The 72,089-nt window shown below is 39.6% G+C and overlaps 2 protein-coding genes and 2 non-coding genes across 4 annotated transcripts; 3 read left to right on the forward strand and 1 right to left on the reverse strand.

Annotated features, from left to right (window-relative positions):
• The first annotated feature begins 22,038 nt into the window (after positions 1-22,038).
• On the forward strand, positions 22,039-22,111 carry TRNAR-UCU. Its single transcript has one exon. It is a non-coding gene; the product is annotated as a tRNA-Arg (tRNA).
• Positions 22,112-22,654: 543 nt separating this feature from the next.
• On the forward strand, positions 22,655-22,727 carry TRNAR-UCU. The gene has a single exon. It is a non-coding gene; the product is annotated as a tRNA-Arg (tRNA).
• A 13,349-nt stretch (positions 22,728-36,076) lies between these two features.
• Positions 36,077-45,574, forward strand: LOC122026616 (RNA-binding protein 39-like). Its single transcript, XM_042585350.1, has 12 exons — positions 36,077-36,157; positions 37,700-37,756; positions 38,235-38,337; positions 39,063-39,145; positions 39,412-39,495; positions 39,567-39,641; positions 39,808-39,891; positions 44,008-44,072; positions 44,147-44,318; positions 44,387-44,475; positions 44,643-44,757; positions 45,542-45,574. The coding sequence occupies exons 1-12, from the start codon at positions 36,077-36,079 to the stop codon at positions 45,572-45,574; spliced, it is 1,041 nt and encodes a 346-aa protein (XP_042441284.1).
• Positions 45,575-46,627: 1,053 nt separating this feature from the next.
• LOC122027581 (phosphoribosylformylglycinamidine cyclo-ligase, chloroplastic-like) lies at positions 46,628-51,083 on the reverse strand. Its single transcript, XM_042586567.1, has 8 exons — positions 50,663-51,083; positions 48,883-48,977; positions 48,706-48,807; positions 48,522-48,581; positions 47,722-47,894; positions 47,331-47,442; positions 47,087-47,245; positions 46,628-46,922 (listed from the first exon to the last, which is right to left on the reverse strand). Exons 1-8 carry the CDS (start codon positions 50,961-50,963, stop codon positions 46,752-46,754), a joined length of 1,173 nt encoding a protein of 390 aa, XP_042442501.1. The 5' UTR covers positions 50,964-51,083; the 3' UTR covers positions 46,628-46,751.
• Positions 51,084-72,089: the final 21,006 nt, after the last annotated feature.

Here is a 72,089-nt window from a genome sequence, read left to right on the forward strand (position 1 = left end):
CTCGCGTTTAAGGTCACCATTCGACCGTTAATATAAATTCATACACCCAGGTTAAGGTCACTGCTCAACTGTTGAGAGAGATGCACTTGGAGGCCTTTGCTTTTTTTTATTCAAACTTAGCCCTGCATTCGGCAAACACACAATAGATACAAAGTACATGATTCACTTGCGCACCTGTAACACCCATAAAATCTCTAGAAATTTTATATAATTTTTTCATGGTTAGAATGAGTTTTATGTGGGTTCCTTCTTCAAAAAAAAAAAAGAGAGAGAATAGAACCAAAAAGAAGCATGACCAAGGTTGGAACCTTGAACCTTTTAGTAAGTGACAAGCTCTCTGTGATATGAGATAACCAGTAGCCCGAACAGGGGTGCGCTGTTAGGAAGGAAAGGGAAATTGTAGTTAAGGGTAGGGAGGGTGAAGGGATACCTTTCTCCCTTCACTTAGAATCAAAAATGTTTATTTTCCCTTTCTCCCTTCACTTAGAATGAAAAGTTCATTTTCCCTTTCTCCCTTCATTTAGAGTAAATGAAGTAAGGGAATGAAAAGGTTGTTTTCCCTTTCTCCCTTCATTTAGAATAAATAGGAGTAAGGGAATGAAAAGTTATTTTCTTCTTCCTCCTCCTTTCTCCCTCCACCGAAACTAGCCTCCTTCTCCCCCATGTTCGGAATCAAGCTTAGGATTCCTTCCTAGGAAGTCTTCACAAGGAGGAGTCCCTAAGGTCTAAGCCCTCTTACAAAGCAAGATACACAAGGGAGAGTCCTAGAAGCGGAAGCCTTCTCTTTCTCTCCACCAAGGGTATTCTACTTGTAGTAAACCAAGTGAGAGGATGTAAGTATCTCCCTCACCTGCAGTACAAGTGGTTTTCCTCGTTGTTTTTTTTTATGTTGCTTAAAAACTAGGACCATGTCCCTTGAAGTTTCGGCCAAGAAGAAATAAAGGGATTAGGAAAGTTTAAACTCCAACTAGACTTGCTTATGTTTTCTCTCATGATACCTAATATGTTATGTGATGTTATTAAGATGCTATTCATGGTTGATGCTGCTTAAAACTTAGGATCATGCCCTTGTAAGTTGCGGCCAAGAGAACTACTAGAGCTAGAAGAGAGCAAACACTCCAATCATGCTTACTAATGGTTCCCTATGATATGCTATGTGTTGGGTGAACCTTATGTTACCATGTTATGCTTATGCAAGGCTTATGTATGATGAAAGGCCTAAGAGATGCTTCCCTATAAATTGGGACTAAGAGCACTCTTTATGATATGACAAGGAACATGATATGCTATTTTACTTTTGTATGGCTTGTACCGGACCCTAGCAAGGTCCAAGGGATGGGCTCCTACGTCGCCCCTAGGTCGAAGCACGGGCCTAGTTTCCCTAGTAGGTTCTGGATTAGCTACCTCAGATTTATTTAGGGATGCGCGCAAATCATGTATGTGGTACAATGTCGGGCCCTCATGTTGAGATTTATGTTTAAGTATTTATATAATATATGTTTTCAAAAGAGCATATTGCATATATTATTTCATGCTATGCGATTATTATGCTTTAAGATAATGTACTCTTGTGATATGCCTATATGTTGTCTAAACGAATAGGTTACTACTCTATGTTTAATTCATGATTTATGGCTTTCGTAAGTAGGAAAGGATCTTACTAAGCCTATGTGAGTTAGTTGCTACTCGAAAAACCTAATGGTTCCACTGTACAAAAATTTTGTACAAAGGTCTGAACCTTTTCCTAGCTACCATGTGTTCTTTTAAATTAAATTTGGATCGCCTGCGAAACTTAACACGTTTGATCCAAAGTTTAATCTATTTGTTCTTTTAGGTTTAGACTCGGATCTCCTGCGGAACTTAACACGTTTGATCCAAATCACCTAAGTTATTAATTTCATTAAATATTAGTTTCCAAAATTAGCTTCCAGGACTGCATGGCGAGGCACATGACCTTCTTGGATATGGGAACAACCACCACCGCCTAGACAAAGCCTTTTAAGGAAAGTTAATATTTAATTTCCTTACATAACTTTAGGTCAACCGAAAAGAACAATCAAATCACAAGGAAAAGAAAAATAAAAGAACACAACATCGAAAACAAATTCGAAATACTAGAATCGCATGCCTCTTGTATTTGGTATTATTTCCAAAAATAACTAGTATGATGCGGAAAGGAAAAATACTAGTTATACCTTTTAGAAAGACCTCTTGATCTTCTACCGTATTCCTCTTCTAACCTCGGACGTTGTGTGGGCAACGATCTTCCAAGATGAGGACCACCTAACACCTTCTTCTACTTCCTTCAAGTTTCAGCCAAGCACCAAAATTCAAGGATGAAGAACTTTTTCCACCAACTAAGCTCCAAGGGATGCAAGCTTTCTCTCCTTCTTCTCCAAGTAGTATCCGGCCACCACAAAAGCTCCAAGCAAGAAAGAGTTTTGGCCACCACAAAAGAGGAAGAGAGGGAGAGAGGATGGCCGGCCACAACACCAAGGAAAAAGAGGGAGAGAATAATAAAAGTTGTGTCTCATGAAGGCACCCCAACCTCCTCTTTTATATTCCTTAGCTTTGGTAAATAAGGAAATTTAATTACAATAAAATTTCCTTAACTTTTCTTGACAACAATTAATTAAGAAAAATTAAATAAAATTTCCTAATCAATTATATCATGGCCGGCCACCTCAATAAGAGCAAACAAGGCAATTTCAATCAACAATTAAAATTCCTTATTTGTCTTCGGAAATTTTAAAAAATAAAATTTTCCTTTAAAATCCCTTCATGGTTGATAAAAAGAAATTTCTATAATTTTAATTTTTCTACATGTGAATAATTTATAAAGAAGAAAAATAAAATATCTTTCCAATCTATAAATAAGGAAAGAGATCTAATCTCTTTCTTTAATCTTTTGTAGATCCTTTTAAAAAAGATATTTTAATTTTTAATCTCTCCAATAAATTATATCTTTCACATAAGAAAAAATTTAAAATTAAAATTCTTTTTAATTTAATGGGGGCCGACCACCTAAGCTTGGGTTCAAGCTAGGGCCGGCCACCCATGAACCAAGGCTTGGCCGGCCCTAGCTTGATCCACAAGCTAGCTTGGCCGACCCCTATATCATGGGTATGAAGGTGGGTATAGGTGGGTATAGTACTCTATAAATAAGAGGCTACGATAGGGACCGAGAGGAGGAATTGGTTTTGGTCTCCCGATAAAATTAAGCATCCCGTGTTCGCCCCGAACACACAACTTAATTTTATCAATAATAATTCATTCCACTAGAGAACTATTATTGAACTACCGCACCAATCCCAAATTACATTTTTGGGCTCCTTCTTATTATGAGTGTGTTAGTCTCCCTGTGTTTAAGATGTCGAATGCCCACTAATTAAGTGAGTTACTAACAACTCATTTAATTAATATCTTAATCCAAGAATAGTTCCACTCAACCTTATCATCATGTCGGACTGAGTCCACCTGCAGGGTTTAACATGACAATCCTTATGAGCTCATCTTGGGGACATTATCAACCTAGATTTCTAGGACACATTTTCCTTCTATAATCAACAACACACACTATAAGTGATATCATTTCCCAACTTATCAGGCTTATTGATTTATCAAACTAAATCTCACCCATTGATAAATTAAAAAAATAAATATCAAATATATGTGTTTATTATTATATTAGGATTAATAGCACACACTTCCATAATAACTGAGGTCTTTGTTCCTTTATAAAGTCAGTATAAAAGAAACAACCTCTAATGGTCCTACTCAATACACTCTAAGTGTACTAGTGTAATTATATAGTTAAGATAAACTAATTCCTAATTACACTACGACCTTCCAATGGTTTGTTCCTTTCCATTTTGATCGTGAGCTACTGTTTATAATTTATAAGGTACTGATAACATCATCTTCTGTATGTGGCACCACATACTATGTTATCTACAATATAAATTAATTGAACAACTACAACTAAATGTAGATAATTTGACCAAATGTGATTCTTTATTCAAAATAAATGTTTACAAAAGCTTAGGCTTTCAGTATACACTCTAACAATGTGTTTATAGTTTTATTTTTCCTTGTACTACAGAAAAGGGTAAAGAATGACTAAACTAAAGGGAGCAGCAGGAGGGGCAAAGATGTGTGTGGCAGTGGCATGGTGGAAAAGATTTGTTTTGTGTTTCAAGACTTATGCATGTTCTAAGTCTTGCATGTTAACTTGTTCTTTTACTTGATGCTTTTAATGGTTGCTACTTGATGTGAAACTATATTATCTTTTGTTTCCATGAAACCTTGAAATGATAAGCACTTGTTTTAGTTAAAGAATTGCTAAGAACCTCCTTATCATGCTTGAAGTGTTAAGTGATGGACAACTAGGTACTTAGTTTATGCTTCGAAGCCCATATTAATGTTCATACTTGTGTTTAGACTCCTATACTTCCATCAGGTTAGTTATCATGAACTTTCATTAAAGAAGTGCCAAGTACCTTTAGAGAACAATATACATGCTTAGTAGTCCATCCTCTCTTTATTAGTACGCTTTATGCTCTAGTTTTAAACAATCATGTATCATGTTTCAAGAAATATATACTAAACCAAGTTATATGCAAGAATGCTAAGCATGCTCACATGTGTTACATGTTTACATGCTTTAAGAGATTTACATGTTTAAATGTTTGTTTCTCCATGTTTAAATTTAAATTCTTCCGCTGAAACGATTGCATATGCATGTATGTATGTTCACATAGCGCTGCCTTTCCAGCCCCCCTTTATAAGTAGGAGGAGGGTGGGCGTTACAACACCTCTCATCCAACCCTATAGGGTTGAAGATGGTTCGCGCTCCATGACCTTTCGAGCTGCCTCCCCTCTTCATCCTCCAAATAGTGCGTGCCCGATCGGAGCTTCTGCACAACCTTGAACGGTCCTGCCCATGGTTCCTCGAGTTTAGCGACGTCATCGACCGACTTCACTTTCTTCCAAACGAGGTCGCCGACATGGAAGGTCCTCGGGATCACTTGCCGATTGTAGTTCTGCTTCATTCACTGTCAATACCCTGTTAGCCGAACGATGACTTTTGCCCTTGCTTCGTCCACCAAGTCGAGCTCCATCAGCCTCCGTTCACTTCGTCGTAGTGTTGTACCCGATCGAATTCTACTCCGACCTCTATTGGGGCAATTGCTTTGCTGCCGTATACCAACTAGAATGGTGTTACGCCGGTCGTCTCTTTCGGAGTTGTGCGGAGAGCCCACAACACACTGGGGAGCTCGTCGACCCAACTACCTCCCATGTGGTCGAGCCGAGCGCGCAAGACTCTGAGGATTTCCCGATTAGTGACTTCAGCCTACCCGTTACCCTACGGGTAAGCTATCGAGGTGAAGGCTTGTTGGATGCCATAGCCTTCACATAATTCTCTGAGTCCCCGGTCAGCGAACTGCCTTCCATTGTCAAATACGAGCCAGTGTGGGATGTCAAACTGGCAAATGATATTCTGCCACATAAACTTGATGACCATCTGCTCGGTGTTTTTTGCTAGTGGTTCGGCTTCTACCCACTTCGAGAAGTAGTCCACCGCCATGAGTAGAAACTTCCACTGACCGGTCGCCATAGGGAAAGGCCCGATGATGTCCATGCCCCATTGGTCAAACGGGCATGATACCATGGACGCCTTCATTTCCTCGGTCGGCCGGTGTGGCAAGTTGTGATACTTATGGCAGGACAAGCAAGTTGCTACCGTCTGAGCGGCATCCTCCTGGAGGTCGGCCAAAAATATCCAGCCAGAAGTATTTTTTGGGCTAATGTGCCGCCGCCTGAGTGACCTCCGCAAGAGTCTTGGTGCACGTCTTTCAGGATGTACTCGATGTCTTCTGGTCCGATGCATTTGAGGAGGGGCCGGGAGAAGGCCCTCTTGTAGAGCTGGTCGTCGATCAACTTGAACCGTACGACCCTCTTCTTTAGCAAGCAAGCTTCCTTCGGATTGACAGGTGCAGCTTTCGAATGCAAGAACTCTGTCAGGGCCGTCCTCCAGTCGTTCAGGAAGGTGATTCCCTCCATCCGATCGACGTGCGCCACAAGCGAGATTTGCTCGATCGGCTGATCTATGTTGATCGACGTTAACAAACTGGCTAGCTTTGCTAACCCATCCGCCGCTTGGTTCTCCGATTGGGGGATCTTCTGTATAACAACCTCCTGAAAGTTGACTTTCAGCTTCTCAAAAGCTTCTGCATAGAGCCTCAGTCATGTGCTGCTTATCTCGAAGGCCCCAGATAATTGTTGGACGGCGAGCTGGGAATCCGAGTGGATGAGGACTTTAACTGCTCCAACGTGTCGAGCTACCTGTAGGCCGACTATCAATGTCTCATACTCCACTTCGTTATTAGTGGCTCTGTAGTCCAGCCGGACGGACAACTGCATCCGGTCCTCCCGAGGTGAGATAAGCAATATGTCGATCCCGCTACCCTACTGAGTGGACGAGTCATCCACATATATCCTCCACGTTGTCGTCAGCTCTCCACTCTAAACTTCCGTGACGAAATCTACCAAGGTTTGAGCCTTGATCGTCGACCGGGGTTGATATTGAATGTCGAACCCACTGAACTTTGTCGTCCACTTAATCAACCGTCTGGACGCCTCTGGATTGAGGAGGACTCTTCCCGAGGCATTGTTTGTCATCACTAGTATTGAGTGCGCTAGGGAGTATGGGCGAAGCCTCCGCGCGGCGAGTACTAATGCATAAGCCAACTTTTCGAGACCAGAGTAGCGGGACTCAACATCTCTTAATATGTGGCTCAAAAAATACATAAGCTGTTGCTCTGGGCCGTTCTGCCTAACAAGAGCTTGTTGGATCGAAAGCGCTAGAGGGGGAGGGGGGTGAATAGCGCTCGTGACTTTCACTTTTCGTTTCGAAAATCTTACTTGGTTTGGAGCTTGTGACGACTCCTACTCCAAGGTTCGCGATCGTTGATCGCTTTCGGTGGGTAACAACTATAAGTTCATAAATCTTTACAAACAGGTGAATACAAATATGAGCTTAAAAGAAAGGGTATACCGACAAACTACAAAAGATGAAAGTGATTGCCAATTGTCGGAGCAGCAGCGTGTAGTCGAAGGTTTCGGAGTAGCACACCAGATCACAAGTTCTTCTGTTCGAGTTATGTTCTGAAGTTGCACCCCAAGGCTTCTTTTTATAGCCTCTGTAAGACTGATCCAAATCCTCAAACCTCGGGATCAGATTTGACCCGAAGTGGATCGGTCGACCGATCCCCGATTCGGTCGACCGATCAGATGACCTCCACCTCATCCGATCCGCTCGCTCCGCTTCGATCTGGTCAACTTCTATCCCATGTTCGGTCGACCGATAAACAGGTTCGGTCGACTGATCAGCTGCTCTGACTCAGTCTAGCCGGCCTGATCCAGTCGACGCCCAACCTTGGTTCGGTCGACAGATCCCTAGGTCCAGTCGACAGATCCCCTGGTCGAGCCCGGTCCAACCTCTAGAAATCTGTTCTACTGGCTTGGGGGTTCGGTCGATCGATCCCAAGGTTCGGTCGACCGATCTCGGTCAGTCCTAACCCTGCATAAAAATATTAGTTTCCTGCAAAACAGAGTTAGAACACAAACGATAATATATAGAAATAAATTTGACAGTCTCCAGACTGTCCGGTTCTGACTTTGGATTTCCTCCCGGAAACCCTAGGTCGAACCGATGCCTACTGTTCCCTCTTCCGGGGAACGCCTCCTCACCTACTCCACTCAGGAGACTTTACCTTTGCTCAGTGTCCGGTCCGATGCTTCCGGTCTTCATGCTGGACGTCCAGTCCATGACCCGTCCAGACTTCTACCCGGTTCGCGTCACTAGGATTTCAACCTAGGGTTACCGCCCCCTAGGATTTTTGCCTGAAGCTCCAACCCGCCAAGACTTCCGCATAGGGTTACCACCCCCTATGACCTAGGGTTACCATCCCCTAGGATTTTCCACTGACTTCTACCCAGTTCGCGTCACCAGGATTTCAACCTAGGGTTACCGCCCCCTAGAATTTTTGCTCGAAGCTCCGACCCGCCAAGACTTTCTGCATAGGATTACCACCCCCTATGACCTAGGGTTACCACCCCTTAGGATTTTCCCCTTGCCTAACCGCAGCTAGGACTTTCCTGAAACACTTAATCATACACATTAGATAACAATTAAACTTAACTTTGAATCCCTTTGCCATTATCAAAATTTGAGTTTGATCATCGGATGCTTCCTGCACCAACAGAGCTGACCTGACCGCATGCTCATTAGATGACAAGTAGATCTAGAGTGGTTTATCCGTGACTAGCTTGGCTAACACAAGCAGTGAGTTCAGATGCTCCTTCAGCTCCTCCAACGTCCGGTCGCACTCGATGTCCCATTGAAATTTTGTAACTCAGCGCAGTATCTTGAAAAATTATAGGCTTCGATCGGACAACTTGGATATGAACCTGGACAGCGCCGTGATCTGATAGGTTATCCTCTGAGCTTCCTTCAAATTCCGGGGTGGAGGCATGTTCTGCAAAACTTGGACCTTGCTCAGATTGGCTTCGATGCCCCGCTCGATGACGATGTAGCCCAGGAAGCGACCACTCTTTGCGTCGAACAAGCACTTGCTCGAGTTCAGCTTTATTCCATATGCTCTTAGCGCCCGACAGGTTTCATCGATATCTGCGCAAAGGTGAGCAGCTCAGAGGGATTTGATGAGTATGTCATCGATGTATACCTCCATATTACGGCTAATCTGTCGTCAGAACACTCTATTCATTAGCCTCTGATAGGAGGCTTCAGCATTCTTCAGTCTGAACAGCATGACGTTATAGCAGTATGTTCCGTCGGCTGTAATGAAGCTGACCTTCTCCTGATTCTCGCGGGCGAGCGGCACTTGGTGGTATCCTTGATATGCGTCGATCATGCAGATCAGCTCGTAGCCCACCGTCGAGTCCACCATTTGATCTATCCTAGGCAGTGGATAGAAGTCCTTCGGGCATGCCTTGTTAAGGTCATGGAAATTGATGCAGACTCGCCACTTGTTGTCCCGCTTGGAAACTAGTACAATATTGGCTAGCTAGCTCGGGAATTGAACTTCCCTAATATGACCGGTCTCCAATAGTTTCTCTATCTTCGTCCAGATGATCACGTTCTGCTCTGTGCTGAAATCCCTTTTTCTTTGTTTGATCGGTCGAGCGTCTGGTCGGACGTGAAGCTCGTGCTGCGCCACGCTCGGGGAGATGCCGGGCAGCTCATGTGTCAACCAGGCGAACACATCATGATTCTATCTAAGACAGGTGATTAACTTTGCCTTCTTCTCTTCCTCCAGGTCGGCAGCAAAGGTTGTGGCTTCTGACCAGCACGGGTGGATCTGAACCTCCTCATTTTCTTCATATACTAAAGTGTGAGGTTTTTCGATGATAGCATTTACCTTTAGCCGTGGAGTCTTCTGAGCGGCCTTGGCCTCGATCTTGACCATTTCCGCATAGCAGTGCCGAGCAGCCAATTGGTCGCCTTTGACTTTGCCTACCTGATCGTCTACTAGGAACTTCACCTTCTGGCAGTAGGTCGACACTACTGCTCGGAACTCGTTGAGGGTTGGTCGGCCCAAGATGACGTTGTAGGCCAATGACGCGTCCACTACTATGAAGTTAGTAGTCCGGATCCTCCTCAACGGTTCTTCTCCCAGCGAGATGGACAATCTTGCTTGGCCAATTGGCAAAACCTCGCTGCCTGTGAATCCATAAAGTGGGGTCGCCATAGGCAGCAGCTCGCTGCGATCGATCTGCAGCTGATCGAATGTCTTCTTAAAAATGATGTTCACCGAACTCCCCGTGTCGAGGAAGGTCCAATAAATGGTGTAGTTGGCGATCATCGCTCGGATGATCAGCGCATCGTCATGAGGGATATCGACCCCCTCCAGATTGCTAGGGTCGAAGCTGATCTGAGGCCCTTCAGCCTTCTCCTTGCTACACCTCACGGCATGGATCTCCAACCGCCGAGCGTATGACTTCCTGGCTCGGTTGGAGTCTCCGCCGGTCAGCCCTCCTGCGATCATGTCTATCTCTCCCCGGGAAGCGTTGTTCTTGTTTTCCTCTTCCCAGGCGGATGGTTTGTTGTGCTCGGTTGGGATCCTGGAGGGATCGGTTTCCTCCTTTCGCTGATGGTGATGGCACTCGGGCTACCTTCTTTCTTCCTCTCGCTGCTCAATCGAGTGACGACGATCTCGTTGATCGGGAGATGGGGAGCGGCGGTGATTTCCTCTGGGGGCCGATCGGTTTACGATTGGCGTCAGCCCTCGGCAGTCCCGTGTGTTGTGCGTCATCGACTGGTGGAATGAACAAAACATAGGCGTTCATACCTTACCCTTCGATGCCCTAGGCCGACCGGACGCCACATGTTGTACGACATGTAACCTGGTCTCCTGGTGCGGTCGTGCCCCTTCAGCCCTCGGCCCCTTGGGCGGTAGATGGTTGCTGGCTGGTTGGCGCTCGGTCGGCGCTGAATGCTCGGTCGACGCCTCCTTTCTTCCGGCCTCCCGGGCTTCTTCCACGTTGATGTATTCGTTGGCCTTCTTGAGCATGCGGTCGAAGTCTCTGGGTGGCTTCCGGATGAATGATCGGAAGAAATATCCCTTAGCGAGCCCCTGGGGTGAAGGCATTCATCATGGTCTCGGACAAGACCGAGGGGATGTCCATGGCTACTTGGTTGAAGCGCTAGATGTACGCTCGGAGTGCTTCCTTGGGCCCTTGTTTCAGGGCGAAGAGGCTAACGCTTGTCTTCTAGTAGCGTCGAATGTTGGCGAAGTGGTGCTGGAAGGCGGCTCAGAAGTTTTTGAAGCTTCGTATCAAGCCATCTGGCAATCTTCTGAACCAGCGCTGCGTTGATCCGGAGAGGGCCGTGAGGAAGACTCTGCACTTTACTTCATCCGTGTACTGCTGCAGCGTAGCCTCATTGTCGAACCAATCCAGATGATCATCTGGGTCGGTCGATCCGTTGTACGTCCCTATTGCCAACGGGGTGTAGTGTCGAGACAGAGGGTCTTGTAAGATCTCCTCTAAAAACTGCCTGTTGATCCATTCGGGAGACACGGTGCTTCGGGGCATTTTTCCTTTTCGCACATCCCGAACGGGCGAATCGTCAGAAGATGATCCCCTCTCTTGATGCGCTTCGACTATCTCCGAGGGGATTTGGAACAGAGCTCGGTGGAAGGGGATCGGCGTGGGCGGCGCTTCCCCTTGGGTGCTGGTCAGTCTCCGGTTCTGCCCTCATACGAAGAGTTGCTCCGCTCGATCTTCTTGCCCCGCTCGCCTATCGGCCGCCGATGTTGCAGGCTGCAGTGCTGGTCGATCAACTAGCGCTTATTGTTGTTGTTGCTCTATTATTTTTACTGCTCGTGCTTGCACGAGCATCTCCAGCTCCTCTTGAGTGAGCATCACGGTGGTTAGTCGCCCAGCGTCTTCCATCTTCTCGGCTCCAATTCAGGTGACGTTCCCACAGACGATGCCAAATATGATCCTGTCCGAAAGTCGATGAGATTGATGCTGGGGACGTGGCGCTCCTACTGATCTTGTGTAGACTCCGCTCCCGCCTGACACAAGCAGCGTCAGTGCCGAGCCAAGAAAGGGGCCCCCGGCGATGACCCTCTGATGCTCAAGTCAATCTCCGGTGAAGCAAAAAGAAGCAAAGAGAACTGTAGCACAACAGTAGAAATCGCGAGAAAGACCTGTTGGAGCAATCTAGTGACCCTAGGTTTTGATGTTTGTGCAAAGGTTTAAGTTAGGTTTATTGTTGTATTTGATATGCATTGTGAGAGTGCAGGATACAGGTACAACAAGGAAGTCCAAGTGTGATCTTGGCAAAGGAGGAAAGTCCAAGGATGAGTCTTGGCGGTGTAAGTCCAAGCATGTAGTCTTGGCAACGTAAGTCCAAGTGTAACTTGGCAATGGATGAAGTCCCGGAGGCGCGACCTCTTGGCAAAGGAAGACCCGACAACAATGACAAGGCCAATGGAAGCTCCAGAAGGCAAGACGTGAAGGATGGGGAGGCATCCGAGGGACGCAAGGCTGATGGAGGAGGCTAGAAGGCTAGGTCTAGGTTGGTCGGGCAGGGACGAGTGCTGAGAAATTGTACTCGGAGTAAAATACTAGAATTAGGGTTCACTGTAGCGTTACTGTAGCAACACTGTAGCAGTCGACTGCATGTTTTAGCAGTCGACTGGCAGCGAACAGAATGTGTGAAATCGAGCCGTTGGGGTGTAACGGTCGAATTTCCACAGAGGGCAGTCGACTGCATGTTTTAGCAGTCGACTAGTAGGCGGGGTTTTCAACCCGCGGGCTATAAAACCAAAGCTTGGGAGCTTGGTTTGATCTGACGAAATTAGACTTGGTTAAAGCCTAATTAGTAGTCACAAAAGTGCTCAAGGTTTCCCTTGTGTCCAAGAGGTCTTGGTGAGTTTGTGGTGAGGTTTCTCCACCCACAAGGAGGTTGAGCTAGCCGGAGGTCTTCCGGGGAGTAATCCACCGACGGATAGGGATCGTCCACCTTACGGACAGCCGTGGAGTAGGAGCTTTATCTCCGAACCACGTAAATCGGCGTGTGTTGGTTTGCTTACTCTTTCTTGTTCTTTGTATTTGTATTTAGCTTTCATATTTGTGTTTGTATTGCTTTGTATTTTCGCTGCGCTAGCTAACAAGTGTAGGAAGCGAGTGATTTGGGTGAGACGCTATTCACCCCCCTCTAGCGGGCACATCGGTCCCAACAAGTGGTATCAGAGCCAGGTTGCTCTTCTACGGACTAACCGCCAAGAGAGCAAGAAGCTAGAGGAAGAAGAAGATGGAGTCCGAAGGACCGCTCGGATGGGATATCCGAATTCCACCTCTGTACGACAAAGAAGACTTCAATTATTGGAGGAAGCGGTTGGAGACATGGTTTCAAATGGATTGGAACCAATGGGTTGTCTTGAGTGACCCATTTGAAGTTCCTACGGACAAGAAGGGTAAATGCCTCCGACCTTGGTATTGGACCGAAGAGCAACGGGAACAAGCGGAGGCCGATAAGGAGGTAACAAAAATCTTGTTAAATCTATTACCTTCTAACATCCTTTTGAGTGTAGGTGAATACACAAGTGCATGTGATCTTTGGAAAAAGATCATTGTCCATCATGAGAACCCTACACAAATCCAAGAAGAGGAGAAGCCCAAGGAGAAGGGCTCATTGGTCCAAGAAGAGAAGGACCAATCGAATGTTGACATAAGTTCAACATTCGAGGAGGAGAAGGAAGATGAGGAGGTATCATCCACATCTTCAAGGGAGGAAGAAGTGGAATCATCCACATCTTCAAGTGAAGAGGAAGAAGAGAAATCCGAGGAAGAGGAGATCTTGGAAGCTCAACCCTCTACCTCAACTACCAAGAAGAGCACAAAGGATCACATCAAATATTTTGAGTGTGATAAGATGGGGCACTACAAGAGTAGGTGTCCTTCGCTCAAGAAGGTAAAGGAGGTAAACCCTAAACTCACTAAAGTTAATTTAGAAACTAATGTGAGTTGTATGAAGAAGAATAAGGAGCATATTGTGTGCTTCTCATGCAATCAAAGAGGACATTATAGAAGTCAATGTCCTAAAGGGAAGAAGCCAACTAAAGTCTGTAACGACCCACCTTCTACTACTAGGCTGTAAGGCGAATCGCTACAGTTATTGCTAAACTATGCTGTGCGGAAAGCTAGGCTAATTAAAATTTTTCTACTAAACTGATCAAAACTTAATGCTCTGGGTGTACCTAGGAGTTGTACACTTGCTAGGGGAGACAACCTAGGCCTCCCGGATGACCTGCTGGCTGAAATCAGGCATTTCAATCGATCCACAGATCGATTGGGCTGTCGGATCGATCACGGGATCGATCCAGCTCGATACTGGCACGGTAGAAGTCTCTGGATCGGTCGGCAGACCGATCCAAAAGCTTTCTCTTCTTCTTTCTCTTATGTACGCACCTGGATCGGTCTGCCGACCGATCCAGGACCTCACTGATCGGTCGGACTGACCGATTAGTGAGCCTCCGTGCGTCTGATGCGTTGGGCGCAGCTGGATCGGGCTACCGACCGATCCAGGAGCACCCTGATCGGTCGGTAGACCGATCAGTTCACCCCCCCATGTCTCTGTTCGCCTCTGGATCGGTCGGCTGACCGATCCATGAGGATACAGTAGCATACTGTATCCGTCTGGATCGGTCGGCTGACCGATCCAGTGACACAGCCAGGCCCTGATCGGTCTGGAGACCGATCAGAGTTATGATTTTGAATCCGAACTCTGATTTCAGACCCTGGGTTGTGTCAAGGCTCCACCTATCAACTATCCCATGCATGATAACTATTCTAACAACATGTAATAACAATTTTAGACTTAAGCTAGAGTAAGGTTCACTGGTTCATGGCATTTCAAGTCACTAAACACATTTAACAATTGAAAGTGTATGAAAGTAAAAATTGCTAGAGTTCTAATTGGTTAAACTTGCTAAGTCCCCTAAGGACCTTTGATTCCGGTTCCTGCCACACACACCATCCTTGCATTGCCCTCCAGCTTCCTCTGTTAGTCCATCTTTCCTTTACCTTTATCTGCAGTATAAGGAAAAGTAGAATCTGTAAGCTTAAAGCTTAGTAAGAAATCATCTACCTCACAAAATCATGCATTCGATGCAATATGCTTTTAAATCATGCTTTTTGAAAATATGCACTGAACTTGCTAAGTCATGGTATACTGAAATCATAAAGCATAACATATAAGCATGGCATAAGCACTGGATCATGGCAAAGCAACCAAATAAACACTGAACTGAATATAAGCTAAACTAACTGAAACTAAATCTGTAACTGGAAACAAACTCAACTAGCATAATTGATTTTGAGTTTTGAAATCTAATACATAATAGGTGAAAATACTAAACATGCTGTTGGGCCCGGCACTGTACTTGCTGTGCGCGCATCCCTACTAGACCCGGGGTTGCAAGTCCCGAATTTAGCAGGGTTGTCTAGGCTATCTGAACCTAGGGACGACTGTGGGAGTCCAACCCAATGGATATCTAATCCAGTACAGTGCCACTGAAAATAAAATACTGATATCTATAGCTAACTGATATAACATGCTGTTTCTAGGTTATCTGAACCTAGAGCTAGGTTATCTGAACCTAGAGGCGACTGTGGGGAGCCCACCCATTGGACCGTAGTCCCATAGAACTGAACTAAACTAATGTGCTGGTTTAAATGCTTCTAATGCATCTAACTGAGCTATTAAACATAGCTGAGGTGGTATTTAGCTACACTAACATTTTACCGAACACTTGGTGTGCTCCAACTCTCTCCTCTAATAGGGAGATCACCTCTAGGCACCCGACAACGTCTAGAATCTCCAACTAAAGGAGAACAACGTGTCCGGCCCGTCTAGAGGTGTTCAACTAGATCCCTAAATCCTCGAGGAGGGTTAAAACACACCCTATGTGCCGAAAAACCTGCATATAGCTAAATCTAACAGTATGCAATCAAACGAAAGCTATTATACTGCAGGTGAGGGGTTTCTTACCTCTTGATCGTAATTTCTTACGATTCTATTCGCTAGAGTTCCGGTGGAGATGATCCTCTCGACGATCCGATCACGTCTTCGCGTTCCTCTCGCGGAGAAGAACCTCTTTCGTGTTGGAGTCATCGCCGGAAGGTGAACCGATGGACCTTGGGCTTGGTGTGCCGTGCGTGAGGAAGAGGAGAAGAAGAGGGGCGCCGGCGTGAGGGTTTGAGAGGAGAAGGTGCCGAACCAAAAATAAAAATAACCCAACCCCAACTTAAGTTTATTATTTATATTAAGTGGTTTAATGAACCCAACTCTAATATAAATATATTTGGTTCTCCTTTCTTTCAGCACGGCCCTGCTGGGTTCACCGGTTACTAATCTTATCCGTAAACCATAGGTCTCGGGTTCGATTCCCGCCTAAGCTATTTTACGGTTCTAATTATTTTTGCTACTTTCGATACTCGGATTTTTCCGGAGAAATATCTAAAAATTCCAGAAAAATCTTAGAATAATTCTAAAATAGTTGTGAGTTGTAGGAAGAAGAATAAGGAGCATATTATGTGCTTCTCATGCAATCAAAGAGGACATTATAGAAGTCAATGTCCTAAAGGGAAGAAGCCAACTAAAGTCAAAGGAGGAAGCACAAGTCTAGGAGGAGCTTCCAAGGTAAAAACCAAGGTATCATTCAATGAACATATTCCTTTGACATATGATAAAAAGCATGCTAGAAATAATCATTATCATTTTAATGCTAATTATCATGAAAGTATGAAGCATGATGGCACTAAGGGTAAATATATTCCTCCTCATGCTAGATTTATCACACCTAAGGCTAAGAAGGTAGATAACAATTTAGGCAATAACTCTAAGGATTATAGATATATGCCTAGATATAGAAATGCTCATAGGGGTCAAGAAAAATCCAAGTCTATGGATTTAGTGATGGAAAACCAAGTCTTGAGGTCAAGACTTGATAATTTAGAAAGAACCCTAGCAACAATGGAAAATATTCTTAGGGGTCAAAATGAGCATAACCTAGGAAAAGCTAGACAAGAGTCATCCAATGACTATAGAGGTTTGGGATACAAATCTAAAGCCAAGAAGGATGTGACTTCCTTTCATAGGGTTCCATATAGTTATGGGACCAACCCTAGGTTTAGAGGTCAAGTTAAAGATACTAGGGAAGGAATCCCTAAAAGTACTTTTGGCAAGACCAATGTGACTAAGACTTCTAAGAAGTCTAACAAAGTCACAAAGAAGGTTACAAGGGAAGTCATTCCTAGAAGTGACCTAGTAGAAGTGACCAAGGCTTCTAAGAAGCCTAGAAAGATCCTTAGGAAGGTATCTAGGGAAGTCATCCCTAGTGAGTACCTAGAGCATCCAAGGAGCACCAATAGGTTTTGGGTTCCTAGGAGCATATTCTCTACACCCTAAATGAGTTTAGAGAGTGTCAACTCCAATTGGAAGGGTAGTTAACCCAACCTTGTTAAAGTTGACACTTGAGAGCATTTTCAAGGTTATTGTTAACTTTTGAAAATGAAAAGGATTATGGGGTTACTCTTTGAAAGAGTAATATATGTGTCAAAATTTGAGGAGTTGAATCTAATTTAAATTGACACACTTGAGAGAAGCAAAGTAATGCCAAATTTGGAATTCGGCATTTTATTATGGAATTAAGGGAAATGTAAACCTTAATCCAAATTGTCACTCTTGGAAAGAGTAACACGTGCCAAATCTTAAGGAATTATGTGTGAATTAAATTGGCAAAATTAGGAGAATCATATGAACTACCAAGTTGGGATTTTGGTATGTTCCTAGGGAGCCAAGGGCAAATCTGGGGCTCAAAATATAAGGTGATTATCTCTTTGGAAGGATAAATATGACAAAATTTGAGAGATGTGCTTAATTTTAATTGGCATAAATAAATCAAGAGATCAAAGAAATGTCAAGTTGGGGTTTGACATTTTCTTGATGAAATTAGGCAATCTAAGGTTAAATTTTGAGTTAGCTAGGATTAAGAATACTTAGATAGGTAATCTAGGTAAATTTTATTTATGCTAACTTGCCATGTTTTGTTTTCCCATCATATGTCATGACATCATATTTATATTTAGCATTCATATTTCATTATGAAAAATACAAAAATAACATGTCATGTCATACATACATCATATAGCTATAGCTTGCTTTTCATTTTGAAAATTGCTTATTTTGATGTATGCCATGTAACATCATGCATTACTTTAATTTCCTTGTTATTTAAGGACAAATGTCATCTATTATAAATGGTAAATATCCCAACAAGAGGGATTATATCAAGTGGCATCCTAGATGGATGATCATGATTTTTACAATGCCTAGATAGAGATGCATGATCCCTTAGTTTAGGGCAAGACCAAATATACATCTCACAAAGAACTATAAGGTGACTTGTATGTGTTTTAATACACGTTAGATACAAGTGAGATGTTAAGATGGTGAACTAAACTCAAGATGTTGATCTAGTGCATCTTGTTGAGTTTTAGGTTCATTAAAACACATAGTTATGTGTCTTCCAATCATTGGGAAAGCTAATGTACAAGTCATGTGCATTGAGCCCAAAGAACGTGGTTGGATATTGGTTTTGAAAAAGATTTCAAAATACTTTTGAAAAACCTTGGTGAAGACTATCTTTTGATAGTAATCATCATTGGAAATTTAGACACAAACTAGGAGAAAACATTGAAGTTTTCAAGAGTTTTCAAATTTGTGTCAATCTTTGAAAATAGGAAGTATTTTCATAGAAAATTATTTTTCCTTGATAAAGTATACCCTAAATAATGTCTACATGAGTTTTCATGATGAAAACAAGTATGATTTGGTTAAGAAAAACCAAAGTGAAGTTTCGGTTGAGATTTAATTTCATTATTGAACTTTGAACCTCAAAACTTCAAGTTTTGGTTTTCCTAATTATTTAGGAACCCCAAGTCATTGTTGGTGCAATGATAGAAGTTTGACCATGTTTTTAGGGGGAGTTACTCTTTGAAAACATAAAAATCTTTTCAAAGACCAAAAGGAGGTCAAATGTTAAGGTAGCACATGACATTGGTATGGGAGGTGTTACCAAGGACAAGGGAGAGTCATCCAAGGCCAATAAGAAGGAATATGCTAGGGTAGCATATTATTATAGCAAGGATGAGGTGTCCAAGATTAAGGACAAGAAGAAATTAACTAAGGACAAGGTGTCCAAGGTTAAGAAGGTTAGATTTGTAGGCCAAGTGTCACCGGAGGTGTACCGATGTGGCCTAGCGATTTTGGATGAGTCACTTAGGGAGGTGGCTAAGGCTAAGAGCTCTAGGGGGAGCTCTAAGAGTCAATTTGGGACCCATGGACAATGGATCTCAAGTGAGTTTTACTTGGGAGTCTAGGGAAGTCATGGGTTATGCCAAATGGTTTGGAGACGGACTTGAGTCTCAAACCTAGGGATTTGGCACAATTGGATTGTGTTTCATGCTTGGAAATATGGCATTGGGGTCATATAGCATGATAATTGATTTTGGATGTATAGATGCCATATAAACCAATGCTAGAGATGCATTGTGGGTTAGTATGGGCAAATACATCAAGAGGAAGCCAAAACTAGGACTTTAGGTCAAGGTTCAATTGAACCATTTAGATAGTTTTGGATTTTGTATCAATCTTGGGATCTTTGATAAATATATTTTTATATATATTTTTCCCAAGTAGACAAGGTTAAAATAGACCTCTCCACAAAATTTGGGAATTTTTGGAGGTCTGTGGAATTTCTGGCGCATTTCTAAAGTTGGCCAGAAAAGGCTGATTTTTTCATAAATAGTGTACCAGTCGACTGGTACAGTTACCAGTCGACTGGTAACACTGTTCACGAGCACAGAATGTCTCTGTAAGCTCGTTTTCATGGGGGCAGTCGACTGGTACTTCTTGCAGTCGACTGATATGGTCTGAAAATATTTTTCAAGCATTAGAAAATGACCAAAAGAGTGGTGAACATGTATGCAATCTTATAAGGGATTAATACATGGTGTTTATGGTCATTAGAGGTCAAAGAGTCCAATAATTGGGATATTGTTGGAGCTCTTTTTGATGTATGGCAAAGGGGGAGAAGTTTAGGTTTAAGTGGGAAACTTACATACCTTTGCAAGAAATCCTAGCTCAAGGGAGAGCTTAGGTGAAGGGGGAGCGATTGCTCATTTATTAGCAAAGGGGGAGAAGTTTACCTTTGCAAGAAATCCTAACTCAAGGGGGAGCTTAGGTGAAGGGGGAGCCTAGGATTAGGTTCCATGATTTATGCATGTGTAGATTGCATGTTTATTTGCATTATTATTGATATATTGTATCCCTAACTTAAACGGTTTGCCAAACATCAAAAAGGGGGAGATTGTTGGAGCAATCTAGTGACCCTAGGTTTTGATGTTTGTGCAAAGGTTTAAGTTAGGTTTATTGTTGTATTTGATATGCATTGTGAGAGTGCAGGATACAGGTACAACAAGGAAGTCCAAGTGTGATCTTGGCAAAGGAGGAAAGTCCAAGGATGAGTCTTGGCGGTGTAAGTCCAAGCATGTAGTCTTGGCAACGTAAGTCCAAGTGTAACTTGGCAATGGATGAAGTCCCGGAGGCGCGACCTCTTGGCAAAGGAAGACCCGACAACAATGACAAGGCCAATGGAAGCTCCAGAAGGCAAGACGTGAAGGATGGGGAGGCATCCGAGGGACGCAAGGCTGATGGAGGAGGCTAGAAGGCTAGGTCTAGGTTGGTCGGGCAGGGACGAGTGCTGAGAAATTGTACTCGGAGTAAAATACTAGAATTAGGGTTCACTGTAGCGTTACTGTAGCAGCACTGTAGCGTTACTGTAGCAGCACTGTAGCAGTCGACTGCATGTTTTAGCAGTCGACTGGTGCAGTCGACTGGGGCAGTCGACTGGCAGCGAACAGAATGTGTGAAATCGAGCCGTTGGGGTGTAACGGTCGAATTTCCACAGAGGGCAGTCGACTGCATGTTTTAGCAGTCGACTAGTAGGCGGGGTTTTCAACCCGCGGGCTATAAAACCAAAGCTTGGGAGCTTGGTTTGATCTGACGAAATTAGACTTGGTTAAAGCCTAATTAGTAGTCACAAAAGTGCTCAAGGTTTCCCTTGTGTCCAAGAGGTCTTGGTGAGTTTGTGGTGAGGTTTCTCCACCCACAAGGAGGTTGAGCTAGCCGGAGGTCTTCCGGGGAGTAATCCACCGACGGATAGGGATCGTCCACCTTACGGACAGCCGTGGAGTAGGAGCTTTATCTCCGAACCACGTAAATCGGCGTGTGTTGGTTTGCTTACTCTTTCTTGTTCTTTGTATTTGTATTTAGCTTTCATATTTGTGTTTGTATTGCTTTGTATTTTCGCTGCGCTAGCTAACAAGTGTAGGAAGCGAGTGATTTGGGTGAGACACTATTCACCCCCCCTCTAGCGGGCACATCGGTCCCAACAAGGCCTACCTCTGCCGATGCTTGGACCCCCTTTATATAGAGTCCCGGAAGCGCACGTGCACGCTTCCTAAGGCGAGCACGCATCTCAAAACTTTCCCTAAAAAGACGTGTCAGTAAAGTGCCCCTGACACAATACCTTAACGGGCCGAGCATATCTCTGAAGTGACAGTAGAAGGTTCCGCCGTACGATCCTTTGCCTGACCATGCTGTCTGTTAGCGGCACTGGCTACCAAAAGAATGTCAAAGGATACCCTGTTGCGTCTGTTGCATGGTCGAGCGGAATGGCCGCTTGGCCGGAATTCTGCTATCCTTGCACTGTCTGTTGTCCTGCCGAGTGGGATATCCGCTCGGCTGAAAGTCCGCTGCCCAAATGTCGCCTATTGTCGGGCCGAGCGGGAAGGTCGCTTGGCCGGAAGCCCACTATCCATATGCTCGATTGATGGGCTGAGTGCAATAGTCGCTCGGTAGATAGTTCACTGTCTGCGAGCTTAGCTGATGTCGAATTTACTGCTAGGCCGAGCGGAGGAGTCGCTCGACTCAGCTTCTGCGCATCCCTTGAGCGTCGGTTTGATTATTCCGTGCCGGAGATAGTGGGTCGGTGCTCAACCCATAGTTGGAATATGCCTCGCCCGATCGGTCAATACTATTTACCCGTTAATCATCTTGACTTTAATCTCTACCATGACAACAAGGTGAGACCTCTCCTCCTAATCACTACATCAATGTATTTTCAGAAATATTCTTTTTTATTCATCATTATACAAAATGTTTCGTCTTACATTTTTTAAATTATCTTCACATGCATTTTAGAAAAGTTTGACGGATTTTCCAATCGGTTAGCTTTTGCAGTGATTAAATTTATACTTTTGATCAAAACTAATACATTAGTTAATTTTTTTTTAAAAAATGATAGATAGAAATTTCCAACCCGATTTTTTTAAAATTTTCTATGTTTATAAATGTATTTAATTCAAAAGTAGAGTCGAGCGCCCGTGGCCTAATGGATAAGGCGTCTGACTTCTAATCAGGCGATTGTGGGTTCGAGTCCCACCGGGCGTGCTTTTTATTTTAGTTTTTATTTTTAAAGTAATTAAATTTACGATTTTATATTTTATTCTTTATCAATTAACGTTGATGAATACTGAATGACTTGCTGAGTTTATATATAGCTCCAATATTTCCGATAATTTTTTATTCACATAAATATATTTTAGATAATTAACTACCGATGGGGCTTTTAGCAAATAAAAAAGTATTATTTTTACGATTACTATATTGACAGAATTTTATAATCAATCTAAATAAAAAATATAGTAAATATGCGGATAAAATTCAAAAGGGTGTATTTTCAAAAATATTCTTTTTTATTCATCATTGTACAAAATGTTTCGTCTTACATTTTTAAAATTATCTTCACATGTATTTTAGAAAAGTTTGATGGATTTTCCAATCGGTTAGCTTTTGCAGTGATTAAATTTATACTATTGATCAAAACTAATACATTATTTAATTTTAAAAAAATGATAGATAGAAATTTCCAAGCCGATTTTTATAAAATTATATATTATTTATAAAAATATTTAATTCAAATAGTGCAACCCAGCGCCCGTGGCCTAATGGATAAGGCGTCTGACTTCTAATCAGGCGATTGTGGGTTCGAGTCCCACCGGGCGTGCACAAAATACTTTTTAGATAATTCACTACGGCTTAGGGCTTTAAGCAAATAAAAAAGTACTAATTTTCCGATTACTATATAGACAGAATTTTATAATTAATTTAAATAAAATATATACTAAATATGCGGGTAAAATTCAAAAAGGTGTATTTTCAGAAATTTTCTGTTTTATTCTTCATTATAGAAAATGTTTAGTCTTATATTTTTAAAATTATCTTCACATGTATTTTACAAAAGTTTGACGGATTTTCCAATCGGTTAGCTTTTGCACAGATTAAATTAATACTTTTGATCAAAACTAATACATTAGTTAATTTTAAAAAAATTAACATATATTTAAAAATAGAGAAATGATATTTTTTTAAAAAAATCTTAAGAAATTTTTTTAAAAATAAACATATAAATGATGAGACCCACAAGAAGTGAAATGACGTGTCTCATCATTTATATGTCTATTCTTAAAAAATTTTCTTGAGATTTTTCTTTGAGTATATCAAAACATTTAAAAGTAATATCAAGTTATATAAATTCTGTCGTAAACTTTTCAGAACTTAATCATAACTAGCATTGTTATAGTCAACTATTACTATGACTCTCATACGGTAGAGTAAAATTAGTTCAACTTAATTACTAAAATGTAGAGTAAACTTGTATAAATTTAATCAAAAACATTTCAACTTAGTCACAACTTTAACTCGTAGAAATCTTGTCCATATTATTATAACATTTAGCAATTTGAATTGCTTATAACAATTACAATCATAGCCACTGTAATATCATTAGAGTTAGGATATTTTGAAGATGAAAAATACGATGCAGTGCCTTTTTGATATATATATTTTTTAAATAACGTGCTTTTTGACAGAAACAAAAATGAATGACATCTTTTGATTTTTACCCAAAAATTTATAACTAATTACACATTTTAAACTTTAAGGCTCTATGTCTAATGTTCTTTATATCTAATTTATTAGTGACCGAATTAATTGATAAATTCCATACTGTGCCTATTTGATTCAAGATTATTTTTTGTTATTATAACAAAAATAATAAGAGATCATAATGCCCATCAAGAAGAATTTACAAAAAAACCTTCAAAAAATAACGAGAGATTCTATTGTTCGTTAAGGAGACTTTCTTATGCAAAAGTATTATTTTCTTATAGTTAGCCTCAGATTTATATAGGGTCAGTTTATTGTCAATTGGATAGAGGTGGGCGGAGTTCCTTTTTATAAAAGCATGCATCGGATGGAAATAGATCTCTTATTTCATTATAATAAGTTTATCATTCTCTAATTAATTGGGTAAATAGATGCATCACATGTAGCAAAAGGTAATTCGTTCGGCTCCGCTAATCCTGTCTTTAGGTCAACACGGAAGACATAAATCACGGATGATTATTAACTATTAGTATAAGTGGTCGTAACATAAGGAAAGACATACTCGAATATGTCGAATTTTGATCTTAAAATCTCATATGATAATACCTTATGTCTTAACTATTGTACCATCCCGAGGGGAGTGTCTTTTATATCCGATAAAATAGATGTCTCACATGAAATGATGAGGGGTGAGAGAGTTTCGATAGAGATAAAATTGACGTATTATAGAAAAAGTTGATTAAGAAAAAACTTGAGATAATAATGTGAAGTAAATTTGTTGGTCGACATTATGTAGTAATGCCCACCAATCTCATCCAGTACTATGCAGGTCACCCTTGTTTATGGTTGATACATTATAGTGGGTTTACAGATACTTTGGGAGGGTCTCACCTGATGGGCACAAAACCATGAACGTGCTTGGCCAGTGCTTGGAGATTTCAACAATGTTTTGAAGCATGAAGAGAAGATCAATGACAGAAATCACAATTTATTATTGTCAGCATGACTATTTTCTTATTTAGAGATTTGCTCTTTTCCCCTTTTAATTGATAGGGCACGTTAAGGATCGGAATTGGATGAAGAATGCAAAGAAAAGTACATCCGGAAGCTAACTTTAGGCAGGTCGTGCCATTCGGCATGGTCGTGCTCCCTCATCCAAGGCCAGCACAAGTCGACCGTACTGGGAGGCAGACCGTGCCCTTCCTCTAGTAGGAAACACAACTCAGTCGTGCCAAATGGCACCATCATGCCCTCCCTCTAGAAAACCACACGGCCCGATCATGTCGATAGGCACGACCGTGCCTCCGGACGTTCGCCACGTGCACGACTTAGTCATGCCAATTGCCACGGTCGTGTAACGTTTCGGTCAGGGCACATGGCCTTGACCCTATAAAAGGGGAACTCCTCCCTTTTTCTTTGGGAGAAAATTTTCTCCTTTGGAGGAGACATAACGAGAAGCCATCATCTGTTTGGAGAGTTCTTGGAGGCGATCCGAGGCTATATCTTTCATCGTCTACGTCCCGAAGCATTGGATTGGATCCGAAGACCCCGCTTCTTGTTTTGGATAAGTATCTCTTTCCTCTCTCACCTATTGAATTGTAGAATTCTTATTTAATATCTTCGTGTTCATCTCCTTTGTTTATGGAGTAAATTCCTCTTATTCTAGAACTATGAGAGTAGTTGTGATGTAAATCGATGTAAAACTCTATGGATATATCTTTCCTTTGTTTCAAGGACATGTTTATGCTTATTTCTTGTTTGATGGAATGCATGTGTGAACCTTCTAGCTAATGCATTTTGTTGAATTGAATGGAGGTATGGTTTAGCTGCCACGTAGCGGGAATACTCGAGATCGTATGACCGGAGGTCCCTTGGTGATAGAGGGTAATCATCAACTCGGTCATCTCGGAGATTCTCTTGAAACATAGGCTAAATCTGACACCTTACTGTAGGCCTAAAGAGATTTCCCAAATTATATTGCTAGTAGGTAGTCAGGATAACTTGAACTGTATGTCCAGGGGTCCCTAGGTGACAAGGGTAACTGTTAGACTGGATTACCTTTTAGGTTACCCGTCTTACTTGTTAGTATTGGAATAATAATAGGAGAATACTCCAATGAGACCATCATGGGGTAGCATTAGTAATTACTTAGAATCTCTGTTAAGCATAAACCTAGAGAACAAAGAATTGGCTAACCATATTGCATCGATGAGCTAGCATCATAACAAAACTTGAATCCTAGAACTACCTTCCCAAATTAGACCTCCTTATAACAACTCTCTTTGCTAATCTCTCTCTTTTAGACTCTCCCGTGACCTCTAGTTTGAAGACCACCAACACCTTCGTCAGTCTAGATAATTCATTATGTGACATCTCTAGTACTTACTACCCAATCCATGTGGATCGATATTTATTATTTGATGATTATTCCGTGCACTTATAGAAGAGGTTGACAAATTTTTGGCGTCATTGTCAAGGACTGGCGTTAAGCAATATTAGGTGACTAGCATCCAAATTAGTTTAGACATTTCCTTCTAGTTAGTTGTTTATACATTTCCTTCACCCTTCCTTAGTTTTGCATTCGACCGTTGTTTGCACTTGTCATTATGGAACACAGGCCTCTAAAAGACTACGCTGCCCCCCAAGTCGGGCAAAGGGTTAAATTTAATTGTGTGCCCAAGATTCGAGTTCAAAATTTCATATTGGCTGCAACATTCATTTCTAAAGTCCAAGAAGAGCAGTTCAGTGGTACAAAATTTGAAAATTCTTATTTGCATCTGCTAGAGTTTTATAGATACTACAACACACTAAAATATAAAGGAGTTCCTGTAGAAACTATATTACTACTAACCTTTCCATTTAGCCTTAGGGATTCAGCAAAAACTTAAGACTATTGATTTAAAGAACCAAATCCTAAAGTTCGAGCAAAATGAAGGAGAGACTTTATGAGAGCATGGAATAGATATGTGGTCATAATATGACAATGTCCGCACCATGGGCTTGAAGAATGGTTGTTTATCCATTTATTCTATATCAAGCTATCGTCTTCAAACAAGACTCATTTAGACTTAACCATTGGGGGTCCCTGTTAAACAAAATATCAATGAAGCATGCAATTTAATTGATCGACTGAGAGACAACCTCAATAGATGGGGGGGGGGGGGGGTTGGAATTTGATCACCCCTCCACTCAAAATCACCAAGCTATAGAACAAGGGAGTAAACTCTAACATGGAAAAGGAATTTCATCCAAGGGACCATGGAGTTGAAAACCCAAAACAACAAGATTACAACGAAGAGGTATTACCACCGTGGTGCAATGAACTTTTGAAATAATGTTTTCTAAATCTACATCTTTGTATGAAGCAAATCTTGATGAGCACCATGATCGAAAGGATGACTTTGAAGAGATCTTGCAAGTCTTAGGAGGAAACCCTTTCGAGGCAATGTGGGATTGTGGAATGCTAGAAATCCAAGATGATGAGATAGAAGATAGTGAACTAGGAGCGGACTAACCCACAAAGGCAACTCAGGAGTATGAGTGAATTTCAACTATGGAATTGAATTCAATAATACCAGAGAACATAACACCCAAAGTAAAACTCAAACCTCTTCCTATCAATCTCAGGTATGAATTTCATGGGCCACACTCTATTCTTCCAGTGATTGTTAGTGCAAATTTGAGCGTCCTTGAGACAGAAATTGCTCGAGATACTAAGCCACCACAGGAAAGTAGTGAGATATACAATTGATGATATTAGAGGGATTAATCTGGCACTATGTATGCCGAGAATTTTGTTGGAAGATGATCATAAGAGCTCTATTGATCACATCAGAGAAGGTTAAAATCCTAACATGAAAGAAGTAGTCAGAGCAGAGGTAATCAAACTCCTAGATGTAGGAATCATATATCTCAGTTCTGATAGTCTGTGGGTAAGTCTTGTATATGTAGTCCTCAAGAAAGGGAGGTGACCGTCATCAAAAATGAGAACAACAAATTGATCTCAACTAGAATAATGACAGGATGATGCATGTGCATTGATTACAGGAAGTTGAACAAGGAAACCAAGAAAAACCATTTCCCCCTATCTTTTATTGATTAAATGCTAGAACAGTTGGTCAAACACTCGCATTACTGTTTCTTAGATGGGTACTCAGGGTTCTATCAAATTCCCATTCATCCAAATGATCAAGAGAAGATCACGTTCACATGCCCCTACGGGACCTTTGCATTTAGAAGGATGTCGTTCGAAGATATTTTGGAAGTCTTTATGGATGATTTCTCTGTGTATAACACCAGCTTTGATTCATGCTTAGAAAATATATCCAAAGTATTATAGAGGTGTAAAGAATAAAACTTAGTTTTAAACTGGGAAAAGTGTCATTTCATTATTAAAGAGGGGATTATTTTCGGACAAGATATCTGAGCGGGGGATTGAAGTTGATCAGGTAAAGGTAGAGGTAATCGAGAAATTACCCCCTCCAGTTGATGTAAAGGAGGTAAGGAGTTTTCTAGGACATGCATGGTTCTATCTACTGGTGCAAGGAGCACCAGATGATCGAACCTGAATTTTGATATTGGCAAATAGTTCAAAGTTAAGTCTTATTATTATTCTAACAAGTTTAATTAAGTGTTTAGGAAAGTCCTAAGTAATCTTAGGCAAAGTGAAAGTCCTAGTTGTGGCAAGACAAGGAAGTCCTGGTCTATGGGATCGGTGAAGTCTTGGTAAGTTGAAGCTGTCTATATATTGAAATTGATTGTCACATTACTCGTCATCAACTTCAAATTAGCACCATCACATTACCTTTTATTCCTTCAAACCTACAGATTGCTGATAGATATGTTTACCAATGCGCATTCTGCTTCACATTTTCATTTTTTATTTGACAAACTCTCAATGTTTTTAGTTGTAGCGTCGTGAGTTTGAGGGAAAATGTTAGATTATATATATTTATTTATTTATAGCTTTTAGGGCAATTTAGTATTTTCCCTTTTCTATTTAGGGTTTATGATTTATGCTTTCTTAACTTAGTTATATAAGGTTTTATACTTTGTATTTCTAATATTCTTTTTGGACTTAATAATATGGATAGTTTTTTTCTCTTCTTAATTTCTACAAGATAGTCGTGATATATGTGGCTACAATATAGAAACTTATGCCTGTTTGTTTTTCAATTGCAAGTACAACATTAGAATATGAGCGTATATCAACAAGCATCAGTGGAGTAGTTAGAATTTTCAATTAAGGGTGAATTCAAGCCAGTAAGGGCACACTGTTGAGGTCGCGCCTAGCCTCGCAACCTCTCTGCGAGGCCGCGACCAAGGTAAAACCTCGCTATAAGGCCACCACCAAGCCGTCACTAAGAGAGGAGAGGATCAAGCATATTGACAGGATACTTGCCAAAGCGAGAAAATAATTAAAAAATAATGAAATAAGGGAGAAAAATAATTGAAGAATTGAGTAAATTAAATAATAATTTTTTTTATATTCTGATATTTGAATAATCATTGACAAATACATTCATATATGGATATAATTTTCCATTGGATCGATAACTCTTAGATTATTTAAAAAAGATTGTTTAGCTTATAGAGTTTTGGATGAATCACATAGTACTCACAATATTTCATAATTATTATGTTTAATTTTAAAAGAATATAGATTAACTTATAAAATATTTTTAATATTATTTGATAATGCTAGTTCTAATATCGCTAGTATTGATGAACTAAAGTTTATATATCAACTTATTATCAGTGGTTTATTTTTTTCATATTCGTTACATTTGTTATGTTTTTAATTTATGTATTTAAGATGGATTACGAATTTTAGCAAATCATATTATCCCAATTAAAATTATTATTTCATATTTATGGTCGCATCCATCTATGATGAAATAATATGTTAAATTTTGTAAAAATAATGGAATGAGAACTAAAAATTTTCCACTTGATCTACCAATATGTTAGAATTAAACAGATCAATTGTTACAATATTCATTTTAATATAGAAAATTATTATATTTATTTTTTACATAAAATATTAATAATACTAATATATATTTATTTTCACAACATAAAATATTTATAGTAGTATTTGTGAAATTTTAAAATATGTATTGATGAAACTAAATAACTTTTCAATTTTTATTATCCTGCTACTTATTTAGTTTTAGGAAATTTTTGTAATATAGTATTAGTTTTAAATGAAAATATTGTAGGATCGAAAAGGCCCTCATGGTTTTGCTCTTGGGCTCTACCCAAAAGGTCTCATGCCAATGAAGATATCTTTCTCTTATAAACTCATGATCTAACTCATGATCTTTTCCATGTGTTTTCAATATGGGACTGTGTTTGCAACCTTGCAACCCCAACAATCTCCCCCTCAAACAAAGGACCATGGGCTTCCCACGTCCGATCCTCGACCCACTAGGACTTCCTGCCCCTCGGTCTACCCGACCTACTAGGACTTCCTGCCTGGTGTCTGGTCCTCTTGATCCGAACATAGGAGCCCCCACTTTTCTTTGTTCGATGTCAATATTGTACTCACATGGTTCAATCAGACCATAGCTCTTGTGCACAGTCGGCGGTTAAACCTTCTGGCAGTCCGGGCTCTGATACCAATTGTAGGATCGAAAAGAATTTAGATATCTCCACAATGACATGATATTGTCCACTTTGGGCCTAAGCCCTCATGGTTTTGCTCTTGGGCTCTACCCAAAAGGCCTCATGCCAATGGAGATATCTTTCTCTTATAAACCCATGATCTTTTCCATGTGTTTTCAATATGGGACTATGTTTGCAACCTTGCAACCCCAACAAATATTACTAATAAATTTTTATCTTCTTGTGTATTAACAATGAAATGAAATGAGAAAATAATTTTTTCCCATATTTCTAAAATTTATTTAGTTACATTTAATTTAGACCCTAGATATAAATTAGAAGTTTTACCAAAAATATTAAGTCTCTATTATGACGCTTTAATTTCATTTTAAAGATTTTTCTTCTTCTAATCCTAATAATATTCTTATATAATATTTATAAAGAATATAATATAAAATATAAAATACAAACTAATATTTCTGAAACATAAATTACTAGTGATCCCGTCTGAAAGTTGATAAGATGGAACAACCGGAATAATATGGCTAGAATATTGACCGAGTTACCATGACCCGGAGGGATATAATGAGCTGTCTTCTATGTCAATCAAGTCGTCAGTAGGCTTCTAGTCAATGCTACCTGTAGACAGCGACCAGGTTACATCAGTCTCTGGTACCCCAATGTTCGAGGTAGGCCCCAATAATATATAAGAAGCAGGCTAAATAATAAAATAATGAAATGCATGAAAAATAAATATGAAAAACATACCCTAGCCCAGGGGCGGGCCCTCTAGTAGACCGATGAGTTGGTCATGACATTGATCGAGTCGTTGTGACCTGAAAGAGTAGATGAATGTGAGCTAGATGAGAAGCTAGATCTAATGGCACGGAGCTGACTGCAGCAGAGAGTCGGAATACGATAGTGGAATATAGACCGAAACATAATAGAGCACGAAGGCCGAACCACCACATCAGCGTGAAGGTTGGAACAAGTCAGCACATGGACTACTGACACGTGGGTTGCTGGCACATAGAGGCTGCTAGCGAGAGGGATTGTGACATGTGGCACCTACCAATGAGGGGGGTTGTAGCACGTGAAGAGGGAGAAGAGGAGGACGCAGCAACTGCGTGTTCCCTTGATGACAATGGCCGGAGGCGGCTGTGCAGGAGAGAGGGGGAGGAGGTTGTTGACATTGTGAGTAGTGCGTCGGTGTGGTCGTCGTCGGGCGGCTAAGGCAGTGGTGTGGCGTCAACGTGGAGATGCGAGTGTGGTGTCGAAGGTTAATCAGAGGACGAAGGTGGCATACCTGGTGACGACGACGAGGAGGGAGGAGGCGGTCGCGAGAATGAATAGGGAGAAGAAGAGGGGGCTCCAAGCGTGCGCGAGTGTAGCCACGTGTTGGGGCTTGGCAGCCACGACCAAAAATCCTAGACCTCCTCAAGAACAGTACTCTCTCTCCTTTTCTAAAACCTAAAATAGTGAAATGACCCTAATGACCTTTTTGCCCACCTGCTATTCTCTTACCGTATCACAAGCCTCCCCTTCAAGTCTAGTCAAAGGAGGTGTTAGTCTAATTGACTTGATAGTCTGTCACAGAGGTTGAATCTCTCCTAAGTATAGAGTCAAATCGCTAGGTTCATCGTATAACGTTGTGCTTGTAGCTGTGACGATGTCGATCGAACGACGGAAGCGGTGTCGAGCAAGTGACAGTAGTGATGTCAATCGAACGACAATAGCAATACATAGCGAGTAGAGCTGTCAGACGGGCCAATCCGTGGCAGGGCGGGTTGGCTCGTGGCGGGTTAACCATTTGGCGGGGCGGGGCGGGGCGGGCCAACCCGCCAACTTGGCGGGTTGGGAAATTTTCAACCGAACCCATTCTAAGGCGGGTTGTGGGTTTGGCGGGCCAACCCGCGGGCCCATCAAAATTTTTTTAAAAAATTAAAAAATATTTCATATCTTCAACATTTTACTTCGAAAAAGTTTTCTATAATTAAATGTATACATAAACATGTATTTTAAATATAAATGAACACAAACGAGTACTTATGTTGGATGAAAAGTACTATTTTTATTTCAAAATTATAACAAAGAAAGATAATAAATTGGCCTAAAACTTAGCTTACATATGTTTTTCAACCCGCGGGTCAACCCAAGCCTGAGCGGGCCGACCCGCACGGGTCGCGGGCCGACCCCCGCGGGTCGCGGGCCGACCCGCGCGGGTCGCGGACCTAGGCGGGTCGGCCCACGGCGGACTTGGGTTGATAAAATTCTAACCCAACCCGCTTAAATTGTTTGGCGGGGCGGGCCAACCCGACGGGCCCAACCCAAATTGATGGCTCTAATAGCGAGTTACAAAAAATAGTATTGAATGAGTGTTGAATGAGACGAATACCGACGAAGCAACGAGTGAGGCAAGTGCTGACCAAGTGGCGAGTGTCGAGCAAAGCGGTAAGTGAGACAAGTACTGACTGAGCGGCGAGTATCGAGCAGAGCAACATAAGGAATGTCGAGCCGAGCGGCATAAGGAATATCGAGCCGAGCGACGTAAGGAATGTCGAGCCCAGCGATATAAGGAATGCCAAGCCAAGCGACGTAAGGAGTGCCAAGTGGAACAATGGACGGATACTGAGCGAAGTGATCGAGCGAATGCCAAGAGAGAGAGACCAAGCGAATGCCGAACGGGCGACCAAGCGGTGCCTTGCGAGTGGCGATATGTGATGAATGTCGAGCAAGCAACGATCTATGAGTTTCGAGCGGCTGGCGAGCGATGCCAAGCAAACGGACAAGCAGTACCGATCAGGCGAACGAGAGAGTACCAACCGAGAATGAATCCTGAGAGATCAAAGGCGAACGGGAGTCGAGCCCATGAGCAGAGCGAGAGTGAATCCCGAGAGATCAAAGGCGAACGAAAATGGAGCTCATGAGATAGAAGGACGGGAAGCTTGTAACATCAAAAGGCACAGAGCCCATGAGCCAAGTGGGTGTTGGATCCGTGAGATTGAAGAGAGTAGAGCCCGTGGGATACTCTGGTCTAAGACCAGTGATGATACTTTAGTCCAAGACCAGTGGAGATACCCTGGTCCAAGACCGGTGGTGATACTCTAGTCTGAGACCAGTGGAGATACTCTAATTTGAGACCTGTGGTGATAGCTCGACCCCAAATGGGGGAGGTTGAGCCTTGAAGTCAATGGAAGCTAAACCTATAACAATATGAGGGAGCAAAGCCTTTATCATGACCGTGGAGTGGTGTCGATCGACTGAGGATCTGACTTGATCCCTCGACTCTTAAATACTCGTAGAGTCGGGGAGAGAAATAGTGTTGATCCCTTGACTTCCAAATGTCCACGGAGTCAAGGAGAGAATAGTCTGAGCCCTAACCATCAAAGAGAGCGGAGCCCATAACAATACGAGAGAGTAGAACCCATAGCAATAAGAGGGTGTAGATCCCCATGGGTAGAGGGTGCAAAGCCTATAGTAGTAAGAAGAGGCAAAGCCTGTAGCATACTATACCGGGGAGTTTAGCCCCTAATCCTTGATCCGAGAGTGAGACCCTTAGTCTATGATCGGAGAGCTAGGCGCCTAGATCTTGATTGGGGAGCTGTAACACTAATCTTTCATCGGGGAGCTGCCCCTTGTGTTTGATTAAGGAGTTGTGCCCCTAGTTTTTTATCAGGGAGTTGTGCCCATAGTCTCTAATTGGGGAGTTGTGCCCCTAGTCTCTAATCGGGGAGTTGTGCCCCCAGTCTTTGATCGGAGAGCTGTCCTCCTAGTGTCTGATCGAGGATCTAGGGCCCTAGTATCTAATCATGGAGTTAGACCCTTACTCTCTGATCTAGGAGTTGTAGCGGATCCTACGGTCGGAAGGGGAAATATAATATAATAGAAAAACTGACCTACTGACCGGCTGAGGATCTGACTTGGTTCCTAGACTCCTGAATACCCATGGAGTGAGGAGAATATAATGTGTTCGTCAAAATCCACCGAGGTCATGATGATGGCAGAGTTTTTCAGCATCATCCATCTTTAGTTCTAGATCAAGCAAAGTTCCCACATATTGCGCCAAATATGATCCCGTCTGAAACCTGATAAGAAAAAATGGATGGAATGTTGTGGCTGGAATGTTGACTGAGTTTCCATAACCCTGAGGGGATATAATGAGCTATCTTCTCTATCGACCAAGTCATCAGAAGGCCTCTGATTAACGCTACTTGTAGATAGCGACTAGGTTGCTTTGGTCCCTGGCACCCCAATACTTGAGGTAGATCCCAATAATATATAAAAAGCAGGCTAAATAGTAGAATAATGAAATGCATGAAGAATAAATATGGAAAACATACCTTGGCCCAGGAGGCATCCTCTAGTAGACTAGTGAGCTAGTCGTGACGCTGGTTGAGTCATCGTGACCCAGAAGAGTAGTTAAATGTGAGCCAAATGAGGAGCTAGATCTGACTGCATAGAGCCGACTGCTGTAAGGAGCCGAAATACTACAACTAGAGCCGTCAATTTGGGTTGGACCCGTCGGGTTGGCCCGCCCCGCTAAACAATTTAAGCGGGTTGTGTTGGAATTTTATCAACCTAAGTCCGCCGTGGGCCGACCCGCTTAGGCCCATGACCCGCGCGGGTCAGCCCACGATGGGCTTGGGTTGGCCCGCGGGTTGAGAAACACATGTAATCAATTTATATCAGTAGTCAATGTTGCAACAGCGAGAGTACCAGGGGTTAAATTGTAGCATTTCATTATCTTCTTCGTAGAGAGGAATACTAATTAGGAAAAACTCATACTTGTGAAGTTGAGTGTGATAGACAAAAGTTATAGAAATATATATGCACACTTTAAAGTGGATTAATCTTAAAAGTAGATGACCTTCTTATTTGATTCGTTTATGGGATAAATCTGAAACATACATTATGCGCAATGAAGAGCTTGGTGTGTGTACCCAAACTAGATGACCTTCTTAAAAGTATATGACCTTCTTATTTGATTCGTTTATGCACGCACAGCCAGGGTACCACTGATCTAAACTGCTCGACGCACATCCAGGAGTCCTAACTACTATTCCTCTTCGTTGCACAATTTTATACCAATTTATTATCTTTCTTTGTTATAATTTTAAAATAAAAATAGTACTTTTGATCCAATATAAGTACTTATTTGTGTCCGTTTATATTTAAAATACATGTTTATAAATACATTAGATTGATGAACATTTTAGAAATAAAATATTGAAGATATGAACTATTTTTTAAATTTTTTTTAAAAATTTGATAGGCCCGCGGGTTAGCTCGCCAAACCCGCGACCCGCCTTGGATTGGGTTGGGTTGGAAATTTTCCAACCCGTCAAGTTGACGGGTTGGCCCGCCCCTCCCCGCCCTGCCAAATGGTTGGCCCGCCACGGGACGACCCGCCCCGCCATAGATTGACCCGTCTAACAGCTCTAACTATAGTGACACGCAGGCCGGAACATAATAGCGGCACAAAAGTCGGAACACAATAGCGGCACGAAGGCTGAAACACAACACATAATAACGATGCTAAGGTCGGAACATAGCAATGACACAGAGTCGGAACAGGGATGGAGTCAGCTCATGGACTGTCGACACATGGGTTGTTGGCACGTGGAGGCTATCGGCGAGAGGGACTGCAGCATGTGGCACCTGCCGGCGAGGGGGGCTGCGACGCATGGAGAGGGAGAAGAGGAGGAGGAAGCAATTGTATGCGCCCTTGACGGTGGTGGCCGGAGGCGGCTGTGCATGAGAGAGGAGGAGGAGGCTATCGATATCGTGTGTAGTGTGTCGATGGGCGACTAATGTTGGCGTGGAGAGGCGAGTGCGGCATCGGAGGTTGACCGGAGGACGAAGATGGCGTGCCCGGTGACGATGATGAGGAGGGAGGAGGTGGCGGCAAGAATGAACAAGGAGAAGAAGAAGGGGGCTCCAGGCGTGAGTGAGGGTAGCTGCGTGCTGGAGTTTAGCGGCCACGGCCAAAAAACCCAGACCTCCTCATGAACAACACTCCCTCTCCTTTTCTAAAACCTAAAATAGTGAAATAACCCTAATGCCCTCTTTGCTCACTTGTCCTCCTCCTACTGCATAAACTAGTAATAGTAATTTAAAACTTACAAAGTATAAATTTTATTAAAAGAACAAATGAAACATCCACAAGAATCCTCAAGTTCTATATAGGAATTTGAGATTTATTTTATAACTTTTTATGAAGCAGATTTCAATATCCTAAAGTGGTGGTTACAAATAGCTCAAAGCTTTCATGCCCTCTTGATAGTTGTAAAAAAATTTTAGCTTGTCAAGTGGTTACAGTTATTGTAGAAAAGACGTTTAGTGTTGATAATAACATATTCGATGAACAACAATCGAATTTATCTTTCGATTTATTGGAAGTCAAACATTGCTCGATGATTGGACCAAGTCAAAAAACAGATAAGGAATACAACTTTTAATAAATTCAAAGAATTTAATATTAAATGAATAAAACAAAAAACTGAAAGTAAGGAACAATGTATTTTATAAAGTAAAAAGGTAAGAAAACTGTACGACAATTTATCAAAAGGTGTATATAGATTTTTAAATTTACCAAAAGGTGCATGCTACTTTGTTATTTACCAAAGGGCACACCTTTTATAGTGCTCTTCCCATTCTACCCTCCTGACAAATTTTATTGCCTTTTTTATATTTTCTCTGTCATTTCTCTCTCTCTTCTCTTTCCTCCTATGCATTCAACAACTATTCTCTTTCCTCTCCTTTTTTTTCTTTCCTCTCTTTTGCAAGCTGATTCTTCTAAAAACATTTTAACACCCCCGAGAAGTTAAAATAAATAATGGATAGCATATTTGAACTCCTTGTAATCCCAGAAATTCACAGAAACTAAAATGGGTGCAATCAGAGCTCTCTAGGTCCATCAGTGGATTTTAACCAAAACTCACTGATGGACCTAGAGTCTATTAGTGAGTTTTGATCAAAACTCACTTATAGATCTAAAGAGCTCCGATTGCATCCATTTCAGTTCTTGTGAATTTCTGGGGTTGCAAGGAGTTCAAATATGTTATCCATTATTTATTTTAACTTCTCAAGGGTGTTAAAATATAACAAGAAAGAATTGTAAAAATTCTCCACGTTGGACCTGATATGATTCCATAGGAACTAAAATTGATGCAATCGGAGCTCTCTAGGTCCATCAGTGAGTTTTGACCAAAATCCATTGATAGACCTAGAGAGCTCTAATTGTATCTATTTCAGTTCCTGTGAATTTCTAGAGTTGTAAGGAGTTCAAATATGCTATCCATTGTTTATTTGACTTCTCTAAGGTGTTAAAATTTAATAAGAAAGAATCAAGAAAAATCTTCACGTTGAGCCTGATGTGTATGATCAGATCCAATGTGGACCTGATATGAAATCATATCAGGCCCAATGCAGAGAATTTTGACGAAACAATGTTCATATCTTAATTTCTACTTCTGCAAACTGCAGATGCCTCTGAAAGCTTCTGAGAGAGATGTTTATGAGTTTTTCTCACAAGTCGGGAAGGTTGGTGAAACACTTACCTTTTATCTGCAGTTGTTTTTGTATATAGTTGTTTAATAGAAACCATAGGTTGATAATTGCTCTGCGATTTGTTAGGTTTAACTGCATGTTTTGGTATAGCATGCAACCAACAGATATAAAGTGTTGTGACTTTCCATATTGTATTCAACAAAGGTATAGTATTTCGATTGTAAGGACATCCTCTTGTGCATTTTGGTGCTTAAACTGGTTGGGCACAGATATAATATGCCATCAAAATTAATGTTTAAAACAGTGTTGTAATGCTCCTTTACTTTCAAAACAGTGTTGTGACTTATGGCTCACCATTGTTTATTTGGTGGGTTAGATAATGAGAAAGCAGTTGACTGCTTCAATGGGGGTTTAAATTCTCTTGCATGGCAATGCATCTTGTAAGTTAATGCCTGATGAGTAGTTTTTTCTTGAAGAGGCACTTTTTTAACAAGTTTCTTGTAGTTTCCAGGTGAGGGATGTTCGCTTGATTGTGGATAGGAACTCAAGAAGGTCAAAGGGATTTGGGTATATTTCTCTTTCATACACGTATATAGACACACAAACAAGAGACTGTAATTCAATGTTTGTGTGAATACTCCTAGCTCATTTTAGTCTTAGTCTGCTTGAGGTTTCTTTTAAAATTTGTTAAACTTTTTGGCCATTTGACAAATAATAAATATGCTAATTGAGGAATGTAAGGCCACTTAAAAAATATTATACATGCATTTCAAAAGTTGGGTTTATTCTACTGGTTGATTTTCTCACGATTGAACCTCTTCTGGTGTTTCGATTTGAATTTTTAAGTTAGCTTATGCAGGCAAAATTTTTTCATACAGAACGTGCGGATAACAAATTCATATTTTTGTTTCATCGGTCCAGATATTCATATTGTTCAAAAAAAAAATTAAATTGATCCAAGGGTGGAGCAATGTACAATTTTATGTGGTCATATTGGGGAAACAAGAAATTTCAACATATAGAAGAATGAAAAGTTAAATATAGGTGACATAATAGAAAATTAATTTATTATTTTGAACCCATAAAATAAAACATATCGACACATTCTTCCTAATGGTCTAATCATCTTAACTTATAGATATTTTTATCCTCTTTCTCACTTTAATTCCATACTGTATTTTGTATTTTTTTTATAAAACAATGTTTTTCTTCTTACATTTTACTAGCTGTGGAAAATATCTTATGAACTCTGAAAGGGGAAATATAAAGTTTCCTTTTGTAATTGATATTTCACTTCCTTAGAAAATTCTCTCTCATATGACATCCAATCTTGGATGAGTGTCTGGTGTTGCAGGAGCTGCTGAAAGAAAGATTTATGTTGGAAACCTTCACTATAACATTACAGAAGAGCAACTTCGCCAGGTGAAGTATCAAAAAGCTATTTCCCTGAGACAAAATTAGCTTGAGTTCATTTGTTAGGAAAAAAAAATCATTTGATGATTATTTTCATCTGGAAATAGGGAGAAAGAAACCATTTAACTATCAAAGGTGTTATACGTCTACTGAAAAAGTGCCTGATCTGTACCTTGGAATAAACTTGTGGATGATCAAAATTTCTTTAGTCTCCTGCTAGTCTTTTATTGCAAGAAAAAGTAAATCATGATAATATTTTTATATATATTTTTTAGATCTTTGAACCATTTGGGACTGTGGATCTTGTTCAATTACCACTTGATGAAACAGGGCAGTGTCGAGGTTGTGGATTCATTCAAGTAAGCACACAACCAACAACTTATCTTGCCACAGCAAATCTAATATGCTGACTTAATAATCTTTTCTTCAGTTTGCTCAGCTTGAGCATGCAAGGGCTGCTCAAAGTTTAAATGGGAAATTGGACATTGCTGGCCGCATCATAAAGGTTAAACTTTGTTATCTTTTTCCAGTCCAGATTTTCATGAAATATGTTGTTATCCTAATCTTGCAGCAACTTTTATGAGTTTTTAGTTTTCCTGCTAGATGTTTGTTCTCTTCAATTTTGGTTCATTAATAGAATGGTATTAAGGAATAAAATTCCTTTTTTGTAGGTTTCGGCTGTTACAGATCATGTCACTGTGCAAGAGACTGGGACAACTACTGTCGAGTTTGATGATGAAGATGGTGGTGGTTTGGTGAGCTAGTTGTTCTTTTATGATCTACTTATCACTGATATACATTATTGATTTAACCATATTACTTTCAGAGAGTAACATCTTTACATGATTCTTTTTGTATGTCCTTTTAAATACAAAGCTACAGTTTTCCAAATTGGCCTACTGGCTTGGATCTAGGGCAGTGAATTCAATAAATGCCAATTTACTGGAATCTTGGTCACAGATCATGAGGAATTGTGTTGAAACTGTAAGGGCCACAGATAGATCACAGATTTTGGATGATGACCATGCTTTTTGGATGACACTGATGCGATGCAAAGATGAGGGACACTTGGGCTGCCTTTTCTCTAATGGAAGAAACAACTAGGGAAAGAAAAGGAAGAGGTTCAGACAAGGTTTAAAATTTCGACCTATGTCAAGGTTTCGATCTTACACTGGAACGATACAGTTTCAGAATCGTATTGTGCCGTGCCGATACGATTTCGGTATTTTTTTATTTATATATAGTAATTATTAGATAAATATATTTATTTAAAATTTTTAAATAAAATTTAAAAAGTAAAAACAATTTCAGAATATCATTTAATAATTTTTATTATTTTTTTAAAAAAATAAATATACTTTTTATATTTTATTTAGATAATTTAATTAGGACTTATAAAGTCTCTTCAAAATATCACACTTGGGAATTGTTTAAATTACAATTCATTTTAAACAATACACCAATGACACATATCCGCGACGCGCTCCCGCTACCCCTTCGGCGCCCCGCACGCCTCTGGCGACACCGTAAGCGTTTGACGACGCTTCCTACGGCGCGGGAAGCGTCGTGCTACTCCTCTACGAGGCGTCTGGCGACACTTCCGGTGGCACCGAAAGCGTCTGGTGACGTATTCAAGATGCTCTGCGGCTCACGACGCGCGCTTGAAATGGCCACGCATAGGGTGCTGGTTTTAGTTCCCAGTGAAACGATAAAAACCATCTGTGCCACCCGGCATGAAACAAAATTTCAATCCATGGGTACAAGAAAAAATTGTATGAAGATAATTAAAAAATAATTTCCATTCAACTCTTTCTTTGGCGGGAGGGAAGGAAACTCAATTTTAAAATTTTATTTATTGAAAATAAAAAACATTAGCTAAAAGTGAATTTAAAAATATTTTTAGGTTCAGTTTTGAACTATATGATGGATGCAAAAGTGAATTTTCCATTTAAATATAGATGAAAACTCAAAAGGTTTCCTTAATCTTTTCTTTTCAGTCTTTTCCTTTCTCATTTCTACCAAAGAAAACGGAAGACAAGTGAAGCTTGAAACATTTTTATTTGGCAATGGAAGGAAAGTGATGCTGGGAAAGTATCACCTTATTTTTGCTTTCCTTAGTAGGAAATGAGGCCTTAGTTAGTGTCTTGTTGGAAAGGTTAGTCTGCTTCCCTTGTGGTTAAGCACTTAGATCTTTAAGACAAATTTAATTCATGATAAGACATTTGAATTTAAAAAGGGCAGCTGGTGTACGAAGCTCCCGTCATGCTGAGTTTCGAGGAAGGATCCATTGTATACAGTTTTATCCTGCTTTTTGCAAGAGACTATTTCTAGGATTCGAACTCGTGATCTTTTGGTCACATGACAACAATTTTACCGTTGCGTCAAGGCTCCCCTTCTTGCCACGGGTTAAGACATCTGAATCTGCTGAGTTAATATGAATTTGCTATTATGGTTGTCTGCCTAGCATTGTGAAATTTAACTATCATGACATCCATAGTTGGAAGGACAACTGATTCAAGTGTGACAATGCCCTGCGTCCAATTTTTCAAAGTTTCTGCATAAATATATATATATAATAACTGTAAACTTACAAATCATATAGACGAAAGCCTGGTATAACTTTTAATTAATGTTGATAAACAGCTATAACTTTTAATCAATTTTTATGATACTACTAATTTCTTTAATGTATTTATAACTTAAGCATCATAAATATTGAATTATAATATTAGTTATGCAAATAAAAAATGCTATTAACCTTTAAATCATAAATGTAGCAGACAATATTGTAATGCAAATAAAAATGCTGTTGACCTATAAATCATAAATGTAGAAACTAAATTACATATTTATTGATCTGACCAGGTTGTTCTATGCATCATTCACGCTGAGCATTTGTGAATAATACGTTATTGTTTTTATATTCTTTGGTGAATGTTTATATGCATGTGAATCAATTTAATATATTGAAAATTAGATAAATGAGGATTTAATGTTGTAAATATGATTTTTGTTCTTTTTCTTGCTGGTAAATATAATTAATTTTCAAATGACTTGTCAGAGTAATATTTGTTCATGTTATCACTGACTAATCTGATTTTGATCATGAATTCATGATTTAGCAAGGTTTTTACAAGATAGCTGATTCTAGATACCTAAATCTTATGAGGAATATTGTTCAAGTAGAATAGAACAAAATCATGATAAGTTTTACTGATTCGATTAGAATCAGATTCACAATGCTCAACCTATTTTCCTCTGCCTTCAAACCACAAGTCCAATTTGAACTTTTGACTTGAATGGCATCTTTAATTTTTGCCAAAGATGTAACTTTCTTCGACATCTCTGTATTTCCTGCTCCTACGATTTTCACTATTCTTGTAAAAATTACTTCAATTTCTTATTCAGAGAATAAAGCCTTGTTAATGAAGCCTGAATACGGTTGCATGTCATACTTATTATGACGGGCCTTCTTTTTTAGAACCTGCAATTTTTAAAACCTACAAAGGTACTAAATTTACTAAATATCCCAGACTTTATACAGCTAGCCGTTTTTACATTTTATCAGCAAATGAAACAGGATGAGAGTACAAGGTTGTAATGTGATCTATTACCTCAGTTAGTTTATGACATTTGGTATAATAGTAGTTAGACCTATTTGGAAAAAACATAGATTTGATATTTTCAGGCTAGTTTTTTTCCCCTCGAGGAACATCCTTTCCTGGTTGTTGGATGGTCCTTATAAACGATTTACCTAATCATCTATAAAATGTAGGTGCAGCGGAGGCCGGTAAGAGGGGGGTAAATTACCTGAAAAAAATAAAGTATACCCTCCTCGGAATTTTCAACTCAAAATAAAAGCAACTATAATAAGAATAAAACAAAAGGAAATAGAAATAAACCAGAGACTCGTGAGTTAACCTGGTTACAACCAAGAAGGTTGATAATCCAGGACGATGAAAAGCGCGCACTAAGAAAGTCTCCTTTACTGTAGGCGAAGAAGCCTTTTTACACACTGAGAAAGCTCACAAGCTGTTAGAAATTGATTACAGAGTTAAATACTGAGTTGATGTATAATTTCTAGCTCCAGGGGCTTTTATATAACCTTTGGAAATTCTATCTCGGAGGTCCAAGGCGCCTCCAATAGAGATCCAAGGCGTCTCCAAGGGAGTAAGCGGATAGAACTCTATCCGCAGCGCAAACGGTCATTTTGACCAGATGAAGGTGCCTTCATCAAGCATTGAAGGCACCTTCAAGTCATGATGAAGGCGCCTTGAGTAATGTTTCTAGCACACTTGCTTCTTTGCTTCAGCTTCCGAAGTTCCGTTCGTTTGGGTGATTGCGGCCAATCGGAATAGGGCTCACCCGAACCCAATTCCCGGTCTTCTCTTCGAGCAGCCTTCCTCCCTAGCTTAACGTCCCTCGAACGCCGCGCACGTTCTTCTCGTCCACCGGTGTACTCTTCCGCAGCTTTCTCGTCTTTCGGACGCACCGAGCCCGTCGGCTCCCTTCCCATGCCGTCTTTCTCACTAGCTGCGTCTTCCGCTCGACTTTCTGCGCTCCTAAGCTCTTGCACACTCAAACACAGGGATCAAAACACAAAGCAGGACCTAACCAAGTTGATTGATCACATCAAAATAACCACAGGGTCCAACATAAAACTCTCACTATACTCACCTACTTACATGTGTTGCCTGTCTTTCATTTTCTGACTGTTTTAGCTTGCCACCTCAGTTGATCAGGCATCATATTCTCCATACAGTCTTTGAAAAATAAGCTGTTAACAAACTCTCACAATTAAATTTGTCCCAGCACATGTTTTTGATTCTGTAACATTCATGATTGCTGCTCACTGTATTGTTTTTATGCAGACACTAAATGCTCGTTCTAGAGCTATGCTTATGCAGAAGCTGGATCGCACCGGAACTGCTTCTAGGTCAATACTTTACTGCCAGATCTTCTGTTTGTCTTCTGACTTCTGAATCCTAGAAATTCACATGCTTTATGCAGTATTGCGGAGTCACTTGGAGTTCCAATTCTTAATGGTGCAGCTCCCATCCAGCAATCTCTCAGTGTGCCTGTTAATGGCGTATCCATCAACCCTGCTGTGCAGCAAGTTCCAGCTATGGTGGAGCCAACTGAATGCTTAATGCTGACAAATATGTTTGATCCAAGCACTGAGGTTTGACAACTGTCTTACGATGCTTGCTAATCTTTCTTTGTGTTGCTTAGATTTTTGTTCATGTTCAGACGGAGCCTGACTTTGATTTTGATATTAAAGAGGACGTACAAGAAGAATGTTCCAAGTATGGCCATGTCAAGCATATCTTTGTAGACAAGTGAGTATCAATTCAAAATGTTCAAATCAGCTCTGTATGGGCGGTCTGTGCAATTTTCCTTCAAATTTTGTAGTCAGAAATAGAAATTCTTAGATGTCACCTATGTTCATTGATGGATTGTTTTTGTAATTATGTTTTCATCATGATGACCAATGTATGTTTCACAGGAACAGCCATGGCCCTGTATATCTTCAATTTGACAGTGTCGCAGCAGCTTCAATCTGTCAGCGTGCTATGCAAGGTCGATGGTTTGCAGGAAGGTCAGTCACAGCCACTTGCATGGTATGCTACCAACTCTGGACCTAACCTATAATTTCCAACGTTTCCAAAGCAATGCTCTGACACAGACACTTTTTTGATTCAGAATTTTCATGGATGTTTTTTTATCATTATTTTTATTTGAACCTGTAGCCTGGCCTCAAACTCACATTATTCTATGTTTAACTAATTTCGTTGATTGGCTATGCTTGAATTATAGATGGCATAAGTGGATATGTACTAGAGTTACCAGTCGTTCCCAGTGTTAATGATGCTGAATTTGTGTTTCATTATGGTCAAGTACACATTAATCTTGTGAACTTTGGACTCTAGTGATGAATATGGTACAGTCGTAAATTTAGAATTCTTTCTTTTGGTTTTTCATGTTTCTGTCTTAACTGATTTACTTTGGGGGTTAGAAATTACGGATTTTTTCTAATGTTCCTCTTAGCTTAATTTCTATGTATTTTTTTTCTTTTTCATGTTCTAGTGAAATTATATTTACTCGAGATTGTACAATAATATTGGTTTCTAATTTACACATTCTTATGTATTTATTAATATAACAGGTGAGTTATCCGTTATATTGAATTTTTCTTGTGTTTATCAGTTATTCGATTATGGCTATTTGGATTATCATTTAAACTTGAAAAAGACAAATTATAGGGATACGAGACTCTTGGGTGCGAATGCTAAGAACTCACAATTTAACTTGCAGGCCTATTTTGAACAAATTTGCCTGTTTTTTTCCCTCAAGAAAATTAAAAAGTGCATAATGCTATCAACAAATTGTTATTTTTTATTTCAGATATTCAGCTTACTGAACCAAATCTATAGGTGATCAGTACCATATAAATTTTCTATTAATCATTAGAATACATGAGCAAGAACAGATACAGATGAGTGGATAATCCAATATTACAAATATTTCAAGTACCTACAGACATTTAAAAGGGTTCAATGTAACAATCGAACTGACATAAAGCTTTTTTATTCTTAAATTTAAAGATTTTTTTTTTAAATTCACAGAGCAAACAAAGAACAAAACTTTGAAGAATAAGTAGTCAAAACTCGGATAAATTATTCTAAACTTTCTAAGTGTAAACTCAACTTCTCCATCCATGCCTTAGAAAAAATTTATTCTTATTTCCTATGTTTTTTTTTTACTTAACTCCTAATGGATATCGATTTATCTAATTATCCTTATTTTTTTAAGATTAAAAAAGTCTAACATGAAATATATTTTTTCCTAAATTCAATATATTTAAATTAAAATCTAGTATATTTTCTATCAAATTAAGTATGACTTTTTTTCCATGATCAATTTATTGATATACTCAATTCTAATTAAATAATATTAAATTTTAAAAAAATTATAATATTATTTTTAAACTAAAATCCCTTATTATTTTTTATAGGTATAAAAAATCTAAAATGAAATATAATTTCTTCTCAAATCCGTATCATTTAATTAGAATCGAATATATCAACCGATTATTGAAAAAATTAATACTCAATTAGATAAAAAAATATATTATATTTTAATTTATATAAGCGATAAAAATTATATTTTATTTTAGATTTTTATATTAAAAAAATAATAACAATTAAGTAAATTAATTTTACTGTGGAGTTGACGGAAAGAAAAATTTATATGCAAATTTTCTTTTTACGTGGAAACTAAAAAGGAAGTTAAATTTACTATTAAGGAATTTTAAAATAATTTACCGTCAAAAATCTAATCTCACAGGAAATGTCGCACCATTTTAATTTTTAACCGAACCAAATTAGCTATCTATTGCCAATCTAACCGGTCTGGACCGGCCAATTCCATTTACAAACAAAAATGTTTTTTTTTAAACAAAAAGCAGAGAAATCTTCAACAAAAGCGAACTTACAGTGGGAAAATATCCCAGATTTTTTTTATTAAATTAGGCTTAATCTTTAAAATTCTGCCGCCACTGTTTTCTCACCCACTCTTATCAAGTTTCACAACGACAGCAAAGGCACTTTTTTAGTTATACATACTCGACGCCTTCACCATTTAAGACCTCCCCAATGAGAAAAGCTCCTGAAGAGCCCTGGCATTCTGATAGAATTCCTGTGGCCGTCTCCCTGCTCACTACAAGAACCATGCCAATTCCCATGTTAAAAGTACGCCTCATCTCTGATTCCTCGATACCTCCAGCCTAACCAAAATTAACATTGAATTCCTTGAATAGTTTTCCATTTTATATTAAACGATTAAACCACGCATGAAAAACTCAGAAATATCGATAGCAGCAGGATCTAACTGTTTCTTTGATAAGGGCACAGAAAATAACAAAGTTTGGAAAAGCATAATTATTATTACCTGTTTTAACCATTTGAATAGAGCAGGGATTTCCCAGGAATCTATAAAAATTTTTGCTCCGAGTCCGGTAGGAAATACTCTTGGGATGTTATCAGTAAACCCACCGCCGGTGATGTGAGCTATTCCTTTGACACTCCACTTGCTGATAATGTCCAACACCTACATCGCATATGCACGAGACTTGAGAAAGCTAAGTTTGCGGCATTAAAAATGTATAAAAGAATCAGTAATTTCCAAGACAAACCTGCTTGACATAGATGACTGTAGGTGCCATTAAAGCTTTGCCTAAAGTGATGCTTTCGCCATTGTTGTTTGGAAGCTGATCATTTAATGAAAGACCACTCTGTAACAGAACCCTGTGGAACAACAGGGGGCAGGCAACTTTTAGATATATTTATGAACTTTGGAATGACTAGAGCATTCACATGTACTTTACAGCACAGACGATCCAATTAGTGTCTTCAAAGTAGAAGTTAGGTACCATCAATTAGACAGTACCTTAATCTGTACCGACACATGGAGCCTCAGTGTGATGGAAAACCCATCTCTAATAGAAAGATTACCTTTACTCTAAATATTTATATAACTCTAAAAGATTAAGGAAAGAAGATCAAGAATATGATGTGATTACCAACCTTCTGACAAGAGAAAAGCCATTAGAGTGCACACCACTAGATGGAAGACCGATAAGAACATCTCCAGCCTCAATGTTCTTACCATTGATAACCTTATTCTTCTCAACAATGCCAACAGCAAATCCACTCAAGTCGTATTCTCCTTTGGCATAAAAATCTGGCATCTCCGCTGTCTGAAAGCACAAAACAAAATGTGATATTTCACAGCCAATGCAATAATTGCCAGTATGCAGATACAACAGTTTGACTCATTATATTCAGTTGAATAATGATCAAAGACAAAATATAGAGAGAATCTTGAACAAACCAAAAAAAAAAAAAGATATTTCAGAAAAGGCAGTCCGTGCATGAAGCTCCTACCAATGTGGGATTCCAAAGAAATGTCGGATCACATTGGATTTTCTGTAGGCAGTCCTACCTTGCATTGCAAGAGGTTGTTTCCACGACTCGACCCATGACCACAAGGTATAATCAGCATGGCAACATCAAGATCAAGAATATTTTAAGAAAAATGTAGCCCCCGGAGCATAGCGCAAGCGGTAGACGCATGACACCTCTGGTGTATTGGCTAGGGGTCGATTCTCAGGAATTGACGACCTGGGGTTTACCCCACTATGCGCCTATGACCTATGTACCTGCATGTACCTCCCTCCATATCTGTGGAGCCGACACTAGGGGGCCGCTAAGATAGCGGATCTATTTTTTTTTTTTTAGGAAAAATGTATAATCAGCATGTTATCAAGTGATGGACTAACTTTGAACTAGATGGAAATAATTAAGAAAAATCTAGCAAGGATTACCTCCCCTCCCAACAGAGCACAATCAGATTGTTGGCATCCATGAACAATTCCCTTTATCACCTACATATACTCATAGAGATGTCATAAATTTCCTAACACACTATGTTCAATAAAAATTAATCAGTAATATTCAAAAATCAGGAAAGAAAAGAGAATTCAAATCCTTGATCATCAATGCTAATACCTTTTCAGCAAGGTCAACATCAAGATTACTGGTCGCAAAGTAATCAAGGAAGAATAATGGTTTTGCTCCAGAAGTAATTATGTCATTCACACTCATAGCCACCTGGCAATAAGTATAATGCAGGGTCAGCTTAACATATACTGTAATCGAACCAAGCAAGAAATAATAGTTCTATACCAGATCAATCCCAATTGTGTCATGGATACCAGTTTCAAATGCAAGCTTCAGTTTGGTGCCAACACCATCAGTGCCAGCAACAAGGTAGGAGTCACCTAGAAACAGATGGAGGCTGAATAAGCATTCTAGCTTGTGTTACAAAAGATTACCATGTACAACATTTTCTCAGGTCATTAACATGCTACAACTAATATGAAGGAAGAAAAGTATATACTAAAGAAACATAGTCAGAAACAGACTATCATAGGCTAGTAGCCCAGTACAACGATACTGAGACTAGGAAAATAGCAATGCAAATTATAACATCAAATCAAACCATATATGGATTACTATGGAATGCAGTTTCTGTTAATAGGCAGTAGAACATGCTAATAAACTGTCACTTTGGTGGTCAAGGCATATAGGCCTCATGCCCAAAAATGATGTAATGATGGAAAAAACAACAATGAACACAGGCATACTATAGTTGTACAATTACTGAGATAAAGCATTGAATCTATCAACTCCAAAAATATATTAAAGTTTCTGTGTACTCAAAAAATGGATACAAACATAAACATATTTCTAAAGTCCCGTAACATAAATATCATGCAGTTCCACATGGAAAATCTTCAAATACCATCAATCAGGTAGGCCATTCTAACTGTTGACTAACTCTGTACAATAAATGAGAGTTCCTTAGGCAATCCTTGGAATTTTTATCTAAGCATAACTAAAGTATTGAAGAAATCCTTGGCCCTTATTAATAAAAGGCCATAATCAAGTTCGAGAACATACATGACATGTTTTATTATAAATAAATACATATATTTCTTACGCTTTATTGAAAACTCAATCACATGATTATATCTAAATAGCCTTAGGTAGGGAGTCAAGACAAGGAACTCAAATAGTTAATCACCATAACCATCAAAACATATCTTGAAAACTAAGATTTCTAAGCCAACTGATGTTCCTTTGTGTTGTGTTTAATCCGGTAACAAAAGTTTGTAAATGCAAAAAATAAAATTTGAAAACTAACTATATTGTGACAATGAAAATAAAGCTAAGTATGATCTTTTCTTCAAATGCAAATACTCCATGGAAGTCTGGAGTATTGCAATGCTTCTCAGCTAAATGAAAGCAGCATTACTTGAAAGAACTACTGCATAAGGCAATGTGAAAGATTAAACAGAATTTCCTGTTCACAAAGGGAAAATGATCAGATAGGCTTTGCAAATTGTTAACTCTTTGGAGACGGTGATATAGCGAATGATAAGGGAGGTAGTTTGATACTGCTGCTCATGTGTCCGACTGTATGCCTATGTTTGACATGATTCAGTTGATAACATGTGTAATTTTGTCTGAAATACAGTAAATCCGGGAACTGAACATGTGTATACTGACTATAAGTTGATAACATTATTCAATCAAATTCACACAGACATGAATTCCAAAGACTAATGATATGCCACAGCATGGATTGTGATACAGAACGCAGCATTTCCATATTGTCTTGATAATTGATAACCAAAAAATAGTTGTATAAAGCCGATGAGGGAAAACACACAATTGTACCACCAAAAAGACACTTTTATAGTTGCATATTTTAGTGTGGATGTGTCAAAATCCCATCTCCTATATAGGTATCCAAAATCCCACTCCATATGGGATAAACAATTCGATCAAATCCCACCATATCTTATAGACTGATAATCAAAATATAATTTGTTTATGCCCATAAAATCGTGTATAAAATACTTTATCATGTCAAACGAATCCGAAGAGCAACAGAAGTAACCTAATGGAAAAAGGCCGCCGAACCCTCCTATTCCGGGCGCCATCTTAGCGATCCTACGAACGAGCTCTGAACCAGCGTCGATGTCCACGCCGGCATCCTTGTAAGTGAGCCCACGAACCTCTGACCCAGAACCCGAACAAGAGATACTCATTCGCCTTATTCTCGCGGACCCCGCCGGAGCAGGAAGCCGAAAAGATCGCCAGGCCGTGCTTGATCTAACAGTTGCCGGAGCCGAAGGCTTTCCTCCGGAGGCTGTGAAGCGAAGCAGATGCTCCGTCGGCGAACTGAAGCTGACGTTCATGGTAGGAAAAAAGATTAAGCTAAAAGGTATAGAAAGCCAGTCGTGGGCGAGCGTGGGCAAGGGAGACGGGAGGGCGAGGGCGAGGGCGAGGGCGAGTAGGTTTTGGGAAAGCAAGTGTCCTTATAGCTTTCCAAAAGAATAAAATTAATTTATATTTTTTCTTTGAAAATGATGATACGGATTGGGTGAAATAGTGCAGGGTATAAATGTACGTCCTTTTTTTATTTCTAATTAAAGACGTGCGAAAATTTTAGTGGGACTGATCGATTAATCATATTATTATATTATATCATCTACTCCACCTACGCTATTTGTAGCGGCTAAAATTCGTACCAAATACCATGTAAAAATTATTAAACAACACAATTTTATAGTATATCAATTATAATTTTATAATTATTTAACTGTTATTAAATAAAATAAATTTATATTATATAAGTTAATTTTATAGTTGTTATATTATTTTAGCAGCTATATTTTTATAATTTTTACAATATAAATATTATTGAACTGGTCAGATTTATTTAACCGATTTTATTTCTAAAACGTGGACAGATAGTTATATGTGATTTAATCAATGAAAATTTCTTTAGGACCGGTTGGTTTAGGACTGCAAATGAATTGAGTCGGTTCACGAGTTTTTCGAGTCGGTTCGAAAGATATTCGATTCGTATTTGAATTTATCGAATTTGAGACGAACTCGAACATGTTCGATAAGGTTTTGAGTCGAATTCGAATCTATAACATTTTGTTCAAATATTCGTGAGTCGCTTGTGAGATTTTGTATAATTTTATTATATATTTATTATTTTCTAATATGTTATTCAATAAATGTATTGCAATGGTTTTGAAACTGTGAATATGATGAGTTAATGGGTTAAAAAATTGTGGGTTAATGGATTATGGGTCAATGGATTATAGTTTATATTTATATTATAATCCAATCATTTTACAAATCGGCTAACCCTAATCTTTCCACAAAACAAGTGTGAAGGAATTCATATGGTGGTGGAAGGTAGCTAGGGTTCTTGGCATGCGATTGTGCTTCAAGTGCGATTGCGAAGAGTGTTGAAGTTGAAGAATGAAGATGATAAGATTGTGCGACTGTGCTTCAAGTGCTTAGGATCTAGAGTTAGTGTTGGAGAAGGAGAAGGCGCTGGGGGACTGCCTCTTCTGCGTTATCAACATCGAGAGTCGAGACTCGAGAGTTTCTGGTGGCTCTACTACCTCCCCTCCCCCTCTACTAGAAGATCAAGCATAACTTCTCTTGTTCTCACTGCTTGTGCCTTGTGCCTACTGCCTCTTCTGCGTTACCGACGTCGAGAGCTCTTGGTGGCTCTACTGCCCCCCCCCCCCCCCCCTCCTCTGTCGGAGGATCAAGCACAACTTTTTTTGCTCCCACTGTTCTTGCCAAAGTTCACACGAAAGCTCTCCTCACCCAGCGTACTTTTGCTTGGAAAAACATAAGATTTATGTTTTTTTTCTCAATCTCTAATTTTTCTTTGAAGTACATAATGGATTCAACCCTTTTCATAGTTATTTTTTTTTTTTTTTTTGGAAGGAATTATTTTCTTTTTTTCCTTTAATATTTCTGTTTGTTTTTTTCTTAAAGAAACAATTGTTAAATATTGATTTTTAATGCAATAGTTGTTGATTTTGATAACTTTAAAGTTACAATTTTACATATTTAAATATAGTAATATTTCCATATAAGTTATTTGCATAATTTATGCTTTATTCTTGAAGAGATGTTGATTAGGATTTAGGATACTTTCAATAATTTATTGCATTATTAATATTTTTTAGTTATAGTTTCTCTTTTGATTTTCAAAGAATATGAGTGATTCTGCTCCTACAGCAAATTTAGCTATTCAAGCTTCATTAGATTCAAATGAAATCTCAGAACAAATAATAGATAAAAAGGATAGTGTGACTAACAATTTGATTGAGGATGATAATTTACTTCACAAGTCAAGGAAACAAAAGAGGTCTCTAGTATGGTCAGACATGATTGAGATTGAAGATCCAAAAGGTGATAAGTACAAGTGTAAACATTGTAATCTATTCCTTGCAAAAATGAAGTCAGGTACTACAACACATTTAAAAGGACACTTGGATCACTGCACTAAACACTTGGAGTCTAAAAAGAAACTTGAAGATAAATTCAAATAACGACAACTATTGTTAGACTTCGAAAGTGTTGAAACAACTATGTCACCTTTATTAGTTAATGGAAAATTTTGTATGGAACGAATGAAAGAAGCAGCTGCCTCATGGATACTAATGCATGAACATCCATTTACATTATTAGAAGAAGAAAGTTTTAATATGTTTTATAGACGTGGAATGCCTGAGTGGACCCGTATATCATGAACAATAGCAAAAAAGAGTTGTTTTACAATATATGAAGTCTAGAAAAAAAATTACATGGTTTGCTGAAAAATATAACAAAGATCAGCCTCACGATAGATTTATGGAAGTCAAAAAATAAAAAAATAGAATACATGATTATCACTAGTCATTGGATTGACTCTTCATGAAAATTGAATAAACGTGTTCTTAATTTTTTTTCATATTCCTCCTCCTCGTGGTGGTTCTCAAATTTCAGATACCCTTCTAAAGTGTGCAAGGGCATGAGAAATTGAAAATAAGATATATATTGTTTCTGTTGATAATGCAAGTGCTAATGATGCTGCAATTAAATAAATGAAGCAAGATTTCTCAAAAATGAATACAAATCTGATTTGTGAGGGGAAATTATTCCATGTTCGGTGTTGTGCACATATTTTAAATCTTATAGCTCAGGATCGCCTAAATGAAATTAAGGATATTATTCATGTAATTCGTTAGAGTGTAGATTTCATTAGAAGAACAGATGTTAGACTCATTTAATATGTTGAAATTGTGAAACAATTGAAGTTACAAGAAAGAAAATTGGCTGATGATTGTAAGACAAGATGAAATTCAACTTATGAGATGTTGAGAACAACAATTACTTTCAAAGAAGTTTTTTTCAAGATTTAAAGATCGGGAACCTAGCTACACGCATTGTCCAATAGAAGATGATTGAGAGAAATTGCATAAAGTATTTTTAATTTTGAAAGTATTCTATGAAGCCAAAATTATTTCTGGAAGTGAATATCTTACTACCAATCTTTTTCTAAATGAATCTATCGAGTAAAAGTAATCTTGGATGAGAAATCTTGTGATGAAGAAGAGTTTATCAGAAAAATGGTGCAAAAAATGAAGGAAAAGTTTGATAAATATTGGGGTAAATGCAATTTATTAATGGTTGTTGGTTCAATTTTGGATCTTAGATGGAAAATATGAGTATTTGAATTCACTTTTCCTAAACTTTATAACTCATTTGAATCAGAAAGTAATATTAAAGAGGTCCAAAGGCTTTTGTATGCAATTTATAAGGAATATTCAGATGCTGCTATTGAAAAGCTTCAAGGATCAAAAAGCAACTCTGAATCTCAAGATAGCAACACCTCAATTCAAAGTAATAGAGAACATACTACGTTTTCTTTTCGATGGACTGAATTCTCTTCTTATTTAAAAGAAATTGAAATGATACAACCTGAAAAATTTGAGCTAGATGTGTATCTAAAGGAAGGGTGTCATAGGCATAATCCAAATGATGCATTCGATGCTCTTGGTTGGTGGAAGCTCAATACATACAAATTTCTAGTGTTGTCAAGTTTGGCTAGAGATATATTAGCAATACCCATTTCCACAGTAGCTTCAGAGGCAACTTTTAGTGCTGGAGGTTATGTTATTGATAAGTATCGTGCTTCTTTAGCTCATACAACAATAGAAATGTTGATGTGCGGTGGAGATTGGTGTTAAAAGTGACATGAAGTGACTAAAAAGTCTAAGGTATGATGTTAAAATATTTTGTTTATGTTTTTTTTTTTTTGCTTCTAATCAGAAAATAAATTTAAAAATAAATGATACATTTTATCCTTATTATTGTAAGTTGAAAAATAACATTTGATAATTGATTTACCTATAAATAAAGTTGATAATTAGAAGTTGAATGATTATGTCACGGATTGAGGTATACATTTAATTTTTAGTATTTTATATTTTGAGTTTGCTAACGTATTTAATCATTTATATATTTTATTTTTGAATTTTTCACAGATTGAAAAGATGGAAGCCTGGAACTGTGAAAGTATAAAGTTTTTTTATTTTCTAAAGTATTTGTATTGTTTTGTGTAACATGGAAATGCAATGACAGGTGAACTTTGGATGCAATAAGAGGAATGGAGAGCTTCTGGAATGACAAAAGGATGGAGAGCTTTGGAATGGAAGCATGAATGGGTAGCTTTGGAATGTAGTAGAAATGGAGAGCTTCTGGAGTCTGGACTTGGGAGTTTGGGATGCATCAAGAGGAGACTCTTGTAATCAGTTTTTTGGCCATTAATCTCATTTTAACTCAACTTTGTATGAGTTGAACTTTTATTTTATCTATGTTATGAGCTTCTGGAGTGGGACTTGAGAATTGGGATTTGGGATGTACATCAAGAGATATGCTTCTAGCATATGTATCTCATTTTGGTCATTATTCTACTTTAATGACTAATCTCATTCTGTTTTGTATTTTTGTTGTGTATAACTGTATATGTTATATGTTGTTCATTTGTTTAGGCTTCATTTTTATTTTGTACATGTTATGTGTTGTGCAGTTTTTATTCTATCGTGTATTTGTTTTGTGATTTTATTTTTGTTGTGTTGCACCTAATTTTGGTTTGAATATAACTAAATTTAGGTCCGAATAATTCAAATCGAACTCCAACTTAAGGCATTTGTAGTTAAAAGTTCGATTATGCTAGAATTAATATTCGAATAATTCGAATCGAATTTGAGCTCGAATCCTATTTAGAATCAAATTTGAGCAAAAATTATTAGTATTTTCGATTTTCAAATCAAATTCGAACGGTTCAAATTTGAATATTAATATTTTCACATTATTCGACTCGATTCAATTTCTTTGCACCCTTAGGTTGGTTCGTGGATGATTAAAATAAAAAAAAGGTCAGTTAATGATTTAAAAATTATATGTTATCAAAAATATTTTTATTAATATAAAAATATAATTTATCTAAATAATGTCCCAATAAAAACATTACTATTATTTTAGAATTCATTTATTCATAAAAATTATTTTTTAAAAAAGTAAAAAATTAAAAGGGCGTTGTTATTGTTGTTTTTATCAAAGGTAATTTTTTTTTTAAAAAAAAAATCAAACTAGCATCCTGTTTTTCATCCTAAAACTATAGGATGATTAAAATAAATCAACTCAATTTAATTTAAAAATATTACATATAAAATATAATTATACGAAAATACTTCTAATTAACTTATGATTTAAACTCAATTAAAATTATTTTAAATTCATTAAAATTATTTTAAACGATAGTAATTATGGTTGTTGATCCTGTCCGAGAGTTGAGGCGGTGGACGCTAGGGGTGTGGCGCTCACGTTGGCTGGATGTGGACTTCGAACGACTAAGACCTGCAACCACAAAACGTCAATGCCGAGCCAGAGAGGGGTCCTCCGGCGTTGGCCCTCCGACGCTCAAGTCAGATCTCCGGCGAAAGCAATAAGGAAGCGAAGAGAAACGAAAGTGGCAGACTAACAATAGCTACAGTAGAATCCCACATATCTCCGTCGAAGCTTGGGGTCCCTTATATAGGGCTCCTGGGAACGCGCGTGCACTCTTCTCAAGGCGTGCACGCTTCTCAAGGCGTGCACGCATCTCAAAGATTCCCTTGATAAGACGTGTCAAAAAAGTATCTCTAACATCATACCTCAACAACCCGAGCATATCCCAACAAGACAGTGAAAGCTTCTATCGTACGATTCTCTGTCTGACCATGTCGCTCACCATGTTGTCTATCGGTGGCACAAGTCCCTAAGAGGATAGCGGTCGATCCTTGTTTTGTCGGTTATTGGGTCAAGCGGGATAGCTGCTCGGCCAGCCTTCCTTAAGCTATTTGTCGCTTTGCCCTTCGGCCAAGCGGTGTATCTGCTCGGCCCACATCCACTGTTTGCGCCGAGCGGGTTGTCTGCTTGGCCTATGCTCTGCTGGTACATAGGGTTTCTGAGCATCGAAAGCTCGGTTCGATGGCCGAGCTGTGATATTATCAGGTCAGGTCTTACGATCGAGCAAGTGAGTTGCCCCTGAGCGGACGATGGTATGAGGGCATTGACTGCCTTGACTTTGACCTTCCACGTGGCCATGACCCCTGCGGGGCGGGGGCCCCACCTTACCACCGGATCACGTGTCTTCCTCTCAAGTATAGGCGAAGGAGGCTGCAAGTCTGACTGACTGGATAGTTAGGTCTGGGGATCGGCAAGCCGATCGACTGTAATATTAGTTAGCTCCGAGTGTCGGCCGACCCGAGGGCTGACTCTCAAGGCCGATTGGCGCCCCACATGTTCGCACTTGGAGAATTCTTCATCTGTACCGCTGGGCCAAGAGCAGTCAAAGCTGGCGTCATCCGAATCCCCTCGGAATTTGTGCAAATCACCTCATTAAAGCCGAGCACACGCCCATACCTGATAATGACGCCCCTTAAATGCCGCCCTGTGGGAGCGTGCCACGTGTTGCCGCCGTAGTCGTCGCACGTCTGAGGCGACAATTGCTGATGTGACGCTTGGCAGTTTGAATTCAACGGCCGGATTTGTGCTTCGATCGCCAAGACCTAGATCCAACGGCTCTGGTCGGCCGAGTCCTATCTTTATAAAGTCGCAACATCGCCTCCTTTTTTCACCTTGCGTCTTCTTCTTTCTCGAGAGCTGCCGGCGACCCTGTGACCAGCGCTCCGGCGACTCCCCGTCTTCTCCCACGGCGACTCCTCCTTTCTGTAAGCCTCCTCGAACTCCCCTATCGTTGGTCTTTTGTAGTCCCACCCTTCTTGTCCCACGCCTCAGTCCGGTGTCTGCTGTGTTTTTTCGTCCCAACTCCTTTTTCCTCGACCTCTCTGTCCTCCTCTATTTTCCGGCAATGGCCAATTCGCCGCCTGCGGACTTTACTCCAGGACTCTGGTATACCATAATGGAGACCAGGTTCGATGCGGATGACGTTGCGGGCCTCATAAATGCCTTTGACATTCCTTCCGACCACGAGATAATTCTGGCCTCTTCATCCGATCGGTCGAACGGCCCACCGGACGACACAATATGTCTGTTCAGAGACCAGTTTGTGGCCGACCTCCGGTTTCCCATCCACCCTTTTATACTCGAAGTTTGTAATTACTTCCATGCCCCCTCCCACAGCTCGTCCCTAACTCCTTCCGCCTTCTATGCGGTGTTGTCGTGTTGTTCCGGCTGCACGATATCCCACTAACTCTTCGAGTCTTCCATTATTTTTATTATCCCAAGTAGTCCGAGCTGGGGACCTATTTCTTTCAATATCGGATCGCTTTGGTATTCTTTGATAAGATGTCCACTTCAAATAAATACTGGAAGGAGTACTTCTTCTTCCTGAGACTCCCCGAGCGACCCAGCTTCCGGACTCAATGGCAGGTCGGACTACCACCTCAACCGGACTTGAAGAAGTACAAGAGCCGACCGGATTATCTCCATGCGGCGAACATGCTGGCCGGTCAGAAGTACAACATCCATAAGCTACTGTTGGAGGGTGTTCTGTACATCTTTGGGCTCAGTCCGACCCACACGAGGCTCCCGAGCAACTTAGGTATGGAATTCCTCAGCTCTTTTCCTTTTTATCTTACTGATTTCCTTTTTTCTTTTGCAGTTGACATCATGATGCGAGCGCGAGATACCGGTATGATGAAGCTTAAGGACACCAAGATCGAGACAGTCGCTGCGAAGGAAATGGCGAGCCTCGGCCTGACGCCGGTCGGCTCACACGAAGGTACACCTGAGAGCGAGGGTGCACCAACTGTAGATGAAGGCGCTGCCGATCAGACAACCTACCTAGAAGGGGCGAGTGACCTACCTCCTGACGTGCCACCCGCCGCTCGGACCAAAGGCTCGGATTCTGAGGGTGATAGCCTTTCGCTCAATAGGCATAAGTGACGTCGAACAACCACACCATCCCGTTTTGCCACTTCAGCAGTGCGGGTCCTAGAGTAGGGGGGCACCTCATCTTCCGCGGCTGTCCGTGAAACGGTAGAAGCCATTTCCTCCAACCGGACCCCATCACTTTCCGATCTACCGCCCGAGCCCATTATGGCAGAGCTGATCACGTCCTTGCCTCCTCGTCGGAAGATTTTGTGATCTGACATCCTCCCAGCTTCAACCGGTCAGTCCTTTGGTCCTGCGACATCTGCTCAATTGGCCCCGAGCGGCTGCCGATCTGTGACAACCATTCTTCACCTCCCAACGGAGGAGTTCTTGGCGACCGACGATCAATCGCTAACTCCAGAACATCAGATACTCATTCGCGAGTCGCTCGCCAGGGTTTGGGAGGAGGCCCAAGCACGTGTCACAACCATGCCTCCAGGGCTGCTCGCCAACAGCCACCTACAAATGTCCATCGGGGTATGTATACAATGATCAATTCATGGTTTTACCTCCGTTCGACATTAACATTCTTCAGTTCGGCGGCAGTATTGGGTGGAGAGTGTGGCGATGTGCCGGCGCCTGGCGCTTGTGGAGGTTGAGCTCAAGAAGCTCAAGATTTCTGGTGGAGCACCCTCATCCTAGGGGCCCTCAATTGCCGAACTGCATGCCAACCTGACCAAGACCAATAAACTTCTGGAGGCTGAGCGGAAGACATCCGCCGATTGGGAAATTATGCTAAGTCAGCTCGAGACACAGGTGAAGTCCTACGACCAAAAGATTGAGCTGGCCACAACAAGGAAGAACCGAGCCATAGCTGACCTAGAGCTGAAAAATCAAGAGGCTCGGAATCTGGCCCAGAAGCTTAAGAATCTCGAGGACTGTATGATCACCGAACAGGATAGCCGCTCGGCTGAGGTGGCTTCTCTTAGGGGGCAGCTGAAATCCCTTGAAGAAGCTTTAGACGCCTCCCGCATTGCCTTAAAGAAGTACCAGGAGGACGAGCCGAGCCGCTTCGAGACAATGAAGCAGGAGTATCTCCGCTCAGAAAAATTCACAGACAAAGTTGTCCATCGTGTCGTTCGGTCTTTCGAACTAGCTATCACCGAGACGTTCAACCAGTTGAAGGCGAGCGGGCATCTCCCCGAGGCTCTGACGGATGGCATCGTCAACCGGAAATAGCTAAACGACTCGATGCCTGAAGAGGTTTTTGACTATCTTGAGTGAGGGCCTTGTAAAAAATTATTTTGAAGTATGCATGTACGCCAGCCGTTCAACGGGGTTATCCTTTTGTGCAATGAATATTTACCCATTTGGAAAAATTTTCCTAGTCATTGCACTCCTTTTCTTTCGTCGGCTTTTGACCCTCCTAATCGGCGAAAATCGCCCGTCTGCTTGGTCCCTTTTCGCTTCTGATGACAGGTTTGGCTATAGGCCGCGAACGACCAGTAATGCGTGTATAGACTCGATTCATCTTTCGAACCTTGAAGGTGAATTAGGTTGTTACTTCTTGGGCTTAGGATTGTCGCCCGACCGTACGTGGAGACCTGGGTTTAACATCGCCACTCGACGATTTGATGAAGACTCGGGTTTAAGGTCGCCGCTCGACCATCGGTGGAGACCTGGGTTTAATGTCATCGCTCGACTATTTGTTGAAGACTCAGGTTTAAGGTCGCCGCTCAACCGTCGATGGAGACCTGGGTTTAATGTCGTTGCTCGACGATCTGATGAAGACTCACCATTCGGCATGAATTTCGAGAATATTTTGATTTCAGTCTTGCATTCACAGGGTGTAGGGGTATTTAAAATACATTGATTACATTGGCGCACCTCTCATCCGGCTCGATATGGCTGGAGGTGGTTCGCGCTCCATGGACATTTGAGTCATCGCCCGTCCTCATCCTCCAAGTAATAGGCGCCCGAGCAAAGTTTTTCCATGACCTCGATGAGGCACCTTCGATTGTAGGTCTGCTTCATCCTCTGCCGGTAGGCCATCAGCCAGGCGGCATCTTTAACACGTGCCTCATCCTCCAAATCCAGCTCCAGGAGCCTCCGCTCGGTGTTGTCCTCGCTATAGTGCTGTATCCGATCGGACTCGACTCCGACCTCTACAAGGATGACCACTTCGCCTTCGTACACCAAGAGAAAGGGGGTTGCTCCTATTCCTTCTTTGGGGGCCGTGCGAATCGCCCAGAGCACGCTGGTGTTGGTTGGTCCTAGGAGGATCGTACCGGTTCCACTGTACAAAAATTTTGTACAAGTGTCGAACCTTTTCCTAAACAACCTATTGTGTTCTTTAGAAGTTAAATTAGGACTCACAAACGGAACTTAACATTATTGATTCCAAATTTAACTTATCTGTTCTTAATGGTTTAGACTTGGATCGCAAGCGGAAGTTAACACTATTGATCCAGATCAACCTATGTTATAAATTCAATTAAATATTAATTTCTAAAATTGGCTTCCAGGACTGCATGGCGAGGCACATGGCCTTCTTGGGTATGAGAGCATCCACCACCGCCTAGACAAAGCCTTTTAAGGCAAGCTAATATTTAATTTCCTTATATAACTCTAGGTTTAACCAAAAAGAACAATCGAATCACAAATTCGAAAAATAAAACAAAAGAAATACAAATTCGAAAACTCTAGAATCATATGCCTCTTGTGTTTGGTATTTCCAAAAATAACTATACAAAGAAAACTAGTATGATGCGAAAAATAACTACTAGTTATACCTTTCTTTATAAGCAAATAACCTCTTGATCTTCTACCGTATTCCTCTTCTTATCCCGGACATTGTGTGGGCAATGATCTACCGAGATGAGAATCCACCTAAGCCACCTTCTTCTCCAAGCAAGATTCGGCCACCACAATTCTCCAAGAGAAGTAGAGGTCCGACCACCACCACCAAGCTCCAAGGGATGCTAGAAACAAAACCTCCTTTCTCTCTTTCTTCTCCTAGCTAGAACCGTCCACCATGGAGTTCTCTTATGTTGATGCTGCCGGCCACAAAGGAGGAAGAGAAAAGAAGGAGAAGAGGCCCTAGGGCCGGCCACACCAAGGAGGAAAAGAGAGGAGGAAAATAAAATAGAGTCGTTAGCCATGAAGGCACCTCTAACCCCTCTTTTATAATCCTTGGTCTTGACAAATAAGGAAATTTAAATAAAAACTTCCTTAATTCTTTTGCCATGAAAAAGAAAATTTAATTGATTTAAAATCAATTTCCCTTTTCTTAAACAACATGGCCGACCACTTTAATCTCCAAAACAAGGAGAGTTTTAATTAACACAAGAATTAAAACTTCCTAATTTATTTTCAGAAATTTATAAAAAAATTTCTCCAATAATTTTTCCCTTCATGGTGGTTTGTAAAAAGGAAATTTTATTAATTAAAATCTTTCTTTTAAACATGTGGATAATTTCCTAAAAGGAAAGTTATTCTCTAAAAATTAAAATCTCCTTTCAATCTACAAATAAGGAAAGATATCAAATCTTTTCTTAATCTTTTGTAGAAACTTATAAAAGAGAATATTTAATTTTTTTTAACTCTCTTTTAAATCATGAACATGGTTAAAAATGGAAAGTTTTATCAAAATTAAAATCTCCTTTCAATCTACAAATAAGGAAAAATTTCAAATTTTTTCTTAATCTTTTGTAGAAAGCTATAAAAGGAAAGATTTAAATTTTAAATTCTCTTTTAAAATCATGGAATCCACATAAGAACAATTTATAAATAAAATCCCTTTTAATGTGATGTGGCCGACCACATCATGCTTAGATTCCAAGCATTGGCCGACCACTAACTTGGCTCAACCACTTGGTCTTGGCCGGCCCTAGCTTGGGTTCCAAGCTAGCTTGGCCGACCCCCTTGTGTTGGGTAAGAAGTGGGTATGTGGTGGGTATAAATCTCTATATACAAGAGGTCACGATAGGGACCGAGAGGAGGAATTGGTTTTGGCCTCCCGATGAAAATAAGCTTCCCATGTTCGCCCTGAACACACAACTTAATTTCATCAATAATAATTCATACCACTAAAGAATTATTATTGAACTACCGCACTAATCCCAAATTACATTTTGAGCTCCTTCTTATTATGAGTGTGTTAGTCTCCCTGTGTTTAAGATGTCGAATGCCCACTAATTAAATGAGTTACTGACAACTCACTTAATTAATATCTTAGTCCAAGAGTAGTACCACTCAACCTTATCGTCATGTCGGACTAAGTCCACCTGCAGGGTTTAACATGACAATCCTTATGAGCTCCTCTTAGGGACATTCTCAACCTAGATTACTAGGACATAGTTTCCTTCTATAATCAACAACACACACTATAAGTAATATCATTTCTCAACTTATCGGTCTTATTGATTTATCGAGCTAAATCTCACTCATTGATAAGTCAAAGAAATAAATATTAAATATATGTATTTGTTATTATATTAGGATTAAGAGCACACACTTCCATAATAACTAAGGTCTAGTTCTTTTATCAAGTCAGTATAAAAAGAACTTACCTAAAATGGTCATACTCAATACACTTAGAGTGTACTAGTGTAATTTATTAGTCAAGATAAACTAATACCTAATTACACTACGGCTATTCCAATGGTTTGTTCCTTTCCATCTTAGTCGTGAGCAACTGTTTATAATTTATAAAGAACTGATAACATGATCTTCTGTGTGTGACACCACACACCATGTTATCTACAATATAAATTAATTGAACAACTACACTTAATAAATGTAGGTATTTGACCATTGCGATTCTTTATTTCTAAATAAATGTTTATAAAAGCTAGGCTTTTAGTATACATTCCAACAATCTCCCACTTATATTAAAAAACTATGCTGCCATAAATACTGTCATACATTTGATTCCCAACCCTTCAGCATGCCCATCAAGTCCCCAGGGTGTAGCACAGATGGGGAGTGCATGGTTCTGTGGCTGAAAGGTCCAGGGGTCGATCCCCGGGGTGTCACTGCCTGGGGTTAACGTCTCCGCTATGCACTTTCCACCTGTGTACCTGCATTTACCTCCCTCCATATCCGTGGGACCGGCTCTAGGGGGGCCGCTGATGTGGTGGTTCCACATTTTTCTTCAGCATGCCCATCAAAAGCTCTTACCTTAAGGACCTTAGTGAAAGGATCTACAGGTCATCACCTGATGCAATCTAGGCGACAACAACTTCTCCTCGTTATACGATGTCTCGTATTGGGTAGTACTTGCGCTCTATTGTGTTTATTTGTCTTATGGACTTATGTTTTCTTCGAGTTTGCTACTGCACCACTATTATTGTAATATTTTTTTTTTGGGACAAACCAGAAATCATATCTAAGTCCATCATGAAGTTTCTGAGCCATACAACTTTTATGGTTGCCTTAAAGGCTGCCACATACTCAGCTTCTATGGTGGAGACCGAAAAACATCCATGCTTAACACTCCTCCATTGTTATGACTTTACCTCCTAAAATAAACACAAAACCCCGAGGTCGACTTACTATTGTCCCTATCTAATTGGAAGTCAAAATCCGTGTAACCCACATGGATCAAATTATCTGCCTAGCATATATTCTCTAGTATATGCTTTACAGCAGTCTAGTGTCCTGGTCCTGGGTTACTTCAATATCTGCTAACTATGCCCTGAGCAAAATAGATATCCAGTCTCGTTTATAGTATTATATACATTAGGCTTCCGATAGCCGAAGCATAAGTAACTGCCTTCATGTCCTTTATCTCCTTTGATGTCTTCGGAGACATTTCTTTAGATAAAGCTACTCCATGCCTAAAAGGTAGAAAACCTTTCTTGGAGTCTTGCATACTAAAACGAGCAAGGATTGTTTCGATATATGAAGCTTGGAATAAGCACAACATTCTTTTTCTTGTGATCCCGAGAATATGTGCGCACTCTCCCAAGTTCTTCATATTGAATTGTTTGGACAACCATACCCTTACTTCCAACAACACTTTGATATTGTTTCTAACTACCAAAAATGGCATCTACGTATAATACAAGAAATACCACCACACTTCCATCACACTACTTGTATACACAAGACTCATCTGGACACTGAATAAATCCACAGGTCTAGATTACTACATTAAACCAGATGAACCAAGACCTTGAAGTTTTTCTTCAGTCCATAGACTGATTGAGCTTACATACTAGATGTTCTTTGTTCTTTGCAATGAACCTCTCTGGTTGCTTTATATGGATGCTTTCTTCAAGACTTCCATTAAGGAAAACTGTCTTGACATTCGCTTGCCAAATCTCATAGTCCTTATAGATAAAAGAATCCGGATAGACTTAAGCATGACTACCAGCGAAAAAGTTTTTTCAACAAACCTTGCTTTGAAAGTTTTCACCTTCCTGTCTATCCATCTTTTCCTATTATAGACCTATTTACACCCAATGACTTTTACACCATTTGGTGATTCTACAAGCTCCCAGACTTTATTAGAATACATATATTCTAATTCTGTATTCATTGCTCTTTACAAAGATGCTGCATCTTTATCTTGAAGCGCTTTGTCATAGGTCCGGGAATTAGGTTCATGTTCAGCAGGGATCAAGTCCAAAGACTCTCCCAGAATATAAATATTTTAGGTTGCCTAACAACTCTCCCACTATGACGAGACACTTTCTGTAATTGTGTATCATTTGTGATACGTGTTGCAGTTTCTTATAATATTTCATCTTGTACAGTTAATACTAGATTAGACGTGTCCTTTATTATTTTCTTAAGAACAAATTTACTTATGAGCTTATGATTTATTACATAGTCCTCTTCTAAAAATCGTGCATTGGTGCTAACAATGACCTTCTGATTTTTAGGACTATAAACCTCCTTTCGTTTATCTAGGATAACCTATAAACAAATGAACTTCTGTCCAACTTATCAGTGTCTCTCATATGCTAGGCCACCCAAATCCGAATATGCTTCAGACTAGGCTTACGCTTATTCTGCAATTCTATGGAAGTAGAGAGTTCTGACTTAGAAGGTACTATGTTCACTTCCGTTTCCAGTGTATATCCTCAAAATAAATTTTGGTAATTATGAATAACTTATCATTGATCTAACTATTTCCATAAGAGTCCTATACCTTCTTACTACACCATTCTGTTGGGGTGTTCTAGGTGCAGTTAATTGGAATTGAATCCCAACTTCTGATAAGCGACTCCTAAACTCTCCTAAGAGGTGCTCGTTACTACGATCTCAATGTAGTGTCTTGATACTTTTACCTTGACGTTACTCCACATTAGCCTAATACTCTTTGAACTTATCAAAGCACTTAGACTTGCGGCTCATCAAGTAAATGTACCCGTATTTTGAATAGTTGTCTTATAAAATAGATGAGATATTCGAAACCACCTCTTTCTTAGATAGTCATAGATCCACACAAATCAGAATGAACTGATTCCAACATATCTTTGGCTCCATACCCCTTAGACTTAAAATCTTCTTGATTATTTTTCCTTTCAAGTAAGACTTGCAGGTTGGAAAAATTTCCACTACCAATGAACCCAAGAGTTCATTGGTTATTATCCTTTGAATCTTACTCAAGTTAATATAACTAAGCATTAGATGCCAAAATATGATTAGTTCATTTCCGAAGGTTGCTTTCTCTTATTAAAGTTAGAAGATGTATTATTAATTTCCATTTATTGCATCGTGGGAGTTATTGGATTATAAATTGTCAACCAACATACCAGAACAGATAACTTCCCTATTTTTCTTGATAACAAGTTTGTTATCAAAATAGATAGAATATCTATTCTTTGATAGTTTAGAAACTGAAATCAAGTTCTTTCTAAACTTGGTATGTAAAGACAATTTTCTCAAAATCCACTTTTAATTCCTATCAGAGGATAAACATCTCCCACTGCAACAACTGCTACTTTTACAATAGTGCCAATGTAGACGGTGATTTCCCCTTCATATAGTTGTCGGGTTTCCTGGAACCTCTGTAATGAATTGCAGACATGATCAGTGGCTCCCGTATCTACACACTAGGTACCGATAGATAACACCACTAAACATGTATCAACTAATGAATAAAATACACCTATATTGTTCTTAGTTCTAAGAGGACAGTCTACCTTAATGTCCAAGTCCTATTTCCAATCATTATAATTGAGACCACTAAGTCTATTATATAGTATAACAACTAGGGAATTGATTAACATTTGAAATCCTAAGAATCATAAAAATATTTGGTCAAGACCAACATCTCAAAATCCCCGTAAATTTTGTATGCCACGATAGTGTGAACGTATACAAATTCTAAAAGGAGATTTTATCCATTAATTTTATTATCTTGTCAACTTATGACAAATAAAATTAATAGTTGGTCTGTCTTTAATCAAATATTTGGTCAAGACTCTAAATTTAAAATAATATTGATTCCTCTAACAATACTATTTAAATTTACCAACACCTCAAAACACCGTGAATTTTGCATGTTACGTTAGTGTGGACGTATACAAAATCAACATTTGTAAGAGGAGGGTTTTACCCATTAACTATCTTGTCAACATAACTTTATGACAAATAAAATTATCTCAAACACCGTTAATTTTGTATGCCACGTTAGTGTAGACGTATACAAAATCAATCATTTGTAAGAGGGGTTTTAACCCATTAATTTTATTATCTTGTCAACCTAGTTTTATATCAAATTAATAGTTGGTTTCCTTTTGGTCACACAAGTAATTGCAGTGACTCCGTTGGAGAAGATACTATTAGATGTATCTAAGTATATACCATTACTTTGATACTAAGTCCATTAAATAGAATTGTGCCCCTTCAGTTGGAGAAGATCACACACATCCTAAATAATTTCCTATAACCATCCATTAAGGAAGTTTGATCTAGTGATCCGCAAACAAACTCATCCGTTGTGGAGGGAAGCACTCAGAGCCAACACGCAAGCTTGTTGCATCACTTACAAACCAGTAATGGAGACCGTGGGATTTATATACTAATCTCTCTCCCACTTAGTTATTTAAGGTGAGGAATTTTAACTATGCAAGCATACATCACATGCACACACATCACAGTAAATATAAGCAATAAATATGGAAATTAATTTTTCAACTATTATGACTTCTTCCATCACTGTCGTCCGTGTGCTCCAACCCTAGCTGCTACCATCTTTAGCCACCGTCATCGGGTCCATGTCATCGAGTCCATCGAGCTTCCTTTTCTGCTCCACCTCTGGTCCTCCAAAAGCACCACGCCTAGCAAGGATACGATCCGTAGAATTTTACATATATCGATCCTATATTCCATAAAGGAATGTACATGTATTCTTGATCGAACAAAAAAGTAAAATCCTATAAACTAATACAGCTCCTGCTGTATTTGATATATACAATCATGCACACACAATAAAATGCCCTTGACATGTCCAAGGGTCCAATCACACATAATATCTATATGCCATAATAGTTGGAGTCTGCAACCACAAAGTTAGCACATCCTACTATTATGCTGCCTAAATTATGTATGACATGTGCATAATCTATTTGAAAACCAAACACACAGAGGCAACCCCTAGCTCTGATACCAATTGTTGGTTGGTCCTAGGAGGATCGTACCGGTTCCATTGTACAAAAATTTTGTACAAGTGTCGAACCTTTTCCTAAACAACCTATTGTGTTCTTTAGAAGTTAAATTAGGAATCACAAATGGAACTTAATATTATTGATTCCAAATTTAACTTATCTGTTCTTAATGGTTTAGACTTGGATCGCAAGCGGAACTTAACACTATTGATCCAAATCAACCTATGTTATAAATTCAATTAAATATTAATTTCTAAAATTGGCTTCCAGGACTGCATGGCGAGGCACATGACCTTCTTGGGTATGAGAGCATCCACCACCGCCTAGACAAAGCCTTTTAAGGCAAGCTAATATTTAATTTCCTTATATAACTCTAGGTTTAACCAAAAAGAACAATCGAATCACAAATTCGAAAAATAAAACAAAAGAAACACAAATTCGAAACAAATTTGAAAACTCTAGAATCATATGCCTCTTGTGTTTGGTATTTCCAAAAATAACTATACAAAGAAAACTAGTATGATGCGGAAAACAATTACTAGTTATACCTTTCTTTGTAAACAAATAACCTCTTGATCTTCTACCATATTCCTCTTCTTATCCCGGACGTTGTGTGGGCAACGATCTATCGAGATGAGAATCCACCTAAGACACCTTCTTCTCCAAGCAAGATTCGGCCACCACAATTCTCCAAGAGAAGTAGAGGTCCGGCCACCACCACCAAGCTCCAAGGGATGCTAGAAACAAAACCTCCTTTCTCTCATTCTTCTCCTAGCTAGAACCGACCACCATGGAGTTCTCTTGTGTTGATGCTGTCGGCCACAAAGGAGGAAGAGAAAAGAAGGAGAAGAGGCCCTAGGGCCGGCCACACCAAGGAGGAAAAGAGAGGAGGAAAATAAAATAGAGTTGTTAGCCATGAAGGCATCTCTACCCCCTCTTTTATAATCCTTGGTCTTGACAAATAAGGAAATTTAAATAAAAACTTCCTTAATTCTTTTGCCATGAAAAAGAAAATTTAATTGATTTAAAATCAATTTCCCATTTCTTAAACAACATGGCCGGCCACTTTAATCTCCAAAACAAGGAGAGTTTTAATTAACACAGGAATTAAAACTTCCTAATTTGTTTCCGGAAATTTATAAAAAATTTCTCCAACAATTTTTCCCTTCATGGTGGTTTGTAAAAAGGAAATTTTATTAATTAAAATCTTTCTTTTAAACATGTGGATAATTTCCTAAAAGGAAAGTTATTCTCTAAAAATTAAAATCTCTTTTCAATCTACAAATAAGGAAAGATATCAAATTTTTTCTTAATTTTTAGTAGAAACTTATAAAATAGAATATTTAATTTTTTAAACTCTATTTTAAATCATGAACATGGTTAAAAAAGGAAAGTTTTATCAAAATTAAAATCTCCTTTCAATTTACAAATAAAGAAAGATTTCAAATCTTTTCTTAATCTTTTGTAGAAAGCTATAAAAGGAAAGATTTAAATTTTAAACTATCTTTTAAAACCATGGAATCCACATAAGAACAATTTATAAATAAAATCCCTTTTAATGTGATGTGGCCGGCCACATCATGCTTAGATTCCAAGCATTGGTCGGCCACTAACTTGGCTCAGCCACTTGGTCTTGGCCGGCCATAGCTTGGGTTCCAAGCTAGCTTGGCCGACCCCCTTGTGTTGGGTAAGAAGTGGGTATGTGGTGGGTATAAATCTCTATATACAAGAGGCCACGATAGGGACCGAGAGGAGGAATTGGTTTTAGCCTCCCGATGAAAATAAGCTTTTTGTGTTCGCCCTGAACAGACAACTTAATTTCATCAATAATAATTTATACCACTAAAGAATTATTATTGAACTACCGCACTAATCCCAAATTACATTTTGAGCTCCTTCTTATTATGAGTGTGTTAGTCTCCCTGTGTTTAAGATGTCGAATGTCCACTAATTAAATGAGTTACTGACAACCCACTTAATTAATATCTTAGTCCAAGAGTAGTACCACTCAAACTTATCGTCATGTCGGACTAAGTCCACCTGCAGAGTTTAACATGACAATCCTTATGAGCTCCTTTAAGGACATTCTCAACCTAGATTACTAGGACACAGTTTCCTTCTATAATCAATAAGACATACTATAAGTAATATCATTTCTCAACTTATCGGTCTTGTTGATTTAACGAGCTAAATATCACCCATTGATAAGTCAAAGAAATAAATATTAAATATATGTGTTTGTTATTATATTAGGATTAAGAGCACACACTTCCATAATAACTAAGGTCTAGTTCTTTTATCAAGTCAGTATAAAAAGAACTTACCTAAAATGGTCCTACTCAATACACTTAGAGTGTACTAGTGTAATTTATTAGTCAAAATAAACTAATACCTAATTACACTACGACTATTCCAATGGTTTGTTCCTTTCCATCTTAGTCGTGAGCAACTGTTTATAATTTATAAAGAACTGATAACATGATCTTCTGTGTGTGACACCACACACCATGTTATCTACAATATAAATTAATTGAACAACTACACTTAATAAATGTATGTATTTGACCATTGTGATTCTTTATTTCTAAATAAATGTTTATAAAAGCTAGGTCATCAGCCGGGCGACAGCTTTAACACGTGCCTCATCCTCCAAATCCAGCTCCAGGAGCCTCCGCTCAGTGTTGTCCTTGCTATAGTGCTGTATCCGATCGGACTCGACTCCGACCTCTATAGGGGCGACCGCTTCGTCGCCGTACGCAAGTGAAAGGGGGTTGCTCCTATTCCTTCTTTGGGGGTCGTGCGAATCACCCAGAGCACGCTGGGAAGTTCGTCCACCCAGCTACCTCGCATATGGTCTAGCCGCGCGTGTAGGATCCGTAAGATCTCCCGATTGATGACTTCGACCTGCCCATTACTCTGAGAGTATGCCACTGAGGTGTAGGCCTGCTTAATGCCATACACCTCGCACCATGCTTTTATCCCTTGACCCACAAACTGCCTCCCGTTGTCCGAGACTAGCCGACACGGGATGCCAAACCAATAGATGATGTGCTGTCAGATAAACTTCTTGACCATCTGTTCGGTTATTCTGGCTAACGGCTCGGCTTCAACCCATTTGGATAAATAATCGACCGCCACAAGAAGGAACCTCCGCTGTCCTGTCGTTATTAGGAAGGGCCCCACGATATCCATGCCCCACTGGTCGAACGGGCAAGCTACTGTAGACGTCTTCATCTCCTCGGTGGCCGGTGCAAGAGACTATGATACTTCTGGCAGGACAAGCAGGTGGTGACCATCTGAGTGGCGTCCTCCTGGAGGGTCGGCCAAAAGTATCCCGCGAGTAGAATTTTCCTGGCTAATGATCGGTCGCTCGGATGTCCTCCGCACGATCCTTGATGTACCTCTTGCAATTTATAGTCGACATCCTCTTCTCCGACGCACTTAAGCAGAGGCCTGGAGAAGGCTTTTTTGTAGAGCTGATCTCCAATGAGTGTGAACCGACCGACCCTCTTTTTTAGC

This window comes from Zingiber officinale, chromosome 10A (genome assembly GCF_018446385.1).
Source record: "Zingiber officinale cultivar Zhangliang chromosome 10A, Zo_v1.1, whole genome shotgun sequence".
Lineage (NCBI taxonomy): Eukaryota > Viridiplantae > Streptophyta > Magnoliopsida > Zingiberales > Zingiberaceae > Zingiber > Zingiber officinale.

Excerpts from the sequence above, each read along its gene's own strand:
- LOC122026616 (XM_042585350.1), top strand. The coding sequence starts at position 36,077 with ATGGCGTGCCCGGTGACGATGATGAGGAGGGAGGAGGTGGCGGCAAGA. Across the intron at positions 37,757-38,234 it reads TTTTCTCACAAGTCGGGAAG|GTGAGGGATGTTCGCTTGAT; the intron begins GTTGGTGAAACA and ends TGTAGTTTCCAG. Across the intron at positions 39,146-39,411 it reads CAGAAGAGCAACTTCGCCAG|ATCTTTGAACCATTTGGGAC; the intron begins GTGAAGTATCAA and ends TATATTTTTTAG.
- LOC122027581 (XM_042586567.1), bottom strand. The coding sequence starts at position 50,963 with ATGAACGTCAGCTTCAGTTCGCCGACGGAGCATCTGCTTCGCTTCACA. Across the intron at positions 48,808-48,882 it reads ACACAATTGGGATTGATCTG|GTGGCTATGAGTGTGAATGA; the intron begins GTATAGAACTAT and ends ACTTATTGCCAG. Across the intron at positions 46,923-47,086 it reads TATTCAAATGGTTAAAACAG|GCTGGAGGTATCGAGGAATC; the intron begins GTAATAATAATT and ends AATTTTGGTTAG.